Source organism: Esox lucius, chromosome 21 (assembly GCF_011004845.1).
Source record: "Esox lucius isolate fEsoLuc1 chromosome 21, fEsoLuc1.pri, whole genome shotgun sequence".
Taxonomy (NCBI): Eukaryota; Metazoa; Chordata; class Actinopteri; order Esociformes; family Esocidae; genus Esox; species Esox lucius.
In genome coordinates, this window is record NC_047589.1 from 29,122,016 (window position 1) to 29,194,104 (window position 72,089).

The 72,089-nt window shown below is 43.8% G+C and overlaps 2 protein-coding genes across 4 annotated transcripts in view; one reads left to right on the top strand and one right to left on the bottom strand.

The window, feature by feature from the left end:
* Positions 1–3,617: 3,617 nt before the first annotated feature.
* Positions 3,618–42,069, bottom strand: LOC105019639 (solute carrier organic anion transporter family member 5A1). Of its 3 annotated transcripts, none has more exons than XM_029116141.2 (10): positions 41,854–42,069; positions 39,726–41,423; positions 14,300–14,432; positions 13,922–14,130; positions 11,434–11,598; positions 10,303–10,501; positions 7,734–7,893; positions 6,926–7,167; positions 6,531–6,595; positions 3,618–4,936 (listed from the first exon to the last, which is right to left on the bottom strand). In XM_029116141.2, the coding sequence occupies exons 2-10, from the start codon at positions 40,693–40,695 to the stop codon at positions 4,464–4,466; spliced, it is 2,616 nt and encodes an 871-aa protein (XP_028971974.2). In that variant the 5' UTR covers positions 40,696–41,423; positions 41,854–42,069; the 3' UTR covers positions 3,618–4,463. The 3 variants fall into 3 exon arrangements, with proteins under 3 accessions (XP_028971974.2, XP_028971973.2, XP_028971975.2); XM_029116140.2 differs by having other exon boundaries at positions 41,805–42,069; XM_029116142.2 differs by lacking the exon at positions 39,726–41,423 and having other exon boundaries at positions 41,854–42,064.
* A 29,178-nt stretch (positions 42,070–71,247) lies between these two features.
* The window catches only part of LOC105019640 (somatomedin-B and thrombospondin type-1 domain-containing protein), an 8,973-nt gene continuing 8,131 nt past the window's right edge, over positions 71,248–72,089 (top strand). Inside the window, exon 1 of the mRNA XM_013139728.4 lies at positions 71,248–72,050. Within this exon, the coding sequence (XP_012995182.1) occupies positions 71,828–72,050 (223 nt within the window). The 5' untranslated portion in view covers positions 71,248–71,827. The remainder of the gene's footprint in view (positions 72,051–72,089) is intronic.

The following is a 72,089-nucleotide window of genomic DNA, read 5'->3' on the forward strand; positions in this document are numbered from 1 at the left end:
CTTTGTTTTTACATCTTGCTTCTGTTGATGATTAGTTTGCTTAAGTGTTGATTCTGCCTAAAGCCAAAATTGACTGTTCATTTATTTTATTTTTCCCTCCCTTTTTTTATTTTTAACATGTAGATATATTGCAACAATTCTGGTTTCAGGAAAGCCAAGAAGCTTTAATGAAATAAAAATGTCAAATATTTTATAGTGATATCCGTTTATTGAATTAACATAAAATCTTCATACACCCATAAACCTACCAAACCACTTTGACACAACTGGGGTTGCAATATTCCAAGAACTTTTGACAAATACACAGGTTTTCCAGAAATCCCAGTTGGAATATTTCCATAATCAGGAATAAGCAAGAATTGCAGATGCATTTGACAAGGAAGTTCAGAAGTTCCTTGTCAAAAATATATCTAACACATGAAGGGTGTTCCTTATATCGCCACCCGAAAATCTGTTGTACCGGTCAGGCCAAAAAAACAAGCTAGAACAACAAAATTGTTTTAAATACTTTAATGACACAGATAAAGACTTAAAGGCATTTCTAAACAGTCTCAATAGACATGGTTTTGGACTTCTGCTCCTGAGAAACAAACTAAAAGCTCCAGACATATAGGGGGCATCCAAAATGGCACCCTAATCCTTATATAGTGCATTACTTCTGAGTAGGTAGCAGTGCGCTCTATAGGGAACAGGGGGCCATTTGGGACTGAGTCCACTGTTAGTCAATGAAATAATAATTCACAAGAGACAAAGATACAAAGCACGTCTTCAGTTGTCCGTTAAGAGCCTCATCCAAGGCTGTGTCTGAGACGCCACCCTAGACTCATCCAAGGCTGTGTTTGAAACGCCACCCTAGCTAGCATAATTAGCGCACTTTATTGGCTGCAGTGGGGGATGCTGATCATTCCTGTCACACTGGTTGAATGGAGGTAAAGGGCATCCTATTGTCTACATAGGCCACTACTGAAGCACAGCACTAAGCTGAGGATGTAGCCTGCGAGACACAACAATACCAAGAAGTTCAAAAAGGAGCCATCGAAGAAGAACAACAGAACAGAAAAATCCAACCTTTAATCACAATCTTCCACATCCTTAAATCCAACAGAACAGGTCCTCTTATTAAAACGAATTCAGGCACAGAGATGTATTTTTTAATTGTTGACTACCTCAATGGTCAGGGTTAGTTCATAAATAGGTACTTTTCAGTGTTGATTCTACACCAGGTTGCTTTATTTTCTTTAGATATTTACATGATGTTATTTCTGGAAGCGTTATCTTGACAAACCATAATAAGGTGATTCAGCAACGTTGCGTAGATGTCATTGCCATGTCATTGTCCCCAGTGTAAATGCTTAGAAAAACATGTTAAGTTCACACTACAATCATCCCAGAATTTTTCTATCAACTCTTTATCAGGTACCTTTGTTTACACCTAAACATTCAATGTTTTGCCCTTGTCCTTGACCCAGACCTTTGAACTTCTACTTTGTATTTAATAAAGAAAAATATTAATAGATTTTTTTTGTTATATATATTAGAGAAAGTCAAATTAATAAAATATATATACCAATATGTACTGTGAGTATGCCTTTTATATTGTTCTTAGCACAAATCATGTAGTAAGTGTACACGTTATGCTCATTTTAATACCAGCTATTAGCTTGCTAAAGCATCCTGTCATTTTTATCCAAAAACTTTGGGACTTTTTTACCTGCCAAGAAAAACAAATCACTGTTCATGTACTTGTGTTTAAATTGCCATCTCGAGAATGCTTTGAGATGTGCACAAGATTTCAACTAAGTAGTACTTTATAATATGCCACAGAACACAAAACAGAAGTCTGAGGCATTTAGATAAAAAAAAAAAAAATAAAGAATCCTATAAGATAGGAAGGCAAAGAAAGGTACTGGATGGAAAAAGTCTACACTTGCTGGAAGGAAAAGGGTTGGAAAGAGTGGCTCAGAAACATACAAAGATCTTTACATGACAAATGTTAAACTTCATGATGCTTTACGTAAAACTGAGAAATATAACAAACTGTATGATTAAGAAAATGGCTAAAACGGCTAATTCAGGGAACTCAGAAGAACTTGAACATCACCTTATTTTTTACAAGATGCCTTCACTGCAAAGTTAAAGCTAAAGTATCTACAAATGTGTCGCTTCAAGGAATAACAAGTGGCTTCAAAAATGCAACATCCTGAGAAAGTATGGTCAGGTCAAAGCTGCAAACTGAGAATTTCAATAAAATATTGTTTATATGTTTATTTACATAAATGTCATTTCCGTCACACCTTGCCATTTTTATGACAACCCATATTATTTGGAAAATCTGTATATTATATATAATTTACATAAAATTAATTGTTTAAGATGAAAATCCCTTGACTGTTATCATAATCTCACAAAAAGGTTGGGTTGAATCTTATTTCAAATGATAAAAATATATGTTTTTGCTGTCATCAAGGCAAGTCTGGACAGTCAAGCATTAAGGGTGGTACTTATTATTAGGAAAACATAAAACATGATTTATTACACTATTCAATTAAAATGTACATAACAATTTGTGAAAATAATATGAACCAATACCATTTTATTTTATTTCCATCTAACATGGATGACAGGTGACGTGATGGTCTACATATATGCACATTCCATAATAGTACGATCACCGCCATTATCAGAAACTTCTAGACAAATCAAAGAGGATTATAATTCTGGTAGAATAGATCTTAAAAAGGCTTTAATTTCTACAAATTTCCAGGTTCAAGAATGCCCAGAGTAGTATCATCCAACTACACATTTTCCAGATAATGTTAATCATTATGATAGTGTTTTTTTTGTTTGTTGGTATTTGAAGTGTGGTGTACATAACTAGAAGACAAATATTTTTCTTTGTAAAACCCCCACAGTTGTGGCATGGGGGGGGCACAACACCAGTAGATCTGGGGGCTTGAACTGCTGCCGAATGAGAAACACCACATTATTCTGACACACAAACATTTCTGGATATTGTTTGTTGTTGCACGTGCTGATGTGTACAAGCCTATACAGTTTCAAAGGCAGCCCCCTTCCAGTTCAAATCCCATGGATTTCATTCAACGAATGAGCTTATCAAGAGCGTCTTACAGTAGTCAGTGCATTTAAATAAGTATTTTCATGCTTTTTGTACTGCTCCTTTCCCCCAAATGTAAGCAATATTGTACCTGGTTTTGATGACAATAAGCTATGTTTACATTGTTGTTATTTTTATTATTAGTATTATAATAACATTAGAAGGTAAAAAGGCCACATTTTCAAAGTGTAGCTTTGCTCATAAGTACGCAAATGCATCTAGAAATGTATACAATACTTTTTTAAACAAGTTTTATTATTACATTTTTGCAATTCCTTGGTAGGCTAGATGTTAAAATTACAGCTTTTAGTTTTGATGAGCATAACTGAGTTTACCCATTCCTGTCTGTAGATATGTGTGTGCGCGAGACTGCAGAGTTGAATTCCTATAAAAGAATAACTCCACAGACTAAATGCTGTGGGGTGTAGACACATTTTTGTTGTAGCCCTGGACAAGCACACCCAATTCAACTCAATGAGAGCCTGATAATTAGTTGACAAGTTGAATCAGCTGTGCTTGGCTGGGGCTACAATGAAAATGTGTACTGTTGGGGGTACTTGAGGACCGTAGTTGGGAACCACTGGTGTAGACCACCACTCCTCTGTTAGTAACTGGCCATTACAAATACCACAGGCAAGCAGGTTAGCCTTCTATCTATAAGCATTGGCCAGCTAGGCAGCAACTTTTTGACTACAGGCATACTATAGGTTTGGACAAAGTTCAGTGCTAATTTGCAATACTCTCTTTATAGTGCACTGCAATCAACTAGAGCTCTGTGAAATCGTGTTCTATAGTGTACTAATTAGGGAATAGTACTGATGTCTGACTGACTGGCTGGCCTGGACTATATTATACAAGACGTTGCATAGAATAGAACATGTTTATCAGTTAGTACATTGTGCTTTGCAGCAGCTGTGATGAGGCATCATGGGTAATGTAGTACCATCAATAGGATAATAATAACACTAGGATACTAATGCCCCGTCACCCTTTACAAAACAGTAGCACCATCAGGCCATATCATACAGTAGCTGGCATTTAGATACATTTCCCAAATCAAAATGAAGGTATTGAACACTTCGCTATGTGCATGACGAGCAGAGACAGGCAGTTCAGTAGGCCAATGGGAAGCCGACATGTTCTCTTATTAGTTTGTCGCTGTCAGTCTATTGCTCTGGCTGACCGTCAATCAGAGCATCACAGCCATGTCCCCACCCGATTGGTATAGATTCTAGACATGGGGTGGAGACAGGTCACAGGAAGGCACACGTCACAATAAACCCCTGCGGAGGAGGAAGAGGCGTGGCCTAAAGAAGACGAGATGTGGCCCGTCGGTTCCGTCCTGCTCTCAGACGTGGGAGGAGCCTCCATGTTCGTTATGCGGCTGCAGGAGAAGAGACGGAGGGGGCTGGGTTATTGCTGTAAGGGTGTTGCTGGGACAACTGAGGCTATTGTGACCCCGGCTGAGAATGATTGCCACAGACGGGTGGTCGCGGGCTGGGATGAACACCGGGCAGGAGCGGGTGCGGGCGTGGCCCTTCTGGCCCCCGACGTGGCAGATGAGGTCACTGACGGTGCCCAGCGGCGGCAGCTGGTGAAGCCAGCGCTCCGCACGCTCCTCCTTGTGCTTGATGGAGTACCAGGTGAGGAAGATGAAGACGAAGGCGACGAACTTGAGGCTGGCGGCCAGGCCAAAGTAGACGAAGCGGAAGGACGTGACGTCGTACTCCCAGCAGGAGCCGTGGACGCCGCAGTCCTGCTGCCACAGCATGCAGGTGGTGTCAATCACCGCCCCGAAGTAGATGGGCGTAGGAATGTAGGCTGGGGAGAGGGGCGTTATAACACGTTATAGACCGGGTGGTTTGGCATGTAGGCCGGGGATAGGGGCGTTATAACACATTATAGACCATCAGCCATAACATTATGACCACTGACTGGTGAAGTGAATAACACTGATACACCCATCAGCCATAACATTATGACCCCTGACAGGTGAAGTGAATAACACTGATACACCCATCAGCCATAACATTATGACCACTGACAGGTGAAGTGAATAACACTGATATACCCATCAGCCATAACATTATGACCCCTAACAGGTGAAGTGAATAACACTGATACACCCATCAGCCATAACATTATGACCACTGACAGGTAAAGTGAATAACACTGGTACACCCATCAGCCATAACATTATGACCACTGACAGGTGAATAACACTGATACACCCATCAGCCATAACATTATGACCCCTGACAGGTGAAGTGAATAACACTGGTACACCCATCAGCCATAACATTATGACCCCTGACAGGTGAAGTGAATAACACTGGTACACCCATCAGCCATAACATTATGACCACTGACAGGTGAAGTGAATAACACTGATACACCCATCAGCCATAACATTATGACCACTGACAGGTGAAGTGAACTGCTTTGGGCAATGTTCTGCTGGGAAACCTTGGGTCCTGCCTACATGTGGATGTTCCTTTGACACGTTCCACCTACCTGAGCATTGTTGCAGACCTTGTGCACCCTTTCATGGCAACGGTATTCCCTGATGGAACTGACCTCTTTCAGTAGGATAATTGCCACAAAGCAAAAATGGTTGAGGAATGGTTTGAGGAACACAACGACCTACACAATATTAGGCAGGGGGTCAAAATGTTATGGCTGATCGGTGTATATAGTCAAACTGATGTCAACTGTAGATATTTTATTATAATTTTCCCCACCTTACTTTCCAAGGTCAGTATTAGAGCAGCCCCTAACACTTAGCCCTTACCTTATCTTAAGCTAATTAACACTCCTAACCAGTTGTGTGAAGCTCTCTTACCAGCGACTAAAGGGACACAAAAGCCATATCACTTCTATTCAAATCCCAGTAGTTAGGAATGTAGACTTGTTGTAGATGATGGCCACACCAATCCCAGTCAGTAGGTGGCACTGTGTATCCACATGTGAGCTATGAGATGAACACATGAAGGCGATTTGGCCTTATTCCCACTAATAGCAAGCACTGATCCTAGATCTGTAACTAGGAGCAACCTCACCCCAGACCAACAGGTCAACTATGCCAGCTAAGCTGATCTGAAGTTAACCCACACCATCCCAGGACTTAATGCACTAAGCTATTATGGAGACACGTGTGGACTACACCCCCCCCCCCACACACACACACACACACACACACACACAGTTCCTACACTTTTTATGTAGGAGTTATTTGTTGACAAATCAGCAAGGGAAGGTCAAATGTAGGTTGTAGGTTACCCACCTGACGCTAGTCATGGCTGGCTCACAACCTTTTAGTTGAGCCAATTTCTGTGAGACTCCTCCCTTCATCCAGCCTCTTGATATAATATGAGCGAAATCAGAGCTCTGCGTGTAAAAGGGCCCAGTAACTTACCCAGAGTTCTTAGCAGGACAAACTGCATCCCCAGAGCAAAGGGTCTTTCCTGTTCATCCACAGACCTGAGACAGACGAGATTATACAGATAGATAGATAGACTTTCATAAATACATGGACATGTTTCACAATGAACAAAACAATAATTACACTATCACATTCTTCATGGGAGTTTGGTGGGTTTTCTTGGTGCATTCAAAAAGCATGAAAAACAGAGTTAGAGAGAATAAGAGTTAAACAGTAAAAGGGAGAATATGATGATCTGACTAAACTTGAGCAGAGTGAGATACAAAGTGAGACACAAATATAAGAGAATAGGAGTAAAAGCGTATGAGAATAGGACTTAATGAGTAAGAGAACAGGATCATTTGTCGGTATGACTCATGCTACGGTACCGGAGCGTGACGATGATCGCGGAAGGCTGCGCGCAGGCAGTGATGAGGGTGACGATGAAGAGGAAGACGAGGAAGGGGATGAGGGTGTTGCAGGTGCGGTCACACTTCCCCGACACGGCAAAACCGTTCTCGTTGAGGTAGGTCTTGACGATGACCAGCTGTAGTTGGTTGCCTTGACTGCCAGACGGAGGTGTGATGACCTGTCTGCTCTGGACACACCTACACTCCGTGTAGTTCCTGATCTGCAGAGGGGACGGGGACGGTTAGTTCACACAGACTGCCGGGACACTTCAATCACGCTTCCAAGGCCGAACTTCAGGGAATTCCAGTGCACTTGAAAACACACAAATCCAGTGCACTTGAAAACACACAAATCCAGTGCACTTGAAAACACACAAATCCAGTGCACCTGAAAACACACAAATCCAGTGCTCCTGGACACACACAAATCCAGTGTTCCTGAAAACACACAAATCCAGTGCTCCTGGACACACACAAATCCAGTGCACCTGGACACACACAAATCCAGTGCTCCTGGACACACACAAATCCAGTGCTCCTGGACACACACAAACCCAGTGCACCTGGACACACACAAACCCAGTGCACCTGGACACACACAAACCCAGTGCACCTGGACACACACAAATCCAGTGCTCCTGGACACACCACACACACACACGTCTCCAAAGTGGAGTGCCCAGCAACAAGACACAGTGACAGATTTGTGCCAGAACTGTTTTGTGCCAGAAAATTGGGACCCCCCCCATTCACAAAACAATAAAAGACACACACACACACAACTCACTCCAGAGCTGTCGTTGCCCACCAGGCTGCACCCGGCCAGGCAGGGGTTGAAGTAGGTGATGCCGTCTGAGCCACACACCGGGGCATACTCATGGATCTTACAGCCACAGTTCACGTTGCACCCCCCCGTCAGGTTCCGCTGGGTTGTCGTCAGGGTGGGCCTGCATGGAGGGGACAGGGGGCCATCATCACATCGTTCCCAAATGTTCCCAGTCTGTGGCGAAACCACGCAAAAGCAGAAAGCGAGACGCGTCAACCCAGATCCGACCGCCCCAGTGGGGCACCAGCTAAAGCACACTGAAAACGATAAAGGGAGCGATCGAGTAGCAAAGAGAGAGAGATAGAAAGTCAGAAAGAAGTCGAGCAACAGGGAGAAAAGAGACTCAGATTGAGTAACATAGATATATAGAGAGAAAGAAGAGAAAGTGAGACAGATCGAGTAACATTGAGAGACAGAGAGAGGCGTGTGAAAGAGATTGAAACTGAACACAACGGTTTGTCTGGTGGGAACCAGGTTCTAGCTCAGTGTTCTGAGTGTTATCTCTGTTTATCCGGTGGGAACCAGGTTCTAGCTCAGTGTTCTGAGTGTTCTCTCTGTTTGTCTGGTGGGAACCAGGTTCTAGCTCAGTGTTCTGAGTGTTCTCTCTGTTTGTCTGGTGGGAACCAGGTTCTAGCTCAGTGTTCTGAGTGTTATCTCTGTTTGTCTGGTGGGAACCAGGTTCTAGCTCAGTGTTCTGAGTGTTATCTCTGTTTGTCTGGTGGGAACCAGGTTCTAGCTCAGTGTTCTGAGTGTTATCTCTGTTTGTCTGGTGGGAACCAGGTTCTAGCTCAGTGTTCTGAGTGTTATCTCTGTTTGTCTGGTGGGAACCAGGTTCTAGCTCAGTGTTCTGAGTGTTCTCTCTCTCTGTGAGGCAGTGAAGCGCATCTCCAGTTGACTCTGGGATCCCACAGCTGACCTTCACCGGAATGAGGGACAGACTTATATATAACACCACACAAATCATTTGACTTTCCCCAAATGAACGGGATTCTGTGAAATCCATGTTGAATATTTGGGGAAACCTTGCAACAGGGATTTCTGGAAAACCACAGGATTGTGGCAAATGTTTGAACTGTAAACAGGCTAAAGACACCACCTCGTGACATACAGGAGTCAACAACAGATCCAAAAAGCACGACATCTTCACCTGAATTCTAGAACTACAGTGTCAAACACCAAGAGAACACATTACACAGCTCAATAAACGCCGACAGCAGTCAGGAGCAGCGTCAGTACGCGCCTCTACCTCGGTCCACTGAGATTCGGTCAGTTCAGCTCTTGTCAGCAGTGTGTTGATTCATTGGGTGTGAACCCGGCCACAACACCAGCGGGCAACATTCCAGCACTAGGCCTACAGGCAGAGAGGGAGGGAGGGTTTCTTCATGATGTTTAGCTGACAGACCTGGCTGCAGGTTGAAGACACCAGGTGTTAAAGTTGAAAGGAAAAGCCAGTGAGCCTCACTATCACTGACAGGTGAATGGGGGAATTAGTGAGGGTGTGTGTGTGTTGAAGTGTGGGTATGTGTGTGTGTGTGTGTGGGCGACATAAAGGTCCCAGTTTATTCCGTCCAGATGGCTCAGTTAGTTGGAGCCTGGTACTGGCATCCCTTCAGGTCACCAGCCCACATGGTCCCACATGGATCACATATGCTTCACTGTACAATTGTTGCTTTGGATCACATAATGCTCCAGCGTTTTGGCGTGTGTGTGTGCGCGCGTGTGTGTGTGTGCCTAATGAAGCGGTCACATCAATACCATGCCAAAGAAACCGCGGTAAAAGGGATGTAATTGTTATAGTAATTGTATATAATAAATGTAACAGTATTACTATAGGTTTACATTACAGTAGCAGTACTACAGTAGGATTATAGTAGTAATACTACAGTAGGATTATAGTAGTAGTACTACAGTAGGATTTGAGCTGCTCAACAGTTTGGGGTCTTCTATTTTTAATTTCATAATGTGCCAAATGTTTTCAATGGGTGACAGGTCTGGACTGCAGGCAGGCCAGTTTAGCACCCAGACTCTTTTCTACAGAGCCACGCTGTTGTAATATGTGCAGAAATTATTTTGGCATTGTCTTGCTGAAATAAGCAAGGCCTTCCCTGAAAAATACATTGTCTGGATGGTAGCATATGTTGCCCTTAACCTTTGCACGCGTGAGTTTCAAATATTCCTTACCGACCCCCCAGCGTGAGTTTTTTTGCACGTGACTCTGCAGCATTTGAACTCATGCCAGCATTTGAACAGTCACCTTGCTAGGTAAGGAACACTACATGCATTGCATTGCAAGCTTCTCTCGTTGACTCGAATTCTAAGAGCTGCAAAAGTTGGTTGATTTATAACTGTAGCTAGCTACATAATTGCATTCTGTTTTCACTTACATTTTACCCAGTGCCCCAACTTTTTTGAAAACTGGTTTGTTTTACAGTAGTGTTATTGAAATAAAGTAGTAGAATTACAGTACATTTACAGTAAAACAATAGTGGTGTTAGAGTAGCACTGCAGTAGTACTGCAGACAGATGTTACCCGGTGGTGTAGGGTATGTTAATGCCTCCCAGGTTGATGCTCTCACAGCCCACGATGAAGAGGGTAGAGAAACACAGCAGAGACACGCCACTGCATATCATGGCCAGCTTGGCCGACTCCCGGGCCCCCAGCTTCAGCTTCTTAATGATGTAGCCCCCCAGGACGATCCCCACCCCAGCACTGGGCACGATGATAACACCTGGGGGGATACAGCGGGGGTTGACTGTTAAATATTATTTGGGAAATGCCACAACACACACGCACACACAGTCCTGTATTACTGGTTAGGTTTAGGGAAAATGTAATGTTCCCTAAACCTAACCGTAACATTAACCCAAACCTCAATAACCAAGCATTTATATCTAAACTTAACCTAGCCCTAATGCCTTTCACTAACCCTAAACCTAACCTATAATGCCTAAATGTAACCAAGTCCAAATCCTTAATCCTAATTGGAATTTTCACCCAAAACCTAAAGCCTAGGCCTGTAAATCAAGCTTTTCCTAGTGGGGACATCTCCAAATGGACTCACTAGTAAAAATGATGGATTAAACAGAAGAGCAGACACTATTGGTCTCACCAGTGTAAATTACAGTTTTTAGACAGAGGAGACAGTGTTGGTCTCACCAGTGTAAATGACAGTGTTCAGACAGAAGAGACAGTGTTGGTCTCACCAGTGTAAATGACAGTGTTGGTCTCACCAGTGTAAATGACAGTGTTCAGACAGAAGAGACAGTGTTGGTCTCACCAGTGTAAATGGCAGTGTTCAGACAGAAGAGACAGTGTTGGTCTCACCAGTGTAAATGACAGTGTTCAGACAGAAGAGACATTGTTGGTCTCACCAGTGTAAATGACAGTGTTGGTCTCACCAGTGTAAATGACAGTGTTCAGACAGAAGAGACAGTGTTGGTCTCACCAGTGTAAATGGCAGTGTTCAGACAGAAGAGACAGTGTTGGTCTCACCAGTGTAAATGACAGTGTTCAGACAGAAGAGACATTGTTGGTCTCACCAGTGTAAATGACAGTGTTGGTCTCACCAGTGTAAATGACAGTGTTCAGACAGAAGAGACAGTGTTGGTCTCACCAGTGTAAATGACAGTGTTCAGACAGAGGAGACAGTGTTGGTCTCACCAGTGTAAATGCTGGCGTTGGAGGCGGGGATGCCGAACTGGGACTCGATGAACTTGGGTATGAATGTGATGAAGGCGGTAACGATGGCGCACTCCGCTGTGTAGGACAGACTGACAAACAGGAAGGTCACGTTGGACAGGATGCGGATGGCTGCCCGGGGGAGGTCTGGGGAAGCAACGGGACAGATGGGTCAATGAGTACTGAGGCTTTCCCCTTTTATAATCTTCATCCAAAACAGTTGTACATTTGACCAGGGGATAATACGGCACTATGTAGGGACTAGTGCCCCATTTGGGACACACTCCATACCTCCTGGTTTCTGAATTGGTATTTGGTTCAAACTAATCAATTTCATTCCCACAGGCCCAAACAGTGTCACTCACACCAAACCTAACCATGATCCACCCTGTCTCTCTCTTTCAGACTGCTGTCAGGAAAATTCTAATATCTTCCTGGTGAGAATGTGATAATGTAATCCAGTGTACTTAAGAACTGATGCTCCCCCAACCATTGGGGCCAAGTCCAGAGAAGGTGATCACATTTACAACTTCTCAGAAACATCATAAGCATTGTATTACCTATGATCATAGTGACGCATCGCTGGTCCAAAACCACTTCCTATTGCCTTCTTAGCACACTTCCCTATGCATCCTGGTAAAACAAGTCCACTACATATGGAGCCATTTAGCACACAAACAGTGAGTACAAGACATTTTCTGAAGAGCACACAGCCCCTACCACGCACTCCTCTAAACAGTCCTGGAAAAAACTGAGAACAAAGGGAACAAGGCATCGAATTTGTAGTTTACCACACATCCCAGCATGCACACACACAAACACACACACACACACACAGGCGCACACAATAACTATCACAGTCACACACACAATAATTATAACACAGAAACACACACACAGTCACACAATAATAACTACAATTTGCTGTGTAACCATCTCCTAGTTCACACATTACACTCAGGCACACACACGGTCACACACTCTCTTACAGGACAGGACAAGCTGGGCATCTGGTGCACTATAAAAGAAGCCAAGCAGAGCCAGATCAGCAGTTTTGGACGGTTAAGATGTATTACTAAAACATCATTACGTTCCCCAGAGACCTCATTTACAACAGCTGGGGGAGGAGAGAACAACAGACACATTTAAACCTGCATTGGGATTGGTTATATTGCTGTTTATTAACAACATTTGTCCCCACACACACTTCTAATTCTGAAAAGTGTAACGATACATGTTAGGGTGGATTTATACGGTACCAGACCGGTCTGACTAGTCTGGTATTGGTACTGGTAGTAGTTGTAGGTTTTTACACTGTAGCAAGACCAGCCTGGTAGTAGTTGTAGGTTTTACACTGTAGCAAGACCAGTCTGGTAGTAGTTGTAGGTTTTTAGACTTTACCAAGACCAGTCTGGTAGTAGTTGTAGGTTTTTACACTGTACCAAGACCAGCCTGGTAGTAGTTGTAGGTTTTTACACTGTTCCAAGACCAGTCTGGTAGTAGTTGTAGGTTTTTACACTGTACCAAGACTGGTCTGGTAGTAGTTGTAGGTCTTTATACTGTACCAAGACCAGCCTGGTAGTAGTTGTAGGTTTTTACACTGTTCCAAGACCAGCCTGGTAGTAGATGTAGGTTTTTACACTCTACCAAGACCAGTCAGGTAGGTTTTGTAGGTTTTTATACAAGTACCAAGACCAGCCTGGTAGTAGTTGTAGGTTTTTACACTGTACCAAGACCAGTCTGGTAGTGGTTTTAAGTTTTTACACTGTACCAAGACCAGTCTGGTAGTAGTTGTAGGTCTTTACACTGTACCAAGACCAGTCTGGTAGTGGTTTTAAGTTTTTACACTGTACCAAGACCAGTCTGGTAGTGGTTTTAAGTTTTTACACTGTACCAAGACCAGTCTGGTAGTAGTTGTAGGTCTTTACACTGTACCAAGACCAGTCTGGTAGTAGTTTTAAGTTTTTACACAGCTCTAAGACCAGGTTTACTACAAGCAGCAGCTGAAACAATCTCCCAGACAACCCTGACCAGGCTTTGCGGATCAATAGTAAAGCCCACCAGAGTCTGGTTTGGGTTTCCGTTCAGTCCACTGAAAAGTCAACTGGCTGCCAATCATCAAAGTGTTGTGTGATTTCAGGGCGAGGAATCTTGCAGGAAAAGTAACTGTTCACCCACGGTTAATGTTGTTCTAAGTAGAACATTTCTGAGAGGAAATCAGTTTTGCTAGGCTATACATTAGGAAAATCACTTGCCAGCTGTCTGTAAATTTGTCATTTCGTGGTGGCACAGAAAAATGTTGTGGTACAGTGTGATCAATTTATGAAACCGCTACATCTAAGCACATGCATCAACGAGTGATGACGTCACTCCTTTAGATTTTGTAAGTGTCCAGGGCTCTTCTGATCAGGACATAACAGTGTCATCATGACACCTCTGTGAAACACAAGTTCTCTCATCTCATTTGTACCTTTGAGGTCCTGCCCAAAGCCCATGGACGTCTGGACGTTCTGCCCCTTCTCCTTCTCCTTCATGACATCATCATCGCTAGACACATCTGCTGCTGACACAATCTTCTTCCTCTTCTTCTTGTGGCGTGGCGGAAGCTTCTTAGGAAAGGCAAACATGGGGAAGACCACCAGGAGCATGGCAAAGGAACAGAGCAGGAAGCCACTCCACCTGGGAGGAGAGAGAGATACAGAGAGAGACAAGGTGAGAGAGACAAGGAGAGAGATAAAGAGAGAGAGAGACAAGGAGAGAGATAAAGAGAGAGAGAGACAAGGAGAGAGAAATGGTTAGATAGAGAGAGATGGGCAGAACACACACACACACACAAACACACACTTACCAATTGCCAACAAAACGTGGGTCACTCTGGTCCATAATGATGACAGATGTAGGGTCAACATAGAAGCCAATCAGAACACCTCCAAGCAGGTAGCCGGCAGCAGGCCCCAGAGCCCCCATGACATACATCACGGCTGAACGGAGGAAGTAGGAATACAGGAAGTACAAGAACAGGGAGAAGAACAAGAAAAAGAAGAACGAGGGAATGAAAAACAAGAGGAAGAAGAGATATGGGGGTAAAAGAAAAGGAGGAAGAAGAAAAAAATGGATTACTTCATTATTCATTTGCAACCAAGGGCTAACATGAATGTTGCTTCACGTCAAACCTTCTGAGATGTACCATGAACGCTACACACGACCAATCACAACCAAGGGCTTACATAAATGTTGCTTTACGTCAAACCTTCTGAGATGTACCATGAACGCTACACACGACCAATCACAACCAAGGGCTTACATAAATGTTGCTTTACGTCAAACCTTCTGAGATGTACCATGAACGCTACACACGACCAATCACAACCAAGGGCTAACATAAATGTTGCTTTACGTCAAACCTTCTGAGATGTACCATGAACGCTACACACGACCAATCACAACCAAGGATACTAACATCAACATGTAAACATACTGTAGCTATGAAATGTTGCATTCACCTCTTTTATCAATATCAATGACTCTGCTAGGGAAGAGGAGATAGATTTGGATAACAGGAGAGAAAGAGGTAGCATCGGACACGGGAGGTGGAAAGGCTACTAGCTGTTGTTACAACCACTTCTGACAGCCGGCCTTATAGAACTACAAAAAACAAAGTTACACGCGGCCATGTAGAACTACAAACACCTGCAGCATGGCAACCTGAGTCCCACTGTTAGCTCCTCCCTGGAGCTACGCACAGTCGATCCTGGTTAATCCCTGTATAGAAGACCAGGATTCCACAGGATATGATGTTGGAAGGCCGGTTGGGAAATCTGGTCTAAAGATAACATCTAAATGTCCCAGGGCAGGAAAAGCAACATTGCCCCACTGGTTCTTTCCTCAATTTACAGTTGATAAACATTAAAAAAACATAAATACAAAATCAGGGCAAAAACATAATTTTGTAAAACTGCATAAAGAAAGGTAGAGCAGTACTTTTCCTTGTACTATAAGGACATAGGGCCAAGTTGCAGGAGAGAGGTGCCTAAGAAAAAAGTAGGACTAATGTCTGAAAAGGTTGGAGCCATGGTTAAAGGTCAGTGTAAATAGGATTTGGAATTACACAACATTTTTACACAAGACTCACTTTTGGGCTAATGGAGATTTTACACACACACACACACACACACACACATACACACACACACAAATCTAAAAGAACTTGAGCTATGTCCATGGTTAGGTCTTCAGCAGCATTACAGCAGACTAATTAGGAGATAATTATGTTATGTTATTATTAATTGATTAACGCCGTTAAGAGGTCCAGGGGAAGACAGGACAGAAATAACTCCTAAAAGAACAAAGAACCCCCTTGGAAAGCCTCTTATCTGCCTGCCACAGACACAGATGAAATCAAGTACTGACACACAGGCACACAGACACACAGATGGAGAGAAAGAAACAAGGGAGAAAAAGATGGGATTGGGAGGAATGGGGAACTGGAGAAAGAGAGAAAGAAAGAAAGTTAGAAATATCTACAGATAGGGAGACAGAGAGAGAGAGAAAGGAATGAGGGTGTGAGACAGAGAGAGAGAAAGAGAGAGAGAGAGAGAGAAAGAGTCAGGAATCAGCACAATCCTATGTGCCAACTTGCAGAAACACGGAGACCCAGAAACCCCATGTGCCCTCCATCATGAAGCACACTCTTGCAGATCCTGGAACACTGTAGTCATACTAGAGTCATCATCTCCCTGTAGATCCCTGGAACACTGGAGTCATACTAGAGTCATCATCTCCCTGTAGATCCCTGGAACACTGTGGTCATACTAGAGTCATCATCTCCCTGTAGATCCCTGGAACACTGGAGTCATACTAGAGTCATCATCTCCCTGTAGATCCCTGGAACACTGTGGTCATACTAGAGTCATCATCTCCCTGTAGATCCCTGGAACACTGTGGTCATACTAGAGTCATCATCTCCCTGTAGATCCCTGGAACACTGTGGTCATACTAGAGTCATCATCTCCCTGTAGATCCCTGGAACACTGTGGTCATACTAGAGTCATCATCTCCCTGTAGATCCCTGGAACACTGTAGTCATACTAGAGTCATCATCTCCCTGTAGATCCCTGGAACACTGTGGTCATACTAGAGTCATCATCTCCCTGTAGATCCCTGGAACACTGTAGTCATACTAGAGTCATCATCTCCCTGTAGATCCCTGGAACACTGTGGTCATACTAGAGTCATCATCTCCCTGTAGATCCCTGGAACACTGTGGTCATACTAGAGTCATCATCTCCCTGTAGATCCCTGGAACATATATATATATAATAATTGTGTTCCACTAATTGGCCCTTTGTATTTTCAACACTCACATCATCACATGGCAGCAGACAAACACACACACACACAGACACTCCCACACATGCACACTCGCTCACACGCGCACACACACACGAAATGCCTTCCCATTACAGCCACTCAACAACCAGCCACCCTGTCCTTCACCTCAATATAGATATTCACAGTACAAGAAGCAATCAGCACACATTGGCTCAGTAACACCTCTATCTATGTCACATCAATCTATGATTGTTAAATGAGCACCTCTCTTCATGTCACATAAAGTGACATAAAGTGGCTTAACGACTCGCCATTTGTCTCACATCGCATTCGATTTAAATCCTCCTCTAAAGAGGTGATAGGTCACAACTGAACAGGAGTTGAGATGAATGTGACACTTGAGCTTGTTGAGAAGTCAACATTCTTATGACTAACTTGGACAGGCAGTTGTCAAGGTCAAGCCACGAACTTGTTGTGAAACGATGTCCTGCATTTCTGAGACAAAGGTCAGTTGTTCTCTTAATCCAGAATCTGGTGTTGTTCCATTCTGACCAATGCTGCAGTCCGGGAACAAATTAATGTCATACCCAGAACTAACGCACATTGATGCAATCTACACATATCTTACGTTGTATTGTACATTTGTGACCCTGTTTGTGTCTATTATTGTATCAATGTTTTGTTAACTTTTGTGTAAATTAAGAGTAGTTACTACTTCAATAGGAGGCAACCAGGATATAAAAAACACGAGAGAGAGAGAGAGAGAAAAATAGAGATACAGAGAGAGATACAAAGAGAAAGACTGGAAGAGAGAGAGAGCGAGAACACTTACATTAGTCAGTGGTTATGAAAACTTTGGCCAAGAGGCTCTTAGAGGCCCCTCTATATCCGGTCAATTGGAAGCATATCTACTTCATGAACATTACATTTCACAGAGACAGGGAGGTATTCCTTTCCATAGGAACAGAAAAAGCAATTATCAATCAATAAAAACATTATCGATAAATAGAAACTAAGAAGCATGGTAGAGTCCATCCCTGGGCAATTATAAGCCTATTTAAAAGTTTAGCTAAAAGTATTTGATAGCAGCTTGGTGAGAAGGCAACAACTGTTGGCGCAATTATTAGAAAATGGAAGAAGTTCAAGATGACGGTCAATCTCCCTCGGCCTGGGGCTCCATGCAAGATCTCACCTCGTGGGGCATCAATGATCATGAGGAAGGTGAGGGATCAGCCCAGAACTACATGGCAGGAACTGGTCAATGACCTGAAGAGAGCTGGGACCACAGTCCCAAAGAAAACCATTAGTAACACACTACGCCGTCATGGATTAAAATCCTGCAGCACACGCAAGGTCCCCCTGCTCAAGCCAGCGCATGTCCATGCCCGTCTGAAGTTTGCCAATGACCATCTGGATGATCCAGAGAAGGAATGGGAGAAGGTCATGTGGTCTAAACTCCACTCGCCGTATTTGGAGGAAGAAGAAGGATGAGTACAACCCCAAGAACACCATCCCAACCGTGAAGCATGGAGGTGGAAACATCATTCTTTGGGGATGCTTTTCTGCAAAGGGGACAGGACGACTGCACCGTATTGAGGGGAGGATGGATGGGGCCAAGTATCGGTATCTTGGCCAACAACCTCCTTCCCTCAGTAAGAGCATTGAAGATGGGTCGTGGCTGGGTCTTCCAGCATGACAACGACCCGAAACACACAGCCAGGGCAACTAAGGAGTGGCTCCGTAAGAAGCATCTCAAGGCCCTGGAGTGGCCTAGCCAGTCTCCAGACCTGAACCCAATTGAAAATCTTTGGAGGGAGCTGAAAGTCCGTATTGCCCAGTGACAGCCCCGAAACCTGAAGGATCTGGAGAAGGTCTGTATGGAGGAGTGGGCCAAAATCCTTGCTGCAGTGTGTGCATCTCTGTAACTGCAAACAAAGGTTTCTGTACCAAATATTAAGTTCTGCTTTTCTAATGTATCAAATACTTATGTCATGCAATAGAATGCAAATAAATGACTTAAAAATCATACAATGTGATTTTCTGGATTTACTCACAGTTGAAGAGTACCTATGATAACAATGACAGACTTCTACATGCTTTGTAAGTGGGAAAACCTGCAAAATCGGCAGTGTATCAAGTACTTTTTCTCCCCACTGTATATTCATTGATTCACTTCAGTTGATAATTCTACATTGAAAAAGTCTGGAAAGGTCTGGGTAGGTAGAGTTGCAGGTCACAAATCACGAGCAGAAAATCGGTTGCCTTTCAGCATTTGGCTTGTCAGTGCTTTACTTAAATACTTTGAATACTTCACCATTTTAACTGAATTAAAATATATCCTGTGGTAAATGTGTCAACACACACCGTTTCTGGTGGTTTAGGTTGGGCTACCTAAAGTACCACATTTATATGTCTGTAATTTTAGCAGACTCCCTTGTCCAGATCGACTTGACTGTGAATTCCAGTTAAGATTACTAAGGTGGGACAACTACATCAACAACCCAGTGGAAGCAGATTTTAGACGGTGGCGCACTAAAACCTCTGTCACGTGTCATCAGATGGTGGCGCACTAGAACCTCTGTCACGTGTCATCAGATGGTGGCGCACTAGAACCTCTGTCACGTGTAATCAGATGGTGGCACACTAGAACCTCTGTCACATGTAATCAGATGGTGGCACACTAGAACCTCTGTCATGTGTAATCAGACGGTGGCACACTAGAACCTCTGTCACGTGTAATCAGATGGTGGCGCACTAGAACCTCTGTCACATGTCATCAGATGGTGGCACACTAGAACCTCTGTCATGTGTAATCAGACGGTGGCACACTAGAACCTCTGTCACGTGTAATCAGATGGTGGCGCACTAGAACCTCTGTCACATGTCATCAGATGGTGGCACACTAGAACCTCTGTCACGTGTCATCAGATGGTGGCACACTAGAACCTCTGTCACGTGTCATCAGATGGTGGCGCACTAGAACCTCTGTCACGTGTCATCAGATGGTGGCACACTAGAACCTCTGTCACGTGTCATCAGATGGTGGCACACTAGAACCTCTGTCACGTGTAATCAGATGGTGGCACACTAGAACCTCTGTCACGTGTCATCAGATGGTGGCACACTAGAACCTCTGTCCCGTGTCATCAGATGGTGGCACACTAGAACCTCTGTCACGTATCATCAGATGGTGGCACACTAGAACCTCTGTCCCTTGTCATCAGACGGCAAAGCACAAGAACTTCAGGCACATGCCATAAGTCATAAAGGGCACTGTCGAATAAATCACATTAACAAAGGTGCCCAGTTGAAGAGCATGGTTGGTCAAGAAACATGTTCCCCCAAAAAAGGAGCTGCATTTCACCAACCTGTCTCGACTGAACCAATGCTGCGTTTTTATTTCTGCCATACGGTGTGATTCCAGCCCCATTGAGTCCCAAATGGAACCCTATTCCTTATATAGTGCACTACTTTTTGACCACAGCCCTATGGGCTGTAGTGTACTACCTAGGTAAAAAGGTGCCATTTGGGAGTGGCCAGTGTGTAAATCACTGCACAGTCTAACTGCAGTAAAGTGGAGGTGATGTGTGAGTATTGTGAAGAATGACTTTAATCACGTCCAGTATGACTCCCCTGACACTCCTTGTCCCCGTTCCTCCTACAGATTGTCCATTAAACCCCTCCCGCTCTCTCTCTCCTCCCTGCAATATCTATCTCCCTCCCTCCCATATCTCTCTTTACTCCATCCTCCCTCAATATTTCTCTTCCTCCCCCACCTCTCTGAACTCTGTCAGTGTTCATACCACATCCAAAATATTCAAACAACAAGGAGGCACTATAGGAATATAGATTATATAGGGGTACAGTCACAGGTTCAGAAATGTGGAAAAAGAAAGAATATCATGATCAACATTTTCCGATCAACACCAGGGTAAAGACCAAAACTACCTGAACAAAATGAAATGAAAGTGCCAGACACTAGGTTTGGCAAAAACAAAATCCTACCTTTGAATAGAAGAACCTAATATTAACTGTAAAGCATGGTGGAGGTGGCATTATGGTGAGCCTTGCCAAACGGCCATCATGAACAGTCAATCAGGAATTCCATGTTGTACAAGATAATTCATCAGAAGAATATGATACCATCTGTCATAAAGCCTAAGCTGAACCGAACAGGGATCTTACTACAGGATAATGACCCAAAACATGGCTCAGAAAGAGCAAATGGAGGGTTAAGCAATGGCAGAGTCAAAGCTCAGATCTCAATATTATCGAAATGCTGTGGGGGGGCTTTAAGTGGGTTGTGTATGCACAAAAGCCCTCAAACCAGGAGGACTGCGCAAAAACTCCTCTCAGTCAATGTCAGAGACAGATAGACCGTTACATGAAATGGCTACATTGAGTTATTTCAGCCATAGGGGGAAATACTAGCTATTGAAGATAGTGTTGTACTTATTCAACCACGTTAAAATTATATTTTTGTTGAGGTGAGGAACATGCTGGCGATACAATATCCTGGCCATACAACATGCTGGCGATACACACACACACGAACGGCTGTGTTTGTCTATCCTTGGGGAGACCAGAAAACAATAATAACAATAATCAATAACCTGAGATTTTTTCAATCAAAACATACACTCAATTCACTTCCCCTTATTTGTTCATGTTACAGCTATTATTATTATGAAATCAATGACAGCCAACGCCAAACATCCCACACACAACACACACACACCATTGGACGGACGGACGGAGGGACTACAGAACGAGAAGGATGATGACCCCACTGGGACATAACTGACCCCCAAGGACCTCATCCATTCATACAGTTGTGTTGGACATGAAACAGAAGTGTCAGGCTGTGATGTCAGCAGGAAGAGGGGATTACCAATACAGAGAAAGACAGAGATAGAAAGATGGAGAGATGGAGAGAAGGAAAGATGGAGAGAAGAAAGATGGAGAGAAGAAAGGTGGAGAGAAGGAAAGATAGGGAGGAAGGCAGATGAAAAAGAGGAAGTAGAGAAATGGCAAGGAATATAGAGAAGGATATACACAGAGAATGATGTAAACAGAAATAAATGCATAAAAAGAGGGAGAGAGATACAATAGAAAGAGAGAAAAGAAGGAAGGGAGGGAGGACGAGAGTTGGAGAAATAATGGACAGAGATAATGTTCACGGAACCTTTATACAACAGGGAACAACATTCAGCAGTGTAATAAACTGCAAGACTCTTAATATCAGTTGATGTGCATGTGCTGTGTGTATATGAAGGTGTGTGTACTGTGTGGTGCGTCACATTCTCAGGTAATTTCTCTCCTCCTAACGAGTGTTCTGCCTGTGAGGCAGGGTGAATTATGTCCACTATCACTACAATCTCTCTTCAGACTTCAACAGAAGCCTCTACTTTCAGACGCTGCTGCTACCATCTGCTCAGCTGGGCTGTTACCTCACAACGCCGACCGTTCTGCTGACAAATGTGTGAATAGATGTCAGGACAGCACAATGGACCATGACCCTGAACGACCCAGAGGGTTAGGCGAAAAGGAGGGCTGAAAAGGAGGTCTGAGAATGAAAGCACTGCCCGCTGACACTCCCATAAGCGGACCACATTACCCAGAGGACACGGCAAAATTCTAAAGTAATGTTCCTTTTGATCTGTCTCTAAATGTCATTTCCCCCTCTAAGACTCTGATGGATGCTCAAAATCCTGTGATTTGCTAAAATGGCCCACAGGAGGGACCATAAGGGGCCGGTGCGAAGAGGATCGGGCTGCAGTCGAAGGCAGGGGCCTAGACAACCCGATCTCTGGACACAGAAACTAGCTCTAGGGACGTGGAATGTCACCTCGCTGGCGGGGAAGGAGCCTGAGCTAGTGCGTGAGGTTGAGAGGTTCCGATTAGAGGTAGTCGGGATCACCTCTACGCACGGCTTGGGCTCTGGAACCACACTCCTTGAGAGAGGATGGACTCTTCACCACTCTGGAGTTGCCCATGGTGAGAGGCGGCGGGCTGGTGTGGGTTTGCTTATAGCTCCCCAGCTCTGCCGCCATGTGTTGGAGTTTACCCCGGTGAACGAGAGGGTCGTTTCCCTGCGCCTACGGGTCGGGGATAGGTCTCTCACTGTTGTTTGTGCCTACGGGCCGAACGGCAGTGCAGAGTACCCGACCTTCTTGGAGTCTCTGGGAGGGGTGCTGGAAAGTGCTCCGACTGGGGACTCTATTGTTCTACTGGGGGACTTCAACGCCCACGTGGGCAACGGCAGTGACACCTGGAGGGGCGTGATTGGGAGGAACGGCCCCCCTGATCTGAACCCGAGTGGTGTTCAGTTATTGGACTTCTGTGCTAGTCACAGTTTGTCCATAACGAACACCATGTTCAAGCATAAGGGTGTCCATCAGTGCACGTGGCACCAGGACACCCTAGGCCGCAGGTCGATGATCGACTTTGTTGTCGTCTCATCTGACCTGCGGCCGTATGTCTTGGACACTCGGGTGAAGAGAGGGGCGGAGCTGTCAACTGATCACCACCTGGTGGTGAGTTGGATCCGATGGCGGGGGAGAAAGCTGGACAGACTCGGCAGGCCCAAGCGAACTGTAAGGGTCTGCTGGGAACGTCTGGCCGAGTCTCCTGTCAGAGAGATCTTTAACTCCCACCTCCGGAAGAGCTTCGACTGGATCCCGAGGGAGGTTGGAGATATTGAGTCCGAGTGGACCATGTTCTCCACCGCCATTGTCGAAGCGGCCGCTCGGAGCTGTGGCCGTAAGGTCTCCGGTGCCTGTCGAGGCGGCAATCCCCGAACCCGGTGGTGGACACCGGAAGTAAGGGATGCCGTCAAGCTGAAGAAGGAGTCCTATCAGGCCTGGTTGGCTTGTGGGACTCCTGACGCAGCTGACGGGTACCGACAGGCCAAGCGGACTGCAGCCCGGGTGGTTGTGGAGGCAAAAACTCGGGCCTGGGAGGAGTTCGGTGAGGCCATGGAGAAGGACTATCGGCTGGCCTCGAAGAGATTCTGGCAAACCATCCGGCGCCTCAGGAGAGGGAAACAGTGCCCTACCAACGCTGTTTACAGTAGAGGTGGGCAGCTGTTGACCTCAACTGAGGATGTCGTCGGGCGGTGGAAGGAGTACTTCGAGGATCTCCTCAATCCCGCTGTCACTTCTTCCATTGAGGAAGCAGAGGATGAGGGCTCAGAGGTGGACTCGTCCATCACCCGGGCTGAAGTCACTGAGGTGGTCAAGAAACTCCTCGGTGGCAAGGCACCGGGGGTGGATGAGATCCGCCCTGAGTACCTCAAGTCTCTGGATGTTGTGGGGCTGTCTTGGTTGACACGCCTGTGCAACATTGCGTGGCGGTCGGGGACAGTGCCTCTGGGATGGCAGACCGGTGTGGTGGTCCCTCTTTTTAAGAAGGGGGACCGGAGGGTGTGTTCCAACTATAGGGGGATCACACTTCTCAGCCTCCCCGGGAAAGTCTATGCCAGGGTACTGGAGAGGAGAATACGGCCGATAGTAGAACCTCGGATTCAGGAGGAACAGTGTGGTTTTCATCCGGGCCGTGGAACACTGGACCAGCTCTATACCCTCTACGGGGTGTTGGAGGGTTCATGGGAGTTTGCCCAACCAATCCACATGTGTTTTGTGGATTTGGAGAAGGCATTCGACTGTGTCCCTTGCGGCATCTTGTGGAGGGTGCTTGGGGAATATGGGGTCCTGGGTCCTTTGCTAAGGGCTGTCAGGTCCCTGTACAACCGAAGCAGGAGCTTGGTCCGCATTGCCGGCAGTAAGTCAGACTTGTTCCCAGTGCATGTTGGACTCCGGCAGGGCTGCCCTTTGTCACCGGTTCTGTTCGTAATTTTTATGGACAGAATTTCTAGGCGCAGCCAGGGGCCGGAGGGTGTCAGGTTTGGGGACCACACAATTTCGTCTCTGCTTTTTGCAGATGATGTTGTCGTGTTGGCCCCTTCTAACCAGGACCTTCAGCATGCGCTGGGACGGTTTGCAGCCGAGTGTGAAGCGGTGGGGATGAAAATCAGTACCTCCAAATCCGAGGCCATGGTCCTCAGTCGGAAAAGGGTGGCTTGCCCGCTTCAGGTTGGTGGAGAGTGCCTGCCTCAAGTGGAGGAATTTAAGTATCTAGGGGTCTTGTTCACGAGTGAGGGAAGGATGGAACGGGAGATTGACAGACGGATCGGTGCAGCTTCTGCAGTAATGCAGTCGATGTATCGGTCTGTCGTGGTCAATCTACGTTCCTACTCTCACCTATGGTCATGAGCTTTGGGTCATGACCGAAAGGACAAGATCCCGGATACAGGCGGCCGAAATGAGCTTTCTCCGCAGGGTGGCCGGGCGATCCCTTAGAGCAACTACATCCTGGTTGGGAAAGCGTTGTAGAGGGTGGATTGTGTGTGGCCAGTTAACCAATCAGATTCAGGGCATCACTGTATAAACGAGTTGAGATTACTCAGTGCAGGACTAGATTAAGGGCTGTACCAAGTGGGTATAGCACCGCTAATCCTATTGAATTTTCCACTCTACTGTTGTTTTGTTCATATGTGTTTCATGGTGAAGCGGAATTAAACAGAAATACAATCTCTGCATTGTTTTACCTGATCCCATATTCAGAAAAGGTGCAGATCTGGGATCAGGTTCTCCCTGCCCATGTAATCGCATTCACTACGATCTGATTACTGTACAATATTTCTAAACACGGACCATCAACTACATTACAGTGCATAAGTTCAGACTGGTTTCCTGTGGATACAGATCGGCTGTCACGTCACGCTATGAAAAACCATTAACCATACACTACATCTAAGACACACACACACACACACACACATTTGCCCCGTAGAGACAGGGGTCAACAGGGGGGTCAACGGGAAGGTCAGGGTGCTCTAGGTTACGCGTCCCCAGGTCCGGGGGGGCAGAGGGGGTGTTGGGGAAGGCAGGGTCACATGGAGATTAGGAGACTGTCATCGAGACTCGTTGTGACTCAGAGCGTACAGGGGCTGAGGTCAAGGGCAGTGGCGTCGTTAGCCCTGGGCGTCCCGGGATATAGCCCCGGATCTCAAACGAACCCAAAGAAATATATAAACAAAAAAAATAATGGCATACGATGACCGTTGACCAAACATTCAAACTGACTACAAGACGAATATCAATGTTAAACAAAAATAAATCTCTCTTCCATTCTTAGATTTGGTAATAAGCCCTCCTCTGACCACAATGAAACAACAGAAATGTATTAATGTAAGAAACATTCTGACAGGAGACCGTCTTCTAAAAAAGTGAAAATGTGTCTTTTTTTTTTTCATATAGACATTAATATTTGAGATTAATTGTGGGTGTAAATGAACTTGTGTTTGTGTGTGTAGGACCTTGTGTTTAAGCATGTATGACCTTGTGTTTGTGTGTGTATGACCTTGTGATTGTGTGTGTATGACCTTGTGATTGTGTGTGTATGACCTTGTGTTTGTGCGTGTATGACCTTGTGATTGTTTGTGTATGACCTTGTGATTGTGTGTGTATGACCTTGTGTTTGTGCGTGTATGACCTTGTGATTGTGAGTGTATGACCTTGTGATTGTGCGTGTATGACCTTGTGTTTATCTGTGTATGACCTTGTGTTTGTGCGTGTATGACCTTGTGTTTATGTGTGTATGACCTTGTGTTTGTGCATGTATGACCTTGTGTTTATGTGTGTATGACCTTGTGTTTGTGCGTGTATGACCTTGTGTTTATGTGTGTATGACCTTGTGTTTGTGTGTGTATGACCTTGTGTTTATGTGTGTATGACCTTGTGTTTATGTGTGTATGACCTTGTGTTTGTGCGTGTATGACCTTGTGTTTATGTGTGTATGACCTTGTGTTTGTGCGTGTATGACCTTGTGTTTATGTGTGTATGACCTTGTGTTTGTGCGTGTATGACCTTGTGTTTGTTTGTGTATGACCTTGTGTTTGTGTGATCACACTATTGACAGTGGTTGTGCGTGTATGACCTTGTGTTTGTGTGATCACACTATTGACAGTGGTTGTGTGTTGATAGTGATGCTGGCCTGCAGACTAGAGGGCCCATGTCATGACAGCCAGGGGAACACAAATCTCCCCACGTCTCCTGGGGGGTTGAGGAAGCTTTTTCAGCTGTGGTGGCTCACCGAGGTACTCCGCTGAATGGGCTGGAAATCTAAAAGGCCAATCCCACAATGCACTGGGAGCCCCAGAGCTGGGGCTGCAGTCAACGATGCCCAAAGCACACAGCAATGTCGGGCTGTCTTAAAAGTCTGAATCAGTGTAGTGTGAAGTGAAGTAACATAATTACATTTGAGTTTGTTATTAATCTCTCATATCACATATATGAACACCCATAACTCAGTCTTTACTTTTTACCTATTTCCCATCCACCATCCAAGGACTAAGGACTAAATCCTCTCAAGTGCATAATTTAAATGGAAAACAAGGTTATTATATTAAATATACCCTTCCAGTTTGCCTAAAACCAATACAATACTATACAACTAAATAAGCAATTTATTTGTATTTATTTTTTATTTTAAAAATGTCATGCATGGAAAATGTTTAAACAAGTAGCTCCACATGAAAATGTACTTATAAGTACACCCCTATCTTTGCAACAGACCAGACATCAGGTCATTTGAAATCAGTCAGTGGTCTTTTCTCTATTGGAAGGCAAGTCAGGTAGCTAGTAAGACTATGACCTGTTAGTTCATTCAGAACAGCTGGAATTCAGCACATCTAACAGCAGGGCGTTAAACAGGCCAAGAGGCACCAGGGAACCCAGATGCAAGGAGCCATGCAGATTATTCCAAGAATGTGCATCTTTTAAAGCCAAAAGCTAATCTGCCTCGACCCGTACAGACGACTAGAACCCCAAGTGTTAGCCATCTCTGTGGAAAGGTTTGGTTCTCATATGTGTTTTAACTTGAATAGTAAAGCGAGCCGTGTTGGTTGCTTTTTCTGCGGAGCTCGTAACAAAAATGACAGAATGAAGTGACCTGCCGTGACATAAAGTGAGGACCAGGCAACCTTTGGATTCAGATACCTGTGATGAGTTTTAAGGCCATGACCTGTTATACAGGAAAAGGTGATAACATACATCACATGGTTTCAAAGCAGTTTCAGCAGCATTTAGATAAATGGTATCATCCTAGTCCAATACTAGAAGACAAGTTGGACCTACAATCTGCTTACTGTGGTTTGGACAGAGGCAAGACCCATGTCTAAGAAAGAAGCCTGCTATAAATCTGGTGGGTTTTTTTTTTAAGCCCTTCCGTATGTTGTATATAATTTATAGATGGTAATCCATCCAGCAAAGAGGGAATATGTAGCCCTCTGAAATATTTTTGCGTGACTTAATCAAAGCTCCCATCAACCAGCTTATTGCTGGAATGCCTATGAAAAAGCACAGCCGTGGAAAAAAACGTTTTAATCCCTTAGAACTCCCCAACACTGCTCCATACACACCTCTTCAAACATATATCTGAAATACTGGATTTTAAGTACACCAAAATGTTGTTTACAATGATGTATTATTAAAAGTCTACTAAAGTAGTGAGTCCATTTTAACACACTTAAATACCAAAATAATACACTTAAGCAGAGTGCTTTTTTTTGGATGGGTTGCGTTGTGTGTGTGTGTGTGTGTCTTTCGATTGGACCTAGACAACTTACTGGCCAGTCATTTAGGGTCAGGTCTATTCTGGTTGGTGATGTCACCATCTCGCTCACAGCCTCATGTGCTAGTAACATATTCCTGCCAAATAACTGTCTTTTAAATGCATTCTCTGTTAGTTAGCTCACGCCCTGACCGTAGGCTTGGAGAGGTTCTATTAGCACTGCGGTCTGAATGCTAAATCTGTTTGCGTGTGGTGTGACAGCCTCATTCAGCTGCCGGCCAGTGAGCTGGCGTCCTGCCTAGTGGGCAGGCTAGTGAGCTGGCGTCCTGCCTAGTGGGCAGGCTAGTGAGCTGGCGTCCTGGCTAGTGGGCAGACTAGTGAACTGGCGTCCTGGCTAGTGGGCAGACTAGTGAGCTGGCGTCCTGCCTAGTGGGCAGGCTAGTGAACTGGCGTCCTGGCTAGTGGGCAGGATAGTGAACTGGCGTCCTGGCTAGTTGGCAGGATAGTGAACTGGCGTCCTGGCTAGTGGGCAGACTAGTGAGCTGGCGTCCTGGCTAGTGGGCAGACTAGTGAACTGGCGTCCTGGCTAGTGGGCAGACTAGTGAGCTGGCGTCCTGGCTAGTGGGCAGGCTAGTGAGCTGGCGTCCTGGCTAGTGGGCAGGATAGTGAACTGGCGTCCTGGCTAGTGGGCAGGATAGTGAACTGGCGTCCTGGCTAGTGGGCAGGCTAGTGAGCTGGCGTCCTGGCTAGTGGGCAGGCTAGTGAGCTGGTGTCCTGGCTAGCGGGCAGGCTAGTGAGCTGGTGTCCTGGCTAGCGGGCAGACTAGTGAGCTGGCGTCCTGGCTAGTGGGCAGGCTATTGAGCTGGCGTCCTGGCTAGTGGGCAGGCTAGTGAGCTGGCGTCCTGGCTAGCGGGCAGGCTAGTGAGCTGGAGTTCTGGCTAGTGGGCAGGCTAGTGAGCTGGCGTCCTGGCTAGCGGGCAGACTAGTGAGCTGGAGTCCTGGCTAGTGGGCAGACTAGTGAGCTGGCATCCTGCCTAGTGGGCAGGCTAGTGAGCTGGCGTCCTGGCTAGTGGGCAGGCTAGTGAACTGGCGTCCTGGCTAGTGGGCAGGCTAGTGAGCTGGTGTCCTGGCTAGCGGGCAGGCTAGTGAGCTGGAGTTCTGGCTAGTGGGCAGGCTAGTGAGCTGGCGTCCTGGCTAGCGGGCAGGCTAGTGAGCTGGTGTCCTGGCTAGCGGGCAGGCTAGTGAGCTGGAGTTCTGGCTAGTGGGCAGGCTAGTGGGCAGGCTAGTGAGCTGGCGTCCTGGCTAGCGGGCAGACTAGTGAGCTGGAGTCCTGGCTAGTGGGCAGACTAGTGAGCTGGCATCCTGCCTAGTGGGCAGGCTAGTGAGCTGGCGTCCTGGCTAGTGGGCAGGCTAGTGAACTGGCGTCCTGGCTAGCGGGCAGGCTAGTGAGCTGGCGTCCTGGCTAGCGGGCAGGCTAGTGAGCTGGCGTCCTGGCTAGTGGGCAGGCTAGTGAACTGGCGTCCTGGCTAGTGGGCAGACTAGTGAACTGGAGTCCTGGCTAGCGGGCAGGCTAGTGAGCTGGTGTCCTGGCTAGTGGGCAGGCTAGTGAGCTGGCGTCCTGGCTAGTGGGCAGGCTAGTGAACTGGCGTCCTGGCTAGTGGGCAGGCTAGTGAGCTGGTGTCCTGGCTAGCGGGCAGGCTAGTGAGCTGGCGTCCTGGCTAGTGGGCAGGCTAGTGAACTGGCGTCCTGGCTAGCGGGCAGACTAGTGAACTGGCGTCCTGGCTAGCGGGCAGACTTTGCTGCGAGAGTGTGTGGGTGTTGTAGAAATGTCTTGACCCACTACTGCTGATATATGACACCATGGTCAGCCCTGTTGAAAAGACAGCTGTGTGTGTGTGTGTGTGTGTGTGTGAGAGAGAGATTGGACTGGTATAAAGGGGTTCAGCATTCAACGTTGTCATTGTCAAACTGGCACCTAGAGGTTCTCTATTAACAGACATGACACAGCAAACTGGCCTGTAGCTTAATGTACCACACACACACACACACACACAGACACTAACACGCAAACACGCTCACACACACACACGCTCACACAGACACACAGACACACACGCACACACACAAAGACACACACACACACGCTCACACGCTCACACAGACACACACACACACACAGACACACACACACACGCGTGTTGCTCAACAGCCTTTAATAAATGCAAGCTGGTTAAAGAAGTGGTGCAACATTAGGTCTTAGGGGTTGGGTTTAGTGTTAGAATTAGGGATAAAAGTTCAATTTAGGTTAAGGACAGGGATTCTCTGGTTAAGGTTAAGTAAAGGTTATGTTAAGGTTAGGTTAAGGTTATGTAAAGGGTTACTCGCCAAAAGATCCACAACCTTGGTGAAATACCAATGCAGGTTTAGAAGCTAAATGCTCTACTTAATCCACAAGCATGCATAGATGTGAGCATAAACGCAAACTAAGCTACATGCAGGCCAAGCACGCACGCACGTACGCACGCACACACATACTTGAGGTTCTTGCCCTCTGCCAGATTCTTTAAAACAGAAACGCAAAAGAACTACAATATGAGAGAAAAGAAATGAGAGAGTAAAAGAAAGAGTGAATGTAAAAAGAGAAAGATAAAGAAAGAGTGGGGGAGTGAAAGAGCAATGGAGGGAGGGAAGGATTGACTGTGGCAGATTGAGACAAAGTGAAAGTGCAGGGGGAAAAAGGGCTACTTTTGCCGCAGTCAAAGAATCATTGTACTCTCAGCTGTTGTAGTGCATCTTTTTCTACTGTCAAACTAACTAGCTGGTTGGCCAGAGATCTGATGGACAGAACCCTGGCTGAAATATCAAGGAAAAGAGAATACAATCAGAGGAGGACACATAGCCTATGATCAGCATGGTTTACACAGTGTGTTGTTGAGACTCCAGAGATATGGGGGGGGGGGGCGGGGGGGGGGGTGGACTTGAGTCTGTAGAGCGACAGGCAATGGCAGAGAGTTACGGAGCAATGATTCCATCCGTCACATTTCTGATACACAGAGACAACATAATGTCAGAAGAGGCTGGTGAGAACCACTTTGCCAGTTTCTGTACTTCTATGACTGATTTCTGTTAATATCATTGTATTCATGTTTCTTTGTATCTTGTTTCTATCTTTGACATCGCAGGAGTGGAATCTGCACACACTGTGACTGGATAAACTGTTGGCACGTTTTTAAACTGAGCATTTTGTTAGGGCTTGACGTAATTTGCAGTTACGTCAATAAATGTAACATGTTCCCTGTATTGCTAAAGCTGACCCATTGACATGAGATGTAAGACAAAAACCTCATGAATATGGTTTGCAAGGTGTGTTGCCTTTCCTTTGGCAGCAACCAAGCGGTACATGGACACCTGGCAGGTCCAGCACGTAGGCTAACTCTCGACAGCCTGTCTTAGCCACAAACACTGTTATGTAAAAGCCGATCAGAATGCTGAGCATACTATGAAACAAGGAATGTTGCAAGCTAGACGCTGACTGCATAAAATTTTGTTTAACTGTGCATTTCTTCGAGTCACATCTGAGATTAGCGCAAAGCACGATGTGCGATGCGCTGTATCAGAACTGGGTGCAACAATCTCATCAGCGGGGAAATGTGGTCAGGCAAGTACTGTCCCATTTAGCAGCTCTCACTGGCCATAACCGTTTAGTTGTTGTACTATGCATGTTCAGAATTGATCAAAGGTACATCCTTAGTGGATGAAGGGGCCTAACGTGGCCCGGGAGCCACCAGGGGAATAGCCCTGAATCACTGGCTGTAACGGGAGTAGATTATATCAGGGAACACAGTCCTCTGTAGCACATCATAATGAGCTGAATTACACAGAACAGCTCATTTCCTACCAGACAACATGCCAGAGATGTACATGTCTGCATCTCCTAAATAGACCACCATTTTGATAACAACAATAAACAAAGAAAAAACGAGTACACTCCCTTTGAGAATGTAAAGATTATTTCATACAAGAATTACTTACAAGTACAGGCCATGTTATGGAAATAAGAAATTATTGTTCGTTGTTAAACACAAAATTATTTTGATATTTGATATTTTGCAATTTATTTGAAAGGTCATAACAGAAAAAGGAATCAATTGTTGAAAGGAGGGCACTTATAGAGGCAGACAGACAAGCAGACAGACAGGCAGACAGACAAGCAGGCAGACAAGCAGACAGACAAGCAGGCAGACAAGCAGGCAGACAGGCAGACAGACAAGCAGGCAGACAAGCAGACAGACAGGCAGACAGACAAGCAGGCAGACAAGCAGACAGACAAGCAGGCAGACAAGCAGGCAGACATACATTAATCATGCACTACTTTTAACCAGATGGGCCAATTATCTTCCTGATAAAGATCACCACGACTTTTAACGAATGTGGAGCCTATTTAAAAAATAAATTACAAAGTGAAAAAAAGAAATTCTCTCTTCTCTCAACACTTTTGGAACCTGTGATCCAAAGCAGAAAGCGTATGTTAGGCAACAGGGACATCCCAGAAGGAGGTAGAGAGACATTTCCAACCAACCCACATGCGTTCCCTTCCACATTATCTTTGTTATTCTCTTAAAATAAAGGTTTCTCTGCATTCGCACAATATTTTCCATACAAACATGTCCAGACTTTTCCTCCTGTTTTCAAAACATTGGCTGTGCTACAGAATACCTCCTTCAGATCACTAAAATCTAGGCCACTTTCCCGTGTAGACACTAGTACGGAGCCTATCTGATGGCAAATGGAAATGCCAAGCTATCACATATAGCAGCTTAACAACATTCCAGTTGGAATATATACACATACATGGTTTACGTAAATCTATGACACTCCATTTAATATGATATGTTACCTAACGTAGAGTTAGGTGACATTAAGATGTTAAGGATTAGCAAATCATATGAGTTTTCTAAAAGGTAAGCCTATGCTATGCAAGGAATTTGCATAAAATAGATGATCTGTTAGGAATTTACGAACAGAATTCAGCCTTGTGGGTGAGTAACCATGTCACAAGTTCTGGCTAACAGCACTGGAGAGACGCGCACACAATTATTCCAGAGGATGAGAACGACAGACCCACAAGAATAGAGTTAAGCGAGTGAAAAGAGCGACCTTAGCTAGCAAAATTTCCAATTGGTTAGTTAGCTCCACAGCAACATGACCTCCGATTTAGTGCTAGCAGGTCCACCGACAGCAGCTCAGCGTTTCCCAGTAAAAAGAAACATTTTGAGGACAGTAAGAGAATTACAAGTTTCTGACAGTGTACCTGACTAGCGCCATCACAGGTTTCTGACAGGGAGCGTGTACCTGACTAGCGCCATCACGCACCACTTCCCTTCCCTGAGGATGGACATCGCAGAGATCTCTCCCCACTGGAACAGCAGCAGCCACAACAGATCCATCCTCTTCCGGATGCCCAAAACCTCACTAGCATCAACGGGCAAGTCAGGTGTAGGGATGACTGAGCTGAGAGCAGCTCCACAAAATATACAAAACATCCACGGCCAGTTCAACACAAGTAGAACTCAGCTGGAGACCTTACACACTGAACTCCTCACAAACACACTTACGAACTGCTTAGAGGTAGTTAATTAAACAGTTAGAGAGACAGTGTTAGAGAAAGGTAGAGAGAGTGAAAGTATTAGAGAAAGGTAGAGAGAGTGAAAGTGTTAGAGAAAGGTAGAGAGAGTGAAAGTGTTAGAGAAAGGTAGAGAGAGTGAAAGTGTTAGAGAAAGGTAGAGAGAGTGAAAGTGTTAGAGAAAGGTAGAGAGAGTGAAAGTGTTAGAGAAAGGTAGAGAGAGTGAAAGTATTAGAGAAAGGTAGAGAGAGTGAAAGTGTTAGAGAAAGGTAGAGAGAGTGAAAGTGTGAGAGAAAGGTAGAGAGAGTGAAAGTGTGAGAGAAAGGTAGAGAGAGTGAAAGTGTGAGAGAAAGGTAGAGAGAGTGAAAGTGTGAGAGAAAGGTAGAGAGAGTGGAAGTGTTAGAGAAAGGTAGAGAGAGTGAAAGTATTAGAGAAAGGTAGAGAGAGTGAAAGTGTTAGAGAAAGGTAGAGAGAGTGAAAGTGTGAGAGAAAGGTAGAGAGAGTGAAAGTGTGAGAGAAAGGTAGAGAGAGTGAAAGTGTGAGAGAAAGGTAGAGAGAGTGAAAGTGTGAGAGAAAGGTAGAGAGAGTGGAAGTGTTAGAGAAAGGTAGAGAGAGTGGAAGTGTTAGAGAAAGGTAGAGAGAGTGAAAGTATTAGAGAAAGGTAGAGAGAGTGAAAGTGTGAGAGAAAGGTAGAGAGAGTGGAAGTGTTAGAGAAAGGTAGAGAGAGTGGAAGTGTTAGAGAAAGGTAGAGAGAGTGAAAGTGTGAGAGAAAGGTAGAGAGTAAAAGCGTGAGAGAAAGGTAGAGAGTGAAAGTGTTAGAGAAAGGTAGAGAGAGAGGAAGTGTGAGAGAAAGGTAGAGAGAGTGACAGTGTGAGTGACAAAGAAAGGAAGAGTGAGAAACACGTTAAGAAAGTGAAAGTGAGAGAAAAGCACTCAAGGGGTCATGGGAGAGAAGGCCAGGGATCGGTTTCTTTCTGTCAGTCCGTCCTATAACAAATGTGTGCCCTGTGAGTACCTGAAATATGATCTGTCCCATGTGTGAGAGCAGTGAGAACACATGTGCAGGCGTGTATATGTGCTTAGGAAGTAGAAAGAACAGAGAAGGCAAGAAACAGACTGATAGATAGATAGATAGATAGATAGATAGATAGATAGATAGATAGATAGATAGGAGTCAATTGAGAGTAAAAAGTAAGGCTAAGATCCATTAGGGTTCACTGCCTTGCTCAAGGTCAGAACAACAGATTTGTTTCACCGCGAAGACTCAAGATTCGATCTAGAAACCTTTTAGGTCCTTTCTGTAAGCGGACAGATGCTTTTACCACTAGACTACCAGAGTGATACTATGATCTGACAAATTAACTCCAGGAGGACAGATGTACTAGACCCTCCATCTCCCCCCTTTGAGCCAAACAGTCTTCTTGTACACACACAGACAGTGCATGCGGAGGAGTTAAATTAATTAACCTAGGGTTACACACACACACACACACAAGCAGAATGAGCTGGAGGGGATGAGGACAGCAGCAGCTGTTGCCTTTCTAATTTATATTTATCCAAGGAAAGCACACTTTGTGTGTGTGTGTGTGTGGGGGGGTGTGTGTGTGTGTGTGTGTGTGTGTGTGTGTGTGTGTGCTGGAAAATACCTCCCTCCCACTGCTCTGCCAACATCTCCAATAACCAGCTTTGTTCAGGGAGGATGTGTGAAGTGTAGGTAATATCAGTCGCCTTGGCTCAGACCGAGCATCAATTAAACCATAAATAATGCAAACATCTGATAACACACCAGACGCTTCCTCTGGCGGACTCGCAGAGCCACAACGTATAACGTAGGTTCAAGTCCTGCCCGGGGCCTTTCAGCAAGGACTAAAAAATACATGATCACGATAATGAGTAAACACAGACTTCAGAGAATCGATTAGCTTGTAAATCTTAACAGATTTGTGCAAGACTACTTCAGTGCCCTGACATTACAGTGTGGTGGCCAGTAACTGAAAGGTTGCTAGATTGAATCCCAGAGCCAGAAAGGTAATACATCTGTCAGTCTGGTCCTAAATGAACCCTAATTGCTCCTCTTCCCCCCCATAACATCCCCCATGCCATCAGAAATATCAGAGTGTCAAAGGATTTCAAGAAAAGTGTTTGACTCTGGAATTACCCTGGAAAGAAAACATCTTCCAGTGCATTGCATTGCTTTTGTGTTTTGACAAGTGACCAAAAGATTTAGGATGCAACCTGGGATTAAGACAAAAGGTTTTGCGGACAGTGTGTACATAGCATAACACCCTGAAATGGCAAATACTCCTCGGTCTCTCTCTCCTCCTTCACTTAAGCTAGCAAGTGACTTTCTAGCTAGTGGATAGAAAAGAAAAGGGACTTAAGGATGCAGAGAACATCTGCCCTGTCATTGGTAGTCGCCAAACTCCGTCTCAGCCCGCTAGCTCGAAATTTGCATAAAGATGAACGTTTTTCAACTCTCAACTGTCACTGGGAGATTTGGCTTCCAAGAGTAGCTCCGCCCACTGTCGCTATGATTCACTGGCTCTCGTTGGTAATGAATGAGTGCGTGCCTCTTTTTAGCTCTAGCAAGGGGACAGTGTGTATGCAGGGTTAGACTACAAATGTCACCTGAATAGCACACCATTCCATATATAGCGCTGTCATTTTACGTAAGGCCAAGATGCAGAATATGCTCAATATACCACCAATACCAGCCAGGTTTTATTGTCCCCATTGTATTCAATCTAAACAAAGAAAGTAAGAAAAATAAAAGGACAGCAATCAAATCGGTGGAAGATGCCGTATCTTAATTTGAGGTCGGTGAATGTATCAGAGTATGGTTCAACTGATAGAATAACAAAAAGTATAAACGAATCCTCTCAAGCCTCTACCTTACCATTCTTCTTAGAGTGCTGGAGGGTGAAGAGTAATGTGTTGTAAAGGCTACTCACTGACAACAAAAATGATGTGAGGACTAGATTACTGAAGTGAAAACACATTTCTAGGCTTCCATCTAGGATTATCAGATTCTCCCATTTCAGGGAGCCAGTGTTGATGCAATACATTCTGTCTGTGGGACAGTTTATGCAGTGGTTATAATGCATCACGGATCACACTCACTTAAAAATGTACACAGAAGCCGGGGGGATGGAGTACAGAGATTTAAGACATTTAATACATTTAGATGACAATTTAGAGGAAAATGACAGTAAAAACTATAATTCTCTGTAAATGTAAACTGTTTTGTGGACAAGGGACAGAACGAGAATGTCAACTGGTTTATGTGGAGAAAAAGAAAAGTAAAGGGAGAATGTCAACTGGTTTATGTGAAGAAGGGATAGAAGGAGAATGTAAAATGATTTATGTGGAGAAGAGACAGAAGGAGAATGTCAACTGGTTTATGTAGAGAAGAGACAGAAGGAGAATGTCAACTGGTTTATGTGGAGAAGAGACAGAAGGAGAATGTCAACTGGTTTATGTGAATAAGGGACAGAAGGAGAACGTAAACTGGTTTATGTGGGGAAGAGACAGAAGGAGAATGTCAACTGGTTTATGTGGGGAAGAGACAGAAGGAGAATGTCAACTGGTTTATGTGGAGAAGAGACAGAAGGAGAATGTAAACTGGTTTATGTGGAGAAGAGACAGAAGGAGAATGTCAACTGGTTTATGTAGAGAAGAGACAGAAGGAGAATGTCAACTGGTTTATGTGGAGAAGAGACAGAAGGAGAATGTCAACTGGTTTATGTGGGGAAGAGACAGAAGGAGAACGTAAACTGGTTTATGTGGGGAAGAGACAGAAGGAGAATGTCAACTGGTTTATGTGGGGAAGAGACAGAAGGAGAATGTCAACTGGTTTATGTGGAGAAGAGACAGAAGGAGAATGTAAACTGGTTTATGTGGAGAAGAGACAGAAGGAGAATGTCAACTGGTTTATGTGGAGAAGAGCAGAAGGAGAATGTAAACTGGTTTATGTGGAGAAGAGACAGAAGGAGAATGTAAACTGGTTTATGTGGAGAAGAGACAGAAGGAGAATATAAACTGGTTTATGTGGAGAAGAGACAGAAGGAGAATGTAAACTGGTTTATGTGGAGAAGAGACAGAAGGAGAATGTAAACTGGTTTATGTGGAGAAGAGACAGAAGGAGAATGTAAACTGGTTTATGTGGAGAAGAGACAGAAGGAGAATGTAAACTGGTTTATGTGGAGAAGAGACAGAAGGAGAATGTAAACTGGTTTATGTGGAGAAGAGACAGAAGGAGAATGTAAACTGTGAAGGGAGACTGTTGCTGCCCCAAATTGCACCCTATTCTCTACATGGTGTAATTCTTTTGACCCCCTTGCTTTTCGTTTCCACAGTGATAAGTCCAAATCTCTAGGGGTATGAGGAATGTCTTCATATACGCATACACACACACACACACACAAACACACGCACATGCACACAAACAATGTACAGAATGAAACACACACACACAAACCACCGCGAAGAAAGACACACATGCAAACATTAGTACACAACAAACAGGGCCAGGATCCGTACACACTCCGAAACAGAGGCAGCCTACCAGTGTTCTCCACAGTAAGCCAGAACAAACTAAAGATGGTGGAGCAGCAAGCTGACTGACAAACAGCAATGTCGCACTGGAATTGGACACTCTTGATATGTCACCCTTCCATTCAAACACTCAGGTGACTTGTTAGATCTCACTGAAATGATCAGTTACTGAAAAGTGGAAAGCCAGACGGTATGAAGCAGCCTGGAAATGTCCAGCACAAAAGGAGGTGGAGGGACTGGGCTGCACAAGTGTAAGAAGGTGCAGGGGGACGCTGCAAGAGGAAAACAAACAGAGAATCCAATGAAACAGGCACTACGCACAGCTGAGACACGTCACCACAAATGACCATGTCAGTCGCTATGGATAAGATAAATGATCTTAGCTGCCCTGTGTCTCGCTACAAGACTGAGGACCACCACACATTACCAGGCCCTTTAATGACCTGTAAGTGAAGACCACCACACATTACCAGGCCCTTTAATGACCTGTAAGTGAAGACCACCACACATTACCAGGCCCTTTAATGACCTGTAAGTGAGAACTGTCATCAGAGATCTGTAACCAGAGATCTGAGAGAGACCACAGAGACCAGAGAGAGAGGAGACCAGAAATACCAGAGAGAGACCAGAGAGACCAGAGTCCAGAGAGACAATAGGGAGAGAGACCAGAGGGAGAGACCAAGAGAGACAGGTCGAGAGATCAGAGAGAGAGGGAAACCAGAGAGAGAGACAATACATTGGTAAGATCAACAGTCAGTGGGGTCAGCAAAGTGAGAAGTGATGATGCAAATTACTGATTGGTTCACATCCCATACCTTCATTTACAGCTGACCCTCTACCGTACTGAAAAATTGCCCACTCAACCACAATAATAAGCAGTTTTAAAGATAAGCTTGATTGTGATTAGAGACACTTAAGTACATTCTAAAGCCACCTTACAAGACCACTGAACCAGCCTAGTCTGAAATTAAAGTTATGCCACAGGCGAGGTTCACTAAAATACCATTTATCATTGAAGGAGGACTCACAAAGACAGAACAGAAATGTCAAAATCTTCACTAGTAGCTAACATAATGTACTAAACTACAATTACCCTGATGTGGATCAAACCAAATGGCCCCAGGTGTCTTACCAAGGTAGAGGGAGGCGTTCTCCTTCTTGACGTTGTCATCCAGGTAGGTGGGTCCTAATGTGTAGACGGGCGTGGAACCCACACCAACCAGGATCTGAGCGGTGATGAAAAGTACCACGTAGAGATTGTGATCATTACCCTCCTGGTCTCGCGGACACGACCCCACGTCCAGGGCATCACGCCCGCTGCCGTTCCCACTTTGGCAAAGCCCCTCATGGCTCGCTGAGGAGTTCAGCTCCTGGGCCTGGTAGGGCGGGGAGATGAAGTGCGGCAGGGAAAAAAGAGCCGCCCCTAAGGCGATCAGAACCCCGCCCGCCGCCAGCCAGCGCGGCCTCTGACCCCTGCCTCCGAAGTAGGAGATGAAGACGACCACGAGGAGCGAGCCGATGTCGAAGCAGCTGACCAGGAGGCCGGACTCGGAGCTGCGGAGGCTGTAGCGCTTCTCGATGGTGGTGATGACGCTGCTGAGGTAACCGGACACCATCAGGGACTGAATGAACGTCAGGTAAGACATGCAGAACAGGAAGCAGCGTGAGTCAGCCAGGACGGAGCTGACGTACTTCCTGGCGGGAATATGGAGGAAACGGGCTAAAGAGAAGGTCAGTTTCTTCTCCCCCGGACCAGAGGTCGTGGACCGGCCCAGGCCCACCGCGGAGGACGCCAAGGGGGACTGGATCTCCAGGACGGTCCGAGAAGAGGGTGAGTCAGCCAGGGTGGGGTCGTGGTCAGCGGGGGTCAGGGGGTCAAGCCGGCCGCTGTCAGGGTCGGTGGCTGCAGAAGAGGTCTCAACCTGCCGTGATTCCCCCAGCAGGGGTTCGTCACACCCAGATGGACCGGACCCATTCAGGATGGGGAGGCTCTTTGACTTGAAGCAGCTTCCTGGGTCGAGGGTCACAAACCGTAGGACCTCGTGGACCTCCAGGGAGTCCGAAAGGTCGGAGCCCGTCTCGTCGTTGTCCGATGACATCATGGCGGCAGTTTGGCGGACGACACCTAAGGCCTGAGTCTGTCTCCGTCAGTCGATAAGGATCTCTTTAGCTGTGGCCCATGAAGCCTCTTCTCAGGGTCCAGTAACTCAAGAGAGGTTAGCTAGTGCCACATGAGGGCACACCACCAGAGTATCTGTTACCACGCTGGGCTGAGCGGAGAGCCCAGGTTCTGTTGGGGTGGTGTGACTCTCTAGCTAGGGACATGATTCAACTGCATTGCCGTTTGCACTTGGCAAATGAATGCTGGTTTGCGGTTTGCACTTTGCATTGCCGTTTGCACTTTGCAAATTAATGCTGCTTTGTTTAATTTCACAAACTATAAAAGCTTCAAGTATGCAGCTCATTCGGGCTATAATAAAAACATAAAAACATTATCGCACAAACTATTAAATAAAAGTGAAAGTGCTATTTGGGCTGTATAAAAAAACATTACCTTCTAAAGTGTGACTCCTGTAAGCCAGACCAACTGTTATCTATGTTAAGCAACTCTTTTGACAGGCAACCAAAACCCTGACTGTGGGAACTAATGTAAGCTCTCTGAGATGTGGCGTACTTGGAGTCGATAATAGGTCTTTTGTACAGTTTTTCCCTTTTTTTCTAGTTGTGTTTTTCAGTTTGCGGTGGTGGTGGTGATTTGATAGCTCTTTGTTCAATTGTCACTGCATTTCTAGGGAATCTTGTTTCTGTTCTCGAACAGCGGAGCACAATCCTACAGCAGAGAAATAACTTTTGAGAAAATAATTTGCATTCCCCTGACAAAATTATACTTTTTTTTTTACATATTCGACCAGATTTATAATTACACATTGTTTTGTCATTTTAAATACAATACTGTATGCTATATAAACGGTGATAACGGTTAAACATAAACTGTAGGCTCATTTCAGAACATAGACATAATTTTGTGTCAAACTAAAAACCTGTCATAGTTAATCTCACATTCCGTAAAATGCGGGAACAATGACAGATACTCTCATCAGACAGTCACGACTTTAAAAAAGAAAACGGACGTTAGTGAAGTAAATATTCTGACGGACAATTCCTAAACGTTCGCGACACTATCTATGAACAGTCATATTTGACGTTTTACCTCCAAGAAACGGGACCAGAGAAACAAGACCTTTGCCTGCGATCCTTACTGTGTTGAATGAGACCGGATCCTCGCGCAGGACATGGAGGAGGTAGCCTAATCCGCTGTTCCGTCCAAGCAGGCTACTCAAGAGAATGAGATTGCTGGTGGGTTGATGGTGGTGTATACTACGGTTGCAAATTCTATTTTTCACGCGAGCAACCGGGATATGTAGTTTTTTCACCACGTAGTGCACCGGTAATTTGGTCGCGTTTATCCCACCCGACAAAAGATGATGCCGGGCAGGTTCAAACAGTCCTGAAAACCTCACAAAGAGCGTCATCTCGATTGTCATATCGGGGTTATCACCGGTAAAAAGGGATTATCAGCTCAATTCATGACCTGCTCAATTTTTATGTAACATTAATTTCTCTTTTACAAATTTTGCAGAATCTCTCATCCAGAGCGAACAAGGTCTTAAGGGAAATGTTATGTTACTGTTAGTAAAACATTATTGTTAGTCTGTGGCTTTTTTATATAAAGATTTATGTAAAGAAGAAAAAATAACCAAATGTATGCACATTTAAACCGCTGTGCCCAGTGTAGAATAACTAAGCGTTTACATGGCCTAAGCATGAATATTGATTTCAGATAATGTTTTCAGAGCATCTCATGTTAATGTAGATTAATTTACAGTGAGTATAAAAGGTCTACACACCACGGTTTTTGTGATGTAAAAGAATGAGACAAAGATAAATCTTCAAGGGGGAAAAATGAAGAATGAAAACCTTACAATAACCTGGTTGCATAAGTGTGCACACCCTATTATAACTGGGGATGTGAAGTGGAGGGTCAGCAATGATAAGAGGAGAAGTGGATATTTCCTCTGTCATGGTTAAAGACTTGGCCCTGTCTCATTTCTGTGTCCTTTTTGATTCACTTATCACCCTGAATGTTCCAGTAAACTCTGTTTCTGTTAAGAAAAGGTACATTAATGAGAGTACCAATGCTCAGTTTATTGAAGGCATACAGACGTGCTCAAATTTGTTGGTGCCCCTACAGCTCATTGAAATAATGCTTCATTCCTCCTGAAAAGTGATGAAATTGAAAGCTATTTTATCATGTATACTTGCATGCCTTTGGTATGTCATAGAATAAAGCAAAGAAGCTGTGAAAAGAGATTAATTATTGCTTATTCTACAAAGATATTCTAAAATGGCCTGGACACATTTGTTGGTACCCCTTAGAAAATATAATAAATAACTGGATCATAGTTATATATCAAACTAATTTGTTTCTTTAATTAGTATCACACATGTCTCCAATCTTGTAATCAGTCATTCATCCTATTTAAATGGAGAAAAGTTGTCACTGTGCTGTTTGGTATCATTGCACCACACTGAACATGGACCAGAGAAAGCAAAGGAGAGCCTTGTCTGAGGAGATCAGAAAGAAAATAATAGACAAGCATGGTAAAGGTAAAGGCTACAAGACAATCTCCAAGCAGCTTGATGTCCCTGTGACAACAGTTGCAAATATTATTAAGAAGTTTAAGGTCCATGGAACTGTAGCCAACCTCCCTGGGCGCGGCCGCAAGAGGAAAATCGACCCCAGATTGAACAGAAGGATAGTGCGAATGGTAGAAAAAGAACCAAGTATAACTGCCAAAGAGATGCAAGCTGAATTTCAAGGTGAAGGTACGTCAGTTTCTGATCGCACCATCCATCGCTTTTTGAGCGAAAGTGGGCTCCGTGGAAGAAGACCCAGGAGAACTCCACTTTTGAAAGAAAAACATAAAAAAGCCAGACTGGAATTTGCTAAAATGCATATTGACAAGCCACAATCCTTCTGGGAGAATGTCCTTTGGACAGATGAGTCAAAACTGGAGCTTTTTGGCAAGTCACATCAGCTCTATGTTCACAGACGAAAAAATTAAGCTTTCAAAGAAAAGAACACCATACCTACAGTGAAACATGGAGGAGGCTCGGTAATTATTTGGGGCTGCTTTGCTGCGCCTGGCACAGGGTGCCTTGAATCTGTGCAGGGCATAATGAAATCTCAAGACTATCAAGGCATTCTGGAGTGAAACGTACTGCCCAGTGTCAGAAAGCTCGGTCTCAGTCGCAGGTCATGGGTCCTCCAACAGGATAATGACCCAAAACACAGCTAAAAGCACCCAAGAATGGATAAGAACAAAACTTTGGACTATTCTGAAGTGGCCTTCTATGAGTCCTGATCTGAATCCTATCGAACATCTATGGAAAGAGCTGAAACTTGCAGTCTGGAGAAGGCACCCATCAAACCTGAGACAGATGGAGCATTTTGCTCAGGAGGAGCTACAGAAAACATTTGATTGCAGTGATTGCCTCTAAAGGTTGTGCAACGGAATATTAGGTTAGTGGTCCCATCATTTTTGTCCATGCCCTTGTCATTTTATTTCTTATTTACAATATTATGTTGAATAAAAAATGTAAAAAGCAAAGTCTGATTTCTATTAAATATGTAATAAACAATGGTGGATGCCAATTACTTTAATCAGTTTCAAGTTATTTAAGGGAATATTGTGCATTCTTCATTTTTGTGGAGGGGTACCAACAAATTTGAGCACGTCTGTAGCTATCTCTCCTACAATAAGTGCTGAGTCAGTTGATGTACTACTGGATCATTTTAATGCCAAAATATTGAATGTCATGGATCGTGTTGCACCGGTAAAGGTAAAGAAAACTATGAGCAAACAGAAAACACCATGGAGAACCACCATGATGGTAAGAACCCTGAAAAGAGAATGTAGGAAAGCGGAACGTATGTGGAGGAAAACTAAACTTCAAATTATGACATCTATAAACAAAGCCTTGGTAGCTTCAACAATGAGTTACCCAGGGCCAGATAGAAAAAATTATCAGGAATGATCAACAAGAATATCAACAATACCCACATTCTATTTGTCATACTCGAACTTACAATCCCCAATAAAGCAGATAGCATCAGAACCCATGTCCACTGTGAAATGTAATGAATTTGCATGTTTCTTTAGTGAAACAATTATAAGTATTAAATGGAAATTGTTCATCTAGGTATTTATGTGCTCTATACAGTGACACAGAGAGTCTATTGAGCTGTTGTCATACGGTTCCAGAGCCATATATATTTGAGTATCATCGGCATAACTATGGTAGTTTGCTAGCTAGCAAAATAACGTTAGCTAGAAAGCTAAATATATTTTGCAACTATCATTCATTTATAACATTAGCCTAAAAGCAAACTGCCTGCGTGTGGTCCTAAAGCCAGTCTGATTCGAATTACACAATTGCTTACCTCACTGCCACTGCAAAGTTCAAAAGAGTTTGAGCTTTTCTTATAATAAGAGTTGTGTTGATAAAAAGTGGGGGGGGGACAAAATGCCATTTTCAAAAAATGGGGGGGGGGACATGTCCCACTCGTGTATAATGAAACCTACACCCCTGGCTGTGACCACACAATAATGTGAGGAGAAAAAAACATAAGCAAAGAGAGCTCAGGAGATCAAGCCTTGCTGAGGTTTGTCCTAATCTATCCATGTTGCAGGGCAAAATGCCTAGTGTTGCTTAGATGGGTTGACCACAGCAAACTGCCAAGTTTGTTATCAGCTTTCCAACCTTTCCCCATGCTCAAATATTCAAACCAACATCGCCATCTACTGGCTGTCTTTTGTAATCACAGTCACAGCCAGGGCTAAAACACAGCTGGGTATAATGTACACGTCATTTCCGTTCCTTCATTTCTTTTTCAGTCGGCTGTGTAAAAGCCACAATAAGGTATATCTGCAGACTGCAAGTGGGGGGCGTTACTTAATATGGGGGTTCCTGAATATTAAACCACGCCCACTAAATATTAAGTTACGCCCACTGATGTTCCCCATTGGTCAGTTTAAATGGGGGTTCCTGAATATTAAGTTACGCCCAGCCAATGGTCAGTTTGGGGACATCCTGGTTTGACACACGTGTCATGTATGGGTATGATGTCATTACGTGAAGTGCACTAATTTGCAAGAAGAGTTAACTAACGTTACAACTTTATCTCAGATATGATTTCATTCAATCTTTTTTCAAGATATTACACTATGTCCAATACCAATTAATTGTATTTTGTTTCAGGATTAAAATTGTTTGATAACATAAAACTGAAATATGTACATTTGAAGACTGAAAATAGTTTGAAATGTTTTGGTTTCAGTCAGAAGGACAATGGTGGTTTAGAAAGCTGCTGAGTGCAGTTATAATACAGACACATGCATACATACACATGCACAGTCATACTCACTCTGCCTGCCATGGTCAGTTTTAGTTTGAGTAGCCATTGCTTGGTTATATGTGATAGAGTAGAGGGCATTAGGAGGTTGACGGTTGAGAACACTGCTTACTGCAATTACAATATACAGGTGCTGGTCATATAATTCGAATATCATCAAAAAGTTGATTTATTCCAGTAATTCCATTCAAAAAATGAAACTTATATAATGTATACATTCATTCCACACAGACTAATATATTTCAAGTGCTTATTTCTTTTAATTTTGATGATTATGACTGACAACTAATGAAAACCCCAAGTTCAGTATCTCAGAAAATTTTAATATTGTGAAAAGGTTCAATATTGAAGACACCTGGTGCCACACTCGAATCAGCTAATTAACCCAAAACACCTGCAAAGGCCTTTAAATTGTCTCTCAGTCTAGTTCTGTAGGCAACACAATCATGGGGAAGACTGCTGATTTGACAGCTGTTCAAAAGACGACCAGGGCAAGACACAAAAGGTCATTGAGGCTGGCTGTTCACAGATCTCTCTGTCCAAGCACATTAATAGAGAGGCGAAGGGAAGGAAAAGATGTGTTAGAAAAAAGTGTACAAGCAATAGGGATAACCACTCCCTGGAGAGGATTGTGAAACAAAACCCATTCAAAAATGTGGGGAGATTCACAAAGAGTGGATTGCAGCTGGAGTCAGTGCTTCAAGAACCACCACGCACAGATGTATGCAAGACATGGGTTTCAGCTGTCGCATTCCTTGTGTCAAGACACAGCGTCAGAAGCATCTCGCCTGGGCTAAAGACAAATAGAACTGGACTGCTGCTGAGTTATGTTCTCTGATGAAAGTACATTTTGCATTTCCTTTGGAAATCAAGGTCCCAGCGTCTGGAGGAAGAGAGGAGAGGCACAGAATCCATGTTGCTTGAAGTCCAGTGTAAAGTTTCCACAGTCAGTGATGGTTTGGGGTGCCATGTCATCTGCTGGTGTTGGTCCACTGTGTTTTCTCAGGTCCAAGGTCAACGCAGTCGTCTACCAGAAAGTTTTAGAGCACTTCATGCTTCCTGCTGCTGACCAACTTTATGGAGATGCAGATTTAATTTTCCAACAGGACTTGGCACCTGCACACAATGCCAAAGCTACCAGTACCTGGTTTAAGGACCATGGTATTCCTGTTCTTAATTGGCCAGCAAACTCGCCTGACCTTAACCCTATAGAAAATCTATGGGGTATTGTGAAGAGGAAGATGCGATACGCCAGACCCAACAATGCCGAAGAGCTGAAGGCCACTATCGGAGCAACCTGGGTTCTCATAACACCTGAGCAGTGCCACAGACTGATCAACTCCATGCCACTCCGCATTGCTGCAGTAATTCAGGCAAAAGGAGCCCCAACTAAGTATTGAGTGCTGTACATGCTCATACTTCTCATACTACTTTTCAGTTGGCCAACATTTCTAAAAATCATTTTTTTGTATTGGTCTTAAGTAACATTCAAATTTTCTGAGAAACTGAATTTGGGGTTTTCATTAGTTGTCAGTTATAATCATCAAAATTAAAATAAATAAACACTTGAAATATATCAGTCTGTGTGTAATGAATGTATACATTATACAAGTTTCACCTTTTGAATGGAATTACTGAAATAAATCAACTTTTTGATGATATGACCAGCACCTGTAGTTGATCTGAGCTCTACATGTTACAAAGTGAAAAAGGCCTCCCTTTTGCAAATGTTTATACAGGACTACCATTTACACATTCTCCATAAATTCAACATATTAGACAAATGTGAACATGCTGTGTAAGGTACATTGTGTGGTGGACCTGTGAGCAACAACTTCAGTGTCAGCTAAACTTTTCTGAAGGTCCTTTGCCAAGACCTGTCGGTAAAAGTTGATTCAATCGCATTAATTACAAGTATAACAGGTCCAAAAGAGCACAACATACATTATTGAAAGTCAGTTAACTTAGGCCAAAATCTTAAAGTAAATGGCATAACCTAAAAATTCAAAATTAAATCATATGCCAGTTAAACAATTAAACATTTAATCACCTGATCAAATATTCAAAACATTACATTCCAACACTGACAAAACTAAACTGTTTCTTTATGTACTGTGTATTCAGCTTTGCCCAGATTCTCTAGGCTTTGGTTTTATCCTATCATGTTGTATGGCCAGGTGAACACTTCCAAAACACTGTCCAGTTTACTCTTGTTAAATAACTGATGTTTCTTGTCTCTTTGTCTCGTCAAACTATAGTGTTTTCTGGATCTTGTAATTTTTGTTGTGTGGAAACCAGCATTAGCTGAGGGTTTAAAGACAGTTAATAGGTATCCTCATCAACAAAAAGAATTAACAGAGAATTATCACCAAGTCCTCTTTTGTCTATTGCATCCATGAATGGGGAGAGAGCTTCTTGTTCTTCCTCTAGAGTTGAGACCTCTCTGAGCATCTGCACAGCACCCTGTATTTCCTCATCACTCAGGGGTGAGGACTTGTACCCGGTCTCAGAAGAGGCCCATGTTGGCATTTACCCAGGCAACAGCATCCACCAGGTCAAGAAAGCAACTGAAATGAAAGATCACAACAATCACATAGAAGTAGAGGTGTACAAAGTACAAAGTAAAAGTACTCAACTGGGTTCGGCGAAACTGACAAATGACATTCTAACTGTACAGCACACCAGAAGCCTGTCTTCAGAGACCATTCACCTCCCTGCACTCTTTAATACAGTACTGGGAAGTGGCATGGAAGCTAACAAGACCAGCACAGGGTTAGGGTTAGGGTTAGGGTTAGGGTTAGGGTTAGGGTTAGGGGGAAGGAAGGTGTCATTTGGGACGTGCCAACAGTCTGTGAAGAGCCTCCTTACCCCTCCACAAGACCGCTGGACTCTCCTCCATCCGTGTAGTCCAGGATTTCAAAATAAAAACCCATGTCATCACCATACATGTAGGAAGGAGACCAACTTAGTACAGGATTCCTGTTCGTATGTCCCTAGTAACCTCTTGGAGATGGTATATTTGCATCCAAAATGGCACCATATAGCCTATTTGGTGCCCAGGTTTTGACCATAGGGCTGTGTTTGGTACACAACATATAACGGTCTTCAACCGGTGTCACGCCCTGATGTGTTTCACCTGTTGTCTTGTCCCCGCCCCTCACCAGGTGTTCCCGGTTCCCTATTGGCCCTGTGTATTTAGACCCTGTTCTCCGTTTGGCAGTTGCCAGATCGTCTTGTCTTGTACTGACCGCCCGACAACGAACACTACCTGTCCCCCACTGCGAGCCTGCCTGCTACCCTTGTGCCTTCGACCATCTGACCGCCCTGATAACGAGCTCTGCCTGTCCCCCACTGTGAGCCTGCCGCTCCCTGGTTGTTCAATAAATACTGTGGACCGCCCTCCTCTGCCTCTGTGTCCGCATTTGGGTCCCCGCTTGCTCAGCGTTGTGTCAACCGGATCTCTTTCAGGCTTTGGGGAGTGCCATCTAAAGACCTGACCCCATTTCGATAGCTATTAGCTTATTGGTTCCTATACAGTATATAATAACTAACATTTTCATGACAAGATTGTCTGGGACTTAATACTATCATTTAAAAACACGGGAAAAGGCCCTTTCCACTGCAGTGTTCAATCAAAATAAGGACCAAGGATGAACTATGCTTACTTACTGTTCTGAATCCTAGGGTATTTTCTCCTTGACGTGTGAGCATTAATCGGCCTTACCCCAGCGAGCCTTCCTCCTGGGAACCCTGGGAAATGACTGTGGGGGAAATGAGCTCGGGAAATGAGCTCGATTGTAGCCTTGGCCGAATCGGCTGGCAGTGCAACCGGACCCGTCCCCCATACAGTCCATAGTAGTGGCAGTGCTGAGAGATGCAGCCACCTGCAGTGATTAGCTTCGGACAGGCAAAAGGATGCATTACTGATAAAAGACTGACACAGTTTCCTGTTGAGAACAGGCAATCTACAGCTAATAATATGTTGGACTGATGTAACAAATCATCATTAGCGTGATATCTAATTAATCACTTACAGTAGGCCTAAAAAAAGTGCCCAATCTAACACACATTACAGCTAACTGATGTATTGTGACTCATGTACAGTACAGTTTAGTTTTATTTCCATGGCTAAATGTTTCGGAACCCACTGGCAGCCCAGTAATGAACTGGAATTACAAACAGCACTACAGTCTGAAGGTCCCTCTTTCAGGTTGGATGCAGTCATTCTCATAGGACTTACTCAGTCATTCCCATAGGACTTAGTCATTCCCATAGGACTTAGTCATTCCCATAGGACTTAGTCATTCCCATGGGACTTACTCAATCATTCCCATGGGACTTACTCAGTCATTCCCATGGGACTTACTCAGTTATTCCCATGGGACTTACTCAGTCATTCCCATGGGACTTACTCAGTCATTCCCATGGGACTTACTCAGTCATTCAGTATGTGTATTTGACATGCATTTAATGCGTTTCCATATTTAATACAATTATTTGAATGACCTTTTTTGGGTAAGTCCCTTTTTTTATTTTTACAGTGAAAGAATAACAACAAAACAAACCTAGAAAAACGCATGTCAAAAAAGTTATGTTTGCATTTTAATGAGTGAATTAAGTATTACATCCCCTCTCAATCAGAAAGATTTCTGGCTCCCAGGTGTCTTTTATACAGGTAACAAGCTGAGATTAAGAGCACACTCTTAAAGGGAGTGCTCCTAATGTCAGTTTGTTACCTGTATAGAAGACACCTGTCCACAGAAGCAATCAATCAATCAAACTCTCCACCATGGCCAAGACCAAAGAGCTGTCCAAGGATGTCAGGGACAAGAGGGAAGTAAGGGATACCACAAACATCTAGATAGCTAACATACACACAGAGTTGGAGAGTAAGGGATTACAAAAAATCTGTTACATGTAACCGATTACAAAAAAACAGTTACTGTTATCAGTTACGTTACCAACTAAAATATTGTAATCGGATTACAGATACTTTTGAAAAAATGTATGATAACTTTTGGATAAAATTTTTTGGAATGAAAATACAATTGCGCGCCTCAGTTGTGTGTGATCATCATGCGAGCAAAGGTTGGCGCGCATATTAGTGACCAATGGAGCGCTAGTTTAATTTTGGTTGGTTGGGTGGCTAGTAAAAACAGAGAACAGTATATATACGATAATATTAGCCGACCCATATAAAATGAGATTTAGTTATCTACAATCAACGCATATTTTTGAAAACAGTAATAGGCCACATTTAAGCCCATATTCATTATTTAACTGTAATTTGAACATATTTTGCTTAACAGCCAAAATAACAAACCTTGTGTTAGTGTCTCTGGACACACCTGGCTGTCTCTCTCTCTCCTCTCTGGACACACCTGGCTGTCCCTCTGTCTCCTCTCTGCACACACCTGGCTGTCCCTCTCTCTCCTCTCTGCACCACCTGGCTGTCCCTCTCTCTCCTCTCTGAACACAACTGACAGAATTTTTTATAATTATCACCACATTTTATTACAGATGTGAGATGTAGATTGTGTAATGTTTTAAACTTAAAAATGTGTAAGAAATAGCAAGTATAGCTTTTAACTCCTATTTGTTTATTAAAGAACCTACATTCTAAGAATGACTAAATGATGTGAACACCAGTAAACTGATATTTCACACCTATTTTTCATACAGACTTTTCATACAGACCATGGCATTGGATAAACATAGTGGTCTCTTCAGTTTCTATTGAACTTTGGGCATGATTGAAATTTCAAGGCGTTTTAGCATTATTTCTCAAGTTTTCTATACAATCCAAGTATTATGATTTCAAAGTGGCCATGGGTGAAACTTCAGTAACTTTATTTGTGCATTAGAAACTACCATGGTCATATATCTCATAATATCATCTCACTAATACCGTAGACGTTTGTTATGTTAACAATGTATGTCAATAACGTACATTAACAGATATCGGTGAGTGAGGAGGACATGATGGAATGTCCGGTTGAGAATCTGTTTATCATAGTATGGAACCTACTGCAATTCCTCTGCCACATCAACTTTTAATCCCCTTTTAATGATGAAGTAAAATTCAGAGGTACTGCAGTGGGACTGGCGTTCTCTTTTAACTCTTCTGCATGGAATCCATCCTGAATGTTGTCTTGGGTGAGGAACTTCTGTGCCACGGCCTCTTGCTCCAAAACAGGGAGACCATCTCTATCAAATTCATCAAGAGAGACAAAGACGCCAAGCCCAAGATGATGTTGATGAAGATGGTCTTTTCCATGGACCGGGAAATTTCACATTGCGGTGAATATTCGCAAGAAAGTGTGTATCATTTAAACATAGGCCACAGATAAATAAGAAATACTGGCCAATGATGAACCCCAACTCAAACAACATTGCAAAAATCACGTTGACCAGGTAAATAACCGACAAGTGCCCTCTGAATTGGGCTTTCCTTTTATCCTCACTGCCTTCAGGGGACTTAGTCACATCCTCATCAGATGATCGTTGCAGAAGGCCTTGTTGATCTCTCTGTTCTTTATGAACATCGTGGAGAACGTAGCCGAGCTAGACCAGGGTAGGACTGGATACCAGAGCTATCTGACGGACCCAGAAGCAGATAGGGGACATTGGAAAGGCTTGGTTGTAGCCGGATCGTTGACATTCTGACAGCAAAGTATTGCAATCAAACCCCGCCTTGTTCATCAACCCACACCCTCTCCATGGCAACCACTAACACCACGACCCTGATCACGAACAACACAGTGAGCCAAATCTTCCCGACGGCCGTTGGTTGAGACTGCACTTTGTCTAGCAGCCGACAAACTAATCCCCAGTTTCCCATTGCACAGTGATGTGAAACCTGAGGAAAAAAGTGTTTCAGGAAAAAGTCAATACATTTTAGATTTCTTGTACTGGAGTCAACGCAGTGAAGTTGCGCAACATCTCTCAAGTTCTAATGACATGTAAACATGCATGAAATATAGAGTTTTACATTAGAAAACCAGGCAAATACCTTCTGGTGTTTACTGTACAGTTCCCCTGTGGAACAGTTCACTGAAAGAGGGACCTTCAGACTTCTTAGAACAATGAACAAACTGTAGTGCTTTTTGTAATTCCAGATGTCTTTTCTTTTGATTACTGGGCTGCCAGTTTGTTCGGAAACATTCAACCATGTGACACCCATCCACACACTAACTCCACCCACTGAGCACTAGGAACAGAAAGTACTACATCGATATAGTTAGACTCATACACAAATAAACAAATAAATAAAAAAACTATATTTGACTCTATTTTTTTGAACCCCTCCTCCTCCACTCCACCCTGGGCCCTCAATTTGATATGAGGTCATTCTCTACGGACTGTCCTGGAATGTATTTTTCACAAGTCTCCTTAACTTGGGTCCCCATTTAGTAACATGGGCCCTTCTCAGTTAAATTATGCCAGATGTAGAGATTATTGTTTTTCACATGATATATGGACATTGGACAGACATTCAGCTCTTCAAATGTCAATAGCTGTTTGGCGAAGCATTAAATCAATCCAATATTTGTCTGATTGTTATAACAAAAGTGAATACGATTTTGCACAGTTCTTATTTTCACATATTTTAACCGAGCTTAAAACGCACCAGCCACTGAGAGCAGTAACAAAGTTGTTGTTAGTTTATTTCCTCTTTCCTGTATAGAGAGGTGACTGCTTTGTCTTTCTCCAGTCAGAACTCAGACAATAAGAGCAACTCAGAGAAAGACATCTTTTGAAAGCATTTCCTGTTCAATAGAAAATGGAGGAATGACAATCGGTTGTGTACCAAGGGTGCCAATAATTTCATCCAGGCCATTTTTGGAGTTTTGTGTGCAATTATGTCCAATTTGCTTTTTTTCCTTCTTTTTTTTTTTTTGTTCCAATACACACAAGGGGAATTAACATGTGTACAGCAAAACATGTGTTAATGCAATACTTTTCTGTGAGAAATACTTGATTTTCTGGAAACATTTCAGGGGTGCCAACACTTTTGGCCATGACTGTAAGTGCTGTTACTGACATAGCATGACATGTGGACATGCAATTGCCCCAATAGCATCCAGCTGCTGCCTAAGACACCACAGGCAAAAACCCAGCGGTGTGATTCATACATCATTTCTGTTTCTTCCATTTCTTGGCTAAAATTCATACGTCAAAAGTTATTGTTCATTTCGTGATTTCCTAGCTAGTTCGTGAACTTTTATAGCATCAACCATAATCCATGTCAGGTTTGGATCACAGAGAGTGGTGTTGTATGAGTGTCTGGTAACTCTGTGGAGCTTCATTAAATCTGTCAAACTGGGAATCCAGTTTCCTGTTGTTCCGATCAGACTACCAGTCAAACCCCAGCGCCTCAGTTCCTTCACCTGTATTTTATATGCTTTCTAATACATTAGCATAGGTAAATATTATTACTTAACCCACTTGTCTAGAATAACTTCAAACAGTTACATACATACGTTTTCCATGTTATGGCTATCTAACTAAACACTGAGTAATGTTACTATGAATATTACATTTTCATTAATAGTGGGCCTATTAGCTTACTAACAGTAGGGTTTAGGGTTAACTCTGGTAATAAATCATAGTTTAAAGCAGTGTTTCAAGAAAGCATTTAGATTCGTACTTAAAGTTTGAAGGGCTTTATTAACATGGAACATAATTAAGCCAAATGGATTGAACAATTTATTCATCAACCCTCTTCCACAATCACAAGTTTATTAGAAAGTCGAAAGAAAGAAACTAGGAAGACTATTAGAAAGTCAAATGTATTTCGTTTTTGTGGACCAGTAACAGCAGTAAACAGTCAACAGCTTTCTCTCTTCCTTGCTGTGTGTATTACCTCTTTTTCCATGGGTACTTCTTATCACTCTGCAGCGCTGGGTAGCTGTTTGTCTTTCAAAACGTTGCAGCAAACAACCGTGACAGTAGCCTATGCACACACAGTATTTGGCTCAGAAAAGAGACACAGGCGCCGTACTCATCCTACAATAATTTTGATGGCCTACTATTTCCCGTTTTATTTTGTTCAATATTGTGTATGGGACGTTTATGAAAATACGGGACAAATCGCGTCCCGTATTGATTCAAAAAGGGACGCAAGCTTTAAGTGTCAAATACGGGACGATTCCGTCGGGTGGCAACCCTAGATGGGTCCGTGAAATATCCCTGCAGAACCCCACACTTCCAGTTTCCAGAGTATCCCACACATTCTTTAGAAAAACGATAGTACTCTTAAAAAAAAATCGAAAAGGCAGTCATTTTAAAAAGTAAACGTAAACATATAACTACGTACATAACTGTCGTTATTAAATATATAGATACTATTGTTAAACATCATGTAATTACGGTGCTAGCTATAAATGGCTAACGTAGAAAACTTGAAATAGTGGCCAAGCCCCTGTCATTACAAAATACAGCCAGTAGATGGCAATTTCGGCGTAAGATTAAAATATTTTGCATGGGAAAAGGTTAGAAAGCTGATTCAAAACTTGGCAGTTTGCTGTGGTCAACCCGTCTAAGCAACTTTAGGTTTTTGCTCTGCCACATGGATATATTAGGACAGACCTCAGAAAGGCTTGATCTCCTTAGCGCTCTTTGTTTTTTCTCTTCACATTTTTTTATGGTCATAGCAACACAGACCCTTTACAGTGTAATGTGTCTTCATCCCAACATTCCATATATAGTGGTTACTCAAGACCCGGGCACTAAAGTAGTGTAAAGTAGTGCATTAGCTGCATAATTGGTTCCTGTTTGTGAGCCAGTTAGTTGCTATGACATCCTTGTGTTCACCCTAGATGTGCCCCTCTGCAGGCCAGTAGCTCCATCCCACCAATGCCCAGGGACTACCAGACACACCGATCCAACCACCTCCACCATTACACCCACCACAATGAGCTTTCCCTGGCCCCCACTCATCCTTACGCTTTCAGGTAAGCCGCCTCGACCCGTTCCTGGATGGGACTCGGCAGCTAAACAGGAACATTTCAGCGGGTCCATTAGATCAGTCCACTGTCTGTTGTGTATCTGCTGCACACATGTTCAAAGGGCGGATTTGGGGTGATTCAAACTGATCTGCCCAGTCGCAATGTAAAGGCAGCGTTGCCATGTCAACAGAGACTACAATGGATATAAAAAGTCTACACACCCCTGTTAAAATGGCAGGTTTTTGTGATGAGACAATGAGACAAAGATAAATCATGTCAGAATGTCTTCCACTTTTAATGTGACCTATAATGTGAACAATTCAATTGAAAAACAAACTGAAATCTTCGAGGGGGAAACATGAAAAATAAAAACCTTACAATAACCTGGTTGCATAAGTGTGCACACCCTCTTATAACTGGGGATGTGGCTGTGTTCAGAATTAACCAATCACATTCAAACTAATGTTAAATAGAAGTCATTACACACCTGCCATCATTTAAAGTGACTCTGATTAATCACAAATAAAGTTTAGCTCTTCCTGGCAATTTCTTAGTTGCATCTCAGAGCAAAAGCAGAGAGCTTCCAAAGCATCAGAGGGATCTCACTGTTGAAAGATATAATTTAGGAGAAGGGTACAAAATAATTTCCAAAGCATTAGATATACCATGGAACACAGTGAAGACAGTCATCATCAAGTGGAGAAAATATGGCACAACAGAGACATTACCAAGAACTGGACATCCCTCCAAATTTGATGAAAAGACTAGAAGAAAATTGGTCAGGCAGGCTTCCAAGAGGCCTACAGCAACATAAAAGGAACTGCAGGAATTTTTGGCAAGTACTGGCTGTGTGCTACATGTGACAAAAAAATATTCTTCATATGAATGGGCTATGGGGTAGGGTGGCAAGACGGAAGCCTTTTCTTACAAAGAAAAACATCCAAGCCTGGCTGAAGTTTGCAAAAACAAACATCAAGTCCCCCAAAAGCATGTGGGAAAATGTGTTTTGGTCTGATGAAACTAAGGTTGAACCTTTTGGCCATAATTCCAAAAGGTATGTTTGGCACAAAAACAACACTGCACATCACCCAAAGAACACCATACCCACAGTGAAGCATGGTGGTGGCCAACAACCTCTTTCCCTCAGTAAGAGCATTGAAGATGGGTCGTGGCTGGGTCTTCCAGCATGACAACGACCCGAAACACACAGCCAGGACAACTAAGGAGTGGCTCCGTAAGAAGCATCTCAAGGTCCTGGAGTGGCCTAGCCACTCTCCAGGCCTGAACCCAATAGAACATCTTTGGAGGGAGCTGAAAGTCTGTATTTCCCAGCGACAGCCCCGAAACCTGAAGGATCTGGAGAAGGTCTGTATGGAGGAGTGGGCCAAAGTCCCTGCTGCTGTGTTAGCAAACCTGGTCAAGAACTACAGGAAACATCTGATCTCTGTAATTGCAAACAAAGGTTTCTGTACAAAATATTAAGTTCAGCTTTTCTGATGTATCAAATACTTATGTCATGCAATAAAATGCAAATTAATTCACTAAAAATCATGCAATGTGATCTACATGCTTTGTAAGTGGGAAAACCTGCAAAATCGGCAGTGTATCAAATACTTGTTTTCCCCACTGTATGATGTATGGACTCCTGTGCAGTGTTACTCTTAATTATCATCTTTTAAATGTTTGAATCGTAACTTTCTGATCCAAATTAAGAGTGTGGCCAATGGACCAAACTAAAATGAATGTGTCTCAAATGGCATCCTGTTCACTACTTCTTAGTGCACTCCTTTTGACCTGAGTCCATGGGCCTAGATTAGTGTACTGTACAGGGAATGGGGTGCAATTACAAACCAGTATATCACTAAGCTCAAAATATAACCTAACATCAATGTTCATCTTTTCTTTATTGACTTCAATCAATTTCTCCATACAAAGAATCAAAAACCTCAAATTCTTCAGTGATACTATCTGAAATATAAAATGTCTCTCCTCAGAGCGGATTGCTAAGTTTTGAATAATTTAAGTTTCTTTACAAAGACATGTTATAAGGCCCAGACTCAGTTAGTTTGGGTTGAACAGTGAGCTGAAGCCGTTCAGACATTTTAAATGCTTCATTCGTGCCGCAGAAATATGTTAACCCTGCGACAACACTGGTCATAACAAGATCTGACACTTCTTGGGTGAAGCCTTACTGAAGTGTCCAGTCGCAACTACAACCTGAGATCAATCCCTGGGCGTGGCAAACTCAAAATGACAACTGCAGCGGTTCATATTAAGATCCAACCTGCTGTAGGTTGCCAGTGGAATATATCCCCGCTCTGCATTCCATAATCCCAGTACAGTTACAGAGTCTTTCCCACAGGATGGGGAATTTGGCCTTCCTCCCACCTAGTTGGCTACATTGTATTGTTGTAAATACGTCATAGTGGCTACAGTATGACACTTAGTAACAGTCTCATTTAAGGTGTTTAACAGTTAGGGCCTTCACGTACATGCCTTGTATCTCTCCGTGTTAGACGACATGAGGAGAATGTAATTGGTTGCGTGAAAAGGTGGAATTGAGGACTGAATACAATAAAATCTGCATTGTGTTGTTCACCCAATAGCTTTGTTTCCTGTGGTCAAATCCATCAATCAATCAAATGTATTTATAAAGCCCTTTTTACATCAGCAAATGTCACAAAGTGTTTTTGCAAAAACACCTGGCCTTAAACCCCAAGGAGCAAACAACAGTAGTGTTGAATTTCAAATGAAGTCACAGACAGATCCTGTGGTACTGTATGAAAACATACTTCTGTTGTCATAACTTCGTCTCTCCGCGTGGCACAGGACGGGCAGAGGATTAGTGTTATAACATCTGTGCGATGCCATCTATCTGACCCTGGTGAGCTCCAACAGGCATCCACTCTTCAAATGAACTCCTCGTTTCACTCACTGCCCGTCATTACCAAACGGAGTCCAAAAGGGAGTCGGTCACTGTCCCTCACTCACTGCCCATCATTACCAAACGGAGTCCAAAAAGGAGTCGGTCACTGTCCCTCACTCACTACTTTACTTCATAGGCCCAGGGAAACTGATCTGAGAGGGATTCAAATCTGAAATATAAATCCCCAGTGAATAAGATAATGTGAGTTGATGTCAAATGTAGTTAGGCTAACCATTTTGGTTGTCAGGCAATATTGAGTCTTGTTTTGTCGTCGTCGTCCCCCTTCATGAGTGAGGATGTATGTGTGTGTGTGTGGTATGGTGGCAGATACACACACAGGTGTCTGTTCTTCATACACAGTGCCAGCAAAGCCTTGTTGCCATAGCGGTGAGCTGAGAGCTGATGATACAGTGACTGGGACACAGACCTGACCCCTGTCCGCCCTGCCTAAACACACAACACAGCCCAGGAATTACTGTGGGGCTTTTCTAGGTATAATTGTTTACTTTAGATTGCTGTGGAAACCGTTTCGATTTACGAGGTGTTTAAAGACTTTTTGTCTAGTATCTGTCATTGGTAAAGAGCCTCCAGTGTTTTCAAATGTTTGATCAGCAAATTCCTGAAGCTTTTTGTAGTTGGTGATCTATTATAAATATCCCTGGTTGGTGGAATCCTATGTATGCAGGACTCCAGAAATACTGAGGTCATGAGTCAGCGCAACACCCACTCCCTTAATTTCCTCTACCCATTCCTGCCAGGAAGAACAGTTAGAGTTAAAATGTCCCTGCAATTTAAATCTATATATTTTTGGAAGAGTTTAGAGCACAATAACTTAATATTATGATGAGTCTGAAAGTATCTAAGTTGAATACGTTATCTTTTGACTAAACTTGGTTTATAATGCATCTAGCCTTTATGATTTCAAGGTGTAATTTAAGGCTTGAGAATAAGAACTTCTACTCTTTGCTCACTTGAATTAATAAAAAAGCTCCCAAGATAAACATTAGCAAGTCCAGCCTGTCCCTCTCTCCTCTCTGGACACACCTGGCTGTCTCTCTGTCTCCTCTCTGGACACACCTGGCTGTCTCTCTGTCTCCTCTCTGGACACACCTGGCTGTCCCTCTCTCTCCTCTCTGGACACACCTGGCGGAAATGTTTACAATTATTAAAATGTTATTACGGATGTGAGATGTAGATTGTTTACATTTTTTTACTTAAAAATGTGTAAGCAAAATGTTTAGCTATTTAATTCCTATCTGTTTTATAAAAAAACCTACAATCTCAGAATGAATAAATTATTTGAACACCAGTAAACTGATATTTCACACCTATTTTTCATACTGACTTTTCATACAGACCATGGCATTGGATAAACATAGTGGTCCCTTCAGTTTCCACTGAAGTTTGGGCATGATTGAAATGTCAAGAATTTTTTTTTTATAAACAATGAGAATCTGTTTATTGTAGTAGTATCTATTGTATAGTGTATTATGACCATGTGGAACTTATACAGTCAATGTTTTCATGATGAAAATGTTCAAATAATCTTTCTAATTATAGTACCATATATACAGCTCCGGAAAAAGAGACCACTGCACGCTTTGGTTTCCTTTCCAACAAATTTGAAAAGGAAAGTTTTGAATGAGAAACAGAAGCGTTCAATTTACAGTGGTCTCTTAATTTTAAGAGACCACTGCAAATTGTTCCTCACTCAAAACCTTCCTTTTCTCTTAATTTTTTCCTGAGCTAGTTAATTAGGAAAAACATTTCTGTGTTAAATCAGTGTATGCTGCCCACTGTAATTCCCCAGCGGCATCAACTTTGAATCTCCCTGTTGAAGTGAAATTCAGAGGTACTGCAGTGGAACTGGCATTCTCCTTTAACTCATCAGCATGGAATCCATCTTGAATGTAGTCTTGGGTGAGGAACTTCTTTGCCACGGCCTCCTGCTCCAAAACAGTCTCCTCTCTGCCTCACCAAAATCTTGTGCCCGAAATGTGTAAAACAGCCTCATGGGACCTGGAAAAAGCAGCCGTACTAGGTAACAACTGCCCAGGAAAGGTTACGATAACCCATGTGCTCATGAGATACGAAGTTAGAATTCTATTCTCTATAATTAACCCATCCACATTAATCAATGGAACTGTGTTCTACTGTACTCATTCTACTCCTGAAGATGCTCCAAACCCGGAGCGTCAGGTGATACGCCCAGGCCATCAGGTGGTAATCTGTTCCAGTCTCTAACTGGGCTTTATTGTAGCCAGCGGTACACACGTGACCTATCCTGGCTGACCCATAAGCAGACCTGGGGCACTCGAACGATGGGCATGGTACTACCCATGTACAGTGAGATGCAGTCCTTGGATCAGGTAGTTGATTTAGCTTTGGAGGTAGAACATCTTGCTAATGTGACCGTTAGTCATTGTAATCATAGTAGTTATAGCCCTTTGAATGGGTTGGTATAGTCATTGTAATCATAGTAGTTATAGCCCTTTGAATGGGTTGGTATAGTCATTGTAATCATAGTAGTTATAGCCCTTTGAATGGGTTGGTATAGTCATTGTAATCATAGTAGTTATAGCCCTTTGAATGGGTTGGTATAGTCATTGTAATCATAGTAGTTTTAGCCCTTTGAATGGGTTGGTATAGTCATTGTAATCATAGTAGTTATAGCCCTTTGAATGGGTTGGTATAGTCATTGTAATCATAGTAGTTATAGCCCTTTGAATGGGTTGGTATAGTCATTGTAATCATAGTAGTTATAGCCCTTTGAATGGGTTGGTATAGTCATTGTAATCATAGTAGTTATAGCCCTTTGAATGGGTTGGTATAGTCATTGTAATCATAGTAGTTATAGCCCTTTGAATGGGTTGGTATAGTCATTGTAATCATAGTAGTTTTAGCCCTTTGAATGGGTTGGTATAGTCATTGTAATCATAGTAGTTATAGCCCTTTGAATGGGTTGGTATAGTCATTGTAATCATAGTAGTTATAGCCCTTTGAATGGGTTGGTATAGTCATTGTAATCATAGTAGTTATAGCCCTTTGAATGGGTTGGTATAGTCATTGTAATCATAGTAGTTTTAGCCCTTTGAATGGGTTGGTATAGTCATTGTAATCATAGTAGTTATAGCCCTTTGAATGGGTTGGTATAGTCATTGTAATCATAGTGGTTATAGGCCCTTGAATGGGTTGGTATAGTCATTGTAATCATAGTAGTTATAGCCCTTTGAATGGGTTGGTATAGTCATTGTAATCATAGTAGTTATAGCCCTTTGAATGGGTTGGTATAGTCATTGTAATCATAGTAGTTTTAGCCCTTTGAATGGGTTGGTATAGTCATTGTAATCATAGTAGTTATAGCCCTTTGAATGGGTTGGTATAGTCATTGTAATCATAGTGGTTATAGGCCCTTGAATGGGTTGGTATAGTCATTGTAATCATAGTAGTTATAGCCCTTTGAATGGGTTGGTATAGTCATTGTAATCATAGTAGTTATAGGCCTGTTAGTATTTCTCGTTTGCGTCAGCTGGCGAATGGCTCTGAGTGTGTTATTTAGCACGAAGGATCAGTTTAGCATAGAACTGAGTGACAGGCCTTAGTTTGAGACATCCCAATGTTTGACATGACTGATTCTCCCAAATCTGAAACCTAATGATTCATTCACTTACTGATCTACTGATGCCCATATATATAGACTACACCACAAGTCAGGGGGGGTTGCAGTTGGTGGGTGTCCCTTTGGTTGATGCCTGGCAATGTGGTTGGATTGATTTCCTGCCTGTTGGGCCCTGTCCGGGGCCTCCCCCGGGTAGGGCCACAGTGTCACCGGACCCCCCCGTCTCAGTTCCAAGGTGTTACGCTGCTATATTATTGTGCTGGGGGATATGAGGGATGTACTACTAACTTTTCTCACTTTCCTCCAGTTTAAAATTTTAGAAGGACATGAGGTCCTGGTCCACACCTGTGGATTACCTGGTTTGGGGGGCCCGTTGCTTTCCCTGTCCTTGTCCACCTGGTCATACTTCTGACCTAGTCTAAAATCAAATAGACTCTGGATTTAGCCCAGAGAAATGTATTTATTATTCCAATTGGACTCTTAATATCTCACCCGGCACAGCCAGAAGAGGACTGGTCACCCCTCTGAGCCTGGGTCCTCTCTAGGTTTCTTCCTAAAATTCGACCTTCTTAGGGAGTTTTTCCTAGCCACTGAAATTCAACACTACTGTTGTTTGCTCCTTGGGGTTTAAGGCCGGGTGTCTCTGTAAAGCACTTTGTGACAACTGCTGTTGTAAAAAGTGTTTTATAAATACATTTGATTGATTGATTGAAGTCCACACGGAGTTGTCATGCTGGTATACATCAAACCCAGAAGGGGCCTTGGCCCAGTGTGGTGAACCACAGGACAACTACGGTGATGGACCATCCCATTGCAGAAGAAGAACCAGATCCTCCTGTTTCAGTTCTTTGTATTTTGTATAATTTACATAACCATAACAACTGTCTTGATCGTCAGTGTTTGATTCAGATGTAACTTATTTAAAGTTATTGTATTCTCTTAATAAATCTATTATTTTTTATTAGTTTGTATTGTCCCTGTTGGAATTGTAAACAAGGGAGGAATTGTAAATGACTAATTAACTATAATAAATGGACTGTTTTAGACTAGGCCTGAATTGGTTTTATACTGTTTATACCTACCCATAGCTACCTTGGGATTTGGTTGGACAATAATCACTCTTATTTCAGAGCCGGTAAAGAAGCTGAAAGTTAAAAGTAAACTTCAACTGGAAGCTGTGGTGTCTCTAATGCATTTGAAATGCCTGTTGTGTGATATTTTTACTGTTAGCTGTAAATATTGCCATGTATAGCTAAGACCTAGGTCAGCATGCCCTGTTCTTAGAAGTGATTATGGCCACAACCGAAGGCGCCAGGTCTCAAACCTATCTTATCCATGGCCCTGTACAGATGGCTCCAAGGTGAAGTTGCCTGTGTCTCCTCTGTATCCTTCCATTTGGGCAGGACAGAGACCAGGGGTATCTCGGATCAGGTCAGTTAACTCTGACCTAGAACTATGGTAGCCGTGACAGTGTAGGTTCCTATCTAATTTTCCTATTAGTATGACGACTTGTTTTTGTATGTATCTCATAGCATAAGAGATAATATTTTGGGGAGTTGACAAAGAGGGGTACAAAGATGTGAAAGCAATAATGTATAATCTGAACAATTGTTATGACACTACTCTGTTGGTCTCTGTAGTTCTACTCTGTTTTGTGAGAACGCTTGTTCCCGTGGATCCACGTAATTAAACTGAAATAATCAACTGTAATACGAATGACTTTGGAGTCTTTTTTCATAATAAATTGGGAAAAAATTTCCATCTTCCACAAAACCATCTCCAACAAATTCAGCAAGGGTTGCAAAGCGATGCAGACAAACTCCACCTGTTCATTCACCCACATCGTGTCTGCTGCAGCCTATAGACATCTTATAGTAATAAACAAACTGTAGTGCTGTTTGTAATTCCACATGTTGTTTTTTATTTTTTATTACCGGGCAGCCAGTAGGTCTCCCAGGAAACATTTAACCACTGAGCTCAGGGCACAGAAAGTAGTACTAGTTAGGCTCATACACAATAAAACAAATAAAGAAAAAATATTTGGATATATTCCATTGACTTTTCTCAAATCCCAAATGAACCCCGCCATCCTCCATTCCTTGCTGGTGAGTTTGATAGAATTTCTTGCCTTGTTGGACAACCAAGGTTAAGTTTCAAATTATCCTCTGGTGGGCCACCAAAGTTGATCCCAAACGGACATCTAAATACATGTTCTGTTTCTAAACGCAATTATTCTGAATCATTTCAAAACTGATGTGATAATTATTCATTTCGGAGCAATGTCAGGACACATTAAGAGGTTTAAGAGATTTCAAATTGCAATGTGCTTCATGTTTTCTTGTTTGAGAAGGTGTGTTTATTAGTGTACAAGCAGCTGCGCCAGTTACAATAGTGACCCAAAGCTGTCCCAGAGCGTAAACTCAATTTGGGGGTTAATTCGTCCTAACTATCTCTCCCAAACCCTACCATTTTTCAGACCAATACAGGCCTTAAAAATTCCTGAAGACAATTGCATAAAAACAAACATCCCACTGCATTGCATTTCCCAGAGCCTAGTGGGTCAGTGACTGGATGTTCAGAGCAGAGCCTGGGTAAAGGCAGGTTTTAGCACGGCCTTGTCAGATTAAAGACTCCTTTGTTCCAGGTCATTTTGTCTGAGTACACTTGAAAGGGAGGGTGCACCCTAAAGGGGGCGGGGGGGTTGCCTGAATACAGCCCTGAATAATGGGATGGCTCCCAGTTTCTAGGTCAGAGGAAAACAGGTCTCTAAAACACGCCCTTTCCGTACAACACAGTGCAGATACTGCTGTGGAAAAACCCAAATGAAAACGGTTACAAAAGGAAGTAAATATTAAAAGAGCCCACAAAGACACAGCCATTGTGCATGAAGCCATATATTTAAAAAATGCACACAGACGCACAGACACGTTTGTTCACACACACACCCACACCTCATTCCCCAACAGTGCATTGATGTAGCCATCTGAATACCACAGTGAATCTAATCAACCTCACACTCAAGGTTTCCCTGGATGAGTCCGGCTGAACATTACAAATCTTGTAAGGCACAGCTTTGATCAACCATCAAAAGGCACACTGGGTTCACTCTCCATTTGGCTCATGAGAGAGGAGTGGAGTGGAGGGGAGAGGAGGAGAGGGGAGGGAGAGGAGGAGGAGAGGGGAGGGAGAGGAGGAGGAGAGGGGAGGGAGAGGAGGAGGAGAGGGGAGAGGAGTGGATGGGAGAGGAGGAGAGGAAAGCAGCTACCTCCTCAGCTGCCCCGTGTCAATCAGGGCTTGTGAGTATATGGTTGATATGGAGTTATTCTTAGAGGATGAACATTTCCAAACACATTGAATTACCACAGGAAGGCAGTATGTTTACAGCTCACAGCACATCTCATCCAGGCCGACAAGCGTGTGCAGCGTTTGGGCGGTCTCGGTCCTCGTTTTCGTCAGCTGCTTGTTGGTGTTTGAAACTTGAATATCGGTCACCGTAGTAACGCGGGTCACCGATCACCAAGGCGACAGACATTGTTTGGATTCCCCATGAAAGTGTGATAGCGTGTCACTGATGACAGCCCTGCAGTCAGTACAGTCTAAGCTCCCTTCATCAAACTCCTGTTGCTGAAGTGAATGAAAATAATGATGTGAACTGTAACAAAGAAAGCCCTCTATGTGTATATTGTTTTTACAAATATATATTTTATACTTATACTTTATTGACCAGGAAAGTGAAAAGAGGTTTGAACCCATCGTTCAAACCTCTTTGAACGATGGGTTTGAACGTCAGGTTTGAACCCATCCACCTGTAGTTTGAACCTATCGTCAGGTTTGAACCCATCGTCTCCTGCCGCCAGTTAGAAGAGGACATTGTCAGGTTTGAACCCATCGTCTCCTGCCGCCAGTTAGAAGAGGACACTGTCAGGTTTGAACCCATCGTCTCCTGCCGCCAGTTAGAAGAGGACACTGTCAGGTTTGAACCCATCGTCTCCTGCCGCCAGTTAGAAGAGGACACTGTCAGGTTTGAACCCATCGTCTCCTGCCGCTAGTTAGAAGAGGACACTGTCAGGTTTGAACCCATCGTCTCCTGCCGCCAGTTAGAAGAGGACCCTATCAGGTTTGAACCCATCGTCTCCTGCCGCCAGTTAGAAGAGGACACTGTCAGGTTTGGACCCATCGTCTCCTGCCATCAGGTAGAGAACTGGCGAGCTGGAGCCCCGGACAGGACGAGGGCACCACTGGAACACCAGAGCAACCGGAGAAACGCAGCAACTGGAGTAACCGTCTGTGTGCGTGTGGCTGACTGGTCTGTGTGTGTGAGTGTGTATGTGTGTGTTTGTTGTGTTTTAATGAGCTTTAACAACGAGGTCACAACCTTTTAAACCAGGTTCCTGACTCTATGTCAGAGCGAAGAAAATAAACAGTATATGCCTCCTACTGATGACAGTAAACCGTGTCTGTAGTCAACGATCCATAAAACATGATCTCAGTCATGTGCTTCTGCATCTACACACACTAATCTACACACACACACACACTAATCTACACACACACACACACACACACACACACACACTACAGAAAACATTGTCTTAGAAACAGAGAGAAAGAGAACAAGAGAGAATGAACAGAGACTGGATGAACCCTGAGATAGACAAAGGGAATTATCCTGATGGCTGATCATCTCTGACAGAGAACCAGACTGCCCGGATCAGGAGGCCGTCACACACACACACACACACACACACACACACACACACAGTCTTTCATCTTCGCTTTACACACTTACTCTCCTCTTCGCCTTCCCTCTGTACCTCACTCCCTTTCTTCTCATTTCTCTATCCTTCCCTCCTTTCTGCTCTAAAATCCTCAGCAAGAGGTGAAATCATTAGCACCCTACATTCATACACACACTTTTTAAGAAAGGTTTCATAAAGGCACATGGGTTGACAGTGTAGGACAGTTTGAGTCAATTATATTGGCTAGAAGACTGCATCAAGATTTCAGGTTTCAGAGGATGACTGCACATATTTCTTTTAGACTTTATAGTTTTAGATGTTCAAAGATTGATGAGGAGAGCTCTGTAATGTTCTACCTTTCTCTGCTGGTACTGAAGGAGGAGAGGGGGAGGAGTGAGAGGAGGAGAGAGAGGGGTGCGTTCTCCACAATATTCTACCTGTACTACCTCTACTACCTCTACTGTATGCATTACCAGGTCCCTGTAGTGTGTCAGTGGGTGTGTGTCTATGTAGTGTGTCAGTGGTTGTGTGTCTATGTAGTGTGTCAGTGGTTGTGTGTCTATGTAGTGTGTCAGAGTGTGTGTGTCTATGTAGTGTGTCAGTGTGTGTGTCTATGTAGTGTGTCAGTGGGTGTGTGTCTATGTAGGGGGTCAGAGTGTTTGTGTCTATGTAGTGTGTCAGAGTGTGTGTGTGTATGTAGTGTGTCAGAGTGTGTGTGTCTATGTAATGGGTGAGTGGGTGTGTGTCTATGTAGCGTGTCAGTGTGTGTGTCTATGTAGTGTGTCAGAGTGTGTGTGTCTATGTAGTGTGTCAGAGTGTGTGTGTCTATGTAGTGTGTCAGCGAGTGTGTGTCTATGCAGTGTGTCAGAGTGTGTGTGTCTATGTAGTGTGTCAGTGGGTGTGTGTCTATGTAGTGTGTCAGAGTGTGTGTGTCTATGTAGTGTGTCAGATTGGGTGTGTCTATGTAGTGTGTCAGTGGGTGTGTGTCTATGTAGTGTGTCAGTGTGTGTGTCTATGTAGTGTGTGTGTGTCTATGTAGTGTGTCAGTGGGTGTGTGTCTATGTAGGGTGTCAGAGTGTGTGTGTCTATGTAGTGTGTCAGTGTGTGTGTCTATGTAGTGTGTGTGTGTCTATGTAGTGTGTCAGTGGGTGTGTGTCTATGTAGGGTGTCAGAGTGTGTGTGTCTATGTAGTGTGTCAGTGTGAGTGTCTATGTAGGGTGTCAGTGTGTCAGTGTGTGTGTTTCTCTGTAGTGTGTGTGTGTGTTTGTCTTTGTAGAGTGTCAGTGTGTCTTGTTTTGGTAGTGTGTTTTTCATGAATAATCTAATGTAATTCTATGTGCCACACATCCCCCTATTCCCTGTATAGGGCACTACACTACAGTCAAAACAAGTGCATGTAGGAAATATAATGGTCAAAATGATCTATAATCCTCAATCCACGTGTAGCAGATGAAGGCATTTCTGTGATCTGACCTGGGAACAGCCTGGGAATTTGTTATTCCCCACCTCTCCGCTATGCTGCATGTCAGACAGTGAGGAATGTATTTTGTTATTCGGCCGTGAAGGCGGCGGCTTGTGTTTCCAAACGGCGCTGCCCGTTCCCTGCGGGTGAAAAGTACAGTCCAGGAGTCCATGAGGGCTCTGGTGCTGTTCTGTCCTGTGGGCCTGGAGGCACTCGGACCTGGAAGCCAGCCAATCACTCGCATTCCTGACTCTGGCCCTGAGGCTCCTGGGAAGGGGCCAAGAATTGATGGGTGAAATTGGCACAGCAAAGAGGAAAGCGGGTGTAGGGATATGGAGAGAGAGGGAGCAAGGGGGGAGAGAAGGGAGATAGGGGGAGAGAAAGGGGAGGGGTAGAGCGAGGGGAAATATTATATGAGTTTAACCCGCCTAAAGCAACTGCCCAGTGAAAATGGCCCTTTTGACGGTTCCCCAAATATTGTCCTGGATTCATGCAAACAGAAAAAAACAACTTTCTATCAGTCAGACCATTTGAATGAAATGTTCTGTGGACGACATTATCCTCCCAAAGAGTTTGAGCAATCAGGAGTCCAGATTAGATGCTCTGTGGATGACATTATCCTCCCAAAGAGTTTGAGCTATCAGGAGTCCAGATTAGATGCTCTGTGGACGACATTATCCTCCCAAAGAGTTTGAGTGATCAGGAGTACAGATAAGATGCTCTGTGGATGACATTATCCTTCCAAAGAGTTTGAGTGATCAGGAGTCCAGATAAGATGCTCTGTGGATGACATTATCCCCCCAAAGAGTTTGAGCTATCAGGAGTCCAGATTAGATGCTCTGTGGACGACATTATCCTTCCAAAGAGTTTGAGTGATCAGGAGTCCAGATAAGATGCTCTGTGGATGACATTATCCCCCCAAAGAGTTTGAGCTATCAGGAGTCCAGATTAGATGCTCTGTGGACTACATTATCCTCCCAAAGAGTTTGAGCTATCAGGAGTCCAGATTAGATGCTCTGTGGATGACATTATCCTCCCAAAGAGTTTGAGTGATCAGGAGTCCAGATTAGATGCTCTGTGGACTACATTGTCCTCCCAAAGAGTTTGAGCTATCAGGGGTCCAGATTAGATGCTCTGTGGATGACATCATCCTCCCAAACAGTTTGAGCGATCAGGAGTCCAGATTAGATGCTCTGTGGACTACATTATCCTCCCAAAGACTTTGAGCGATCAGGAGTCCAGATAAGGACGAGTCTGCCAATCAGTGGTCTACTCACAATAAAATTATTTATGGACAGTTCATGCAGTTATCATTCTGTGGTTTAGGCACACACGCTGCATTTCTAAACAGAAGAGATGCTTTTTACGTATTTCATTATACTTTTGGTATTATGACTATATGACTCTTGTTGTAAGCAATAACACATTCTGTTTTATAGAAATCTGGAAAAACAGGATATGCTTGAAGTACGTACTTTCTTGAATGTACCTTTTTCTGCAATCGAATTCCAACCTTGAACCTAAGGAAATTATTATAATTATAATGATTTGGTCAGTTGTTTTGTTAGGGTTGCTATCAAAACAATGTCCTGTAGGCATTTGTACAGTGTTTGGACAGTATGTTAAATATTACCCACTATGAGTCATATTTAACTGTCAATTTTAGCTTCAGTTGGTATAACTTACATTCCTCATCATGACATTAGTTTGATTGATTGATGCTATTACTTGGTTTGTGTGATTCGTGCTACTATATATTTGATCATATTTATGTTTAATGTCCGATGTAGGTGAATAATCTGCAACTTATAGAAGATGGCACTTTCGGTAGGTATAGAAGCCCATATCAATGTTTTAATTCTATTTAAATTATTTTATTAATAATAACTTTTTAAATAAACTATATTTTCTGTGTATATTTTGGCACGAGTTGGCAGTTGACAAAGATAAACTTTTGATGGCTTTCTTTTATTGATTGCTAGTATTCTGAACGCGTTCATCCACCAGCAAGTTAAGAGTAAAAATAAGGCCAAGTTTAAAAATGCTTGAAGTACACCTTTGAATGTTTTCATTGTGTGCAAGGCAGACTCTCCTGTCGGTCGCTTTAAGGTGAGTCTAAACTAACTAATGAGACGTGTAAAAGAAAGGCATGCGTAGGAAAGGTGTGCATTTCTACCTAAAAAAAAAAACAAGGGAATGTAGGAAAAAGAGAGTCACATACAGCATATAAAGAAGAGAGAGCAAGGCAGAGAAAGAGAGAGAAAATGAGAAAGAAAGAGAAATAAATAAAAGAGAAAAGAGATAGAGAAGGAAACAGAATGACTCCTCCTTTGGGAGAGGGAGGGAGTGACACAGTGTGTGTGTTTTGTGTGTGTGATAACAAGAAAGGGAAGGAGAGAGAGGGAGGGAGGGAGGGAGAGAGAGAGAGAGAGGGAGGGTGGGAGGGAGGGAGGGAGGGAGAGAAAGGGAGGGAGAGGGAGAATGAATATCAGGAGCCAGAGGTCTGTGTTGGCAAAAGCAGACACCTGACAGACTGAGAGTGTGTGTATCAGAGCTGTGTGTGTCCCCGTGAGAACGGTTTTTGTTAACTGTTTGGTTGTGGATCCAGATTGAAACTTTCCTTCTGCTCGACCCGCTGGTACGCTGAAGGTCTCTGTGGGCGCAGGAATTTCAGGTCACAAGGTCTCCGGTGGCGCGGTGCAGTCAGGTCTGAGACCGGGGTAAGCTGCGCAGAACCGGGGATCAGACGGGCTGGACTGTACCGGGCTGGGAGTGTGTTCAGTGACTGGCTGAAGACGGCCCGATAGGATGGGACTGAGCTTGGAAGAAGCTGGATTGGTGCCGGTCTGAGGAAAGGCTGAAACCAGGACGGTGTTTATCCGATCCTCCCTGTCCTCCACACAGTAACAGCATGAGAGAGCTGCGCTCTGCGAGGGAAACCACGCGCTGAGTCGGAGAGGACATACACAAACCACAGCGACAACCCACAGTTTTCAGGCGGGGCTTCTTCAACATTTTGGGGAATCCTCGGAGGTCGTCCCCCCCCGTCAACCCCCCGGCGATGGCGTCGTCTGTGGATTGCGTGTTGTTGCTGGTGGCCGCCCTGCTGGGGTCGTACCATGCGGCTGTGGAAGGGGGGTGTGCCAGTAAGTGCTGCAGGGGTTCGGACAACTCTTGCACGACAACAGACTGGAGAGCGGACCGCGTGTACGGAACCTGCTACTGTGACGAGGTCTGCGTCAGGACCTTGGACTGTTGCCATGACTACCCGACCGCGTGCCCAGGTAAGATGTCAGACACGGCCGCCCAATCACATGTGTCCC

Excerpts from the sequence above, each read along its gene's own strand:
- LOC105019639 (XM_029116141.2), bottom strand. The coding sequence starts at position 40,695 with ATGATGTCATCGGACAACGACGAGACGGGCTCCGACCTTTCGGACTCC. Across the intron at positions 11,599-13,921 it reads CTTTGGGCAGGACCTCAAAG|ACCTCCCCCGGGCAGCCATC; the intron begins GTACAAATGAGA and ends TTGCTTCCCCAG. Across the intron at positions 10,502-11,433 it reads CAACGCCAGCATTTACACTG|GTGTTATCATCGTGCCCAGT; the intron begins GTGAGACCAACA and ends GTATCCCCCCAG.